This window comes from Cupressus sempervirens, chromosome 7 (genome assembly GCF_028749045.1).
Source record: "Cupressus sempervirens isolate cs-2001-9-10 chromosome 7, ASM2874904v1, whole genome shotgun sequence".
NCBI classification, from domain to species: Eukaryota; Viridiplantae; Streptophyta; class Pinopsida; order Cupressales; family Cupressaceae; genus Cupressus; species Cupressus sempervirens.
The window spans coordinates 430,676,993-430,749,081 of record NC_143124.1 but is presented as its reverse complement, the minus strand read 5'-3'; the positions used below and the strand labels follow the sequence as shown (position 1 = coordinate 430,749,081).

The window sequence follows — 72,089 nt, the reverse complement described above, 5'->3', positions numbered from 1 at the left end:
TATACTACTTCATAGTCATTTCTCTTTGTCTCAAATTTTGCATCTTTCTCAAAAAGCTAACTTTGTAATCAATAGGAATGAACTTCATTTTGTTCACCATTTTTGGCCAAGTCCTGATCTTCTCCTTTCCTCTCCTTTATCTATCAACTTGCAATTGATCCCACCATAGTGAGGCATGACTCTTCAACCTAGTAACTGCAATTTTGACCTTCCTATGATCAAGACTATTTTCATACTCAAATAACTTCTCCATATCAAAGATCCAATCCAATAGACCATTGGCATCCAATTTTCCATCATAAGGAACAACTTCTAAAGCAGTCTTTGAATGTGCCCTAGAAAATACTCTCAACAATCTTGCCTCATCTTAATCTTCTTCAGGTTATGGATTAGGGTTTGGTGCTACTACTTCATCATCACTCACATCCTCAAGATGTGCTCCTCTCCTCTGGACTATCTCTACAACATCTTATTTGGCTGCAATTTGTCTCAATGTATCCAATATGACATTGTTAGTATTTCCTCTACCTAGAACCATCTTTAACAATTAGGTTCCTACAAGATTGTAACCCTTTACAAGTTGCAGTCAAATCCTTAGATCTACTACCCTACAACCAAATCAACTCAGGGTTATACATGATCCAATCCCCACAAGAATGAACCTCAAGCTCTAATACCACCTGATATAGGGAGACCAAGGAAAACCAGGGCCAAAGGCACACCCGGCTACCAAAGCCAATTACAAGAGTAAATATAGTGAAAACATAACAAAGAGAACAACAACCAAAGGAGATAGAAGAGCCAAAACACTTATTGATTCATTAAATCATCAACACAAATGCCCAGTTGTAAGCCTTCTCAGTTATGGCCAACATTGCAATTCAAAATTTTATATTCAATGACAATCTTTGCATTCCAACTCCTACTAACTCTTCCTTATCTAATCCTTCTTTCTAAAATCTCTCTAAGATTCAACCCAAGACCTCTTTAAATACTTATACGACCACAAGTCATCCTATTACAAATTACCAATTAAATAAACCCTTACATTAAATGCAAACCAAGCCACAAGTTAGCTCTCAACAAATATTAAATGCAAATACAAAATTAAATATATGCAAGGTCAGCTCAAACTAGAACCAGATATATACAACTCAGTCAAAGAAGGACCAAAAAAATACTATCACTTGGCAATGCTTGACACATACACAAGCTCGACACTGACAAGAACTCAACAGCAACATGAACTTGGCACCAACAGGCACTTGGAAAAAACTAAGAACTTGACACCAACTATGAACTTAGCAACCAAAAATAATTTGGTACCAATTAGGAGCTTGACAAAAAATAAGAGCTTGATAGCAACAAAGAGTTCGCAACACCAAAACAAGAGAAACATGCATGATAGAAATGCAACCTAGAATGCTCCTACACCATATGTAATACCCCCACTGAGATTTCTCTTTGGGAACTTCTTCAAATAACCCCTACATATCATGAAGCCTTGCAAAAATATTTAGCGACTCTTTCAACTACATCTCCTAATCAAGATAACATCAATGTATTTTTGCAATGAATGAATACTACCCCAATCCTACCTTAAATTGTGTTTGCTCAAGATTATTTTGCTCTTTAAAAAATTCAAGATCTCTATGATTCTCTTATGGTAGTTTTCCTCATCAATGGTAATATAATTCGTAGAACCTTAATTAATAATGGGTCTAGACTTAATTTTTGTAGTATGGACATGATTAAAGAAATTAAAGTCGATCTTTCAAATATCAAACCTAATCATATTTTTATTCATAGCTTTGATAATATTTCTAAGAAAAATGTAGGCATCATCACATCACCTATCAAAGTAGGTCAAATTATTTTGAATACTCCCATTCATGTCATGCATGCACCTCTTAACTAAAATATTCTATTGAGAAGACCATGGTTACATATTATGCATGTTATTCCTTTAACTCTTCGTCAAAAAGTCAAATTTATGTACAATAATATGATGTAAACTGTTCATGTAGATACTAACCTAAATTTTTATATGAATGTTGAGGGAAAAAAAGATCAAGATGATCCTCCTTCTACAAGTTTCCTTTCAAAAGACAATTGGGGATCCTTAGATTTCACACCAACATTTATTGGAGAGTATAGAGTTTCTAATCTTTCATTTATGAAATCTAAAAAAACTCCTCTTTATAGTAACTTTTTTGCTACTTTGACTTATGATGAATCTATAAAACTTAGTCATATGGATTCTTGTTATGGTCCTAGTTTTCATGGATTCACTAAGAATGGATGTGGTAAAAAATAAGGAAATTAAATTCCCTTGGCTAGTGGGGGGCATGCACATTCTTGTATGCCAAAAATTATCAACACATCCTTTGTCCACATTCTCTCCTTCATCATGTAACATGTCTTCTCTTATTAATCAAGAAATGGTTTTGTGTAAACTTCTTCATGCTAAGATGAAATTACTAGATCTAAATGTAAAAATAAACATAGTCAACAACTTATGAATCTCCCATTTTGCATGTATCACCACTATTGTGGTCACTATACTAATGATTGCCAAGCTTTATATCAAAAGATTAAACAACTTATTGATAATGAGGTTATTAACATTCCTTGTCATAATGATCTCTATTTCAATCCTAATTTCTTTAAATAATATTCAAGTCCCTATTATGTTACTCGATGCCAGGTAACATTGCTATCCTACCTCTTGGGGGCTCATTGTCATACATGGTCCGCTTTGGGAGTACCATAATTAGTCATATTTACCCTTGTTCCTACAATTGGGGGAAAAGGAAATAATATCCATATTTCTCATTCTCCCAAGCATCCACTATTCCTTGGTTATGTGTTATTTATTTATCATGAGACATACAATCCTACATCATTTTTAATTAGGTCCCCATGGTGCGTAAATCAATTACCTAGGAACCTCATAATATTGTGTTATCCTTCAAAAGGATTTCCTTTTTCACTTCTTGTATGGTATCTAATTGTGTTCTTCCCTTCTATGGTCTCATAGAAGATGTGACCTCTTTGACTTGGACTAGTTGTTTCTTAGGGGTACTATCTTGATGTTGAAATTTATTCAAGTCCTTCTTCATCACTTCCTTAAAATGCCAAAATAAGAACTTATTTTTCTATGTAAGGGGGAGAGGGGGGACATGCATGGTCCCCTTATTTTTATATTTTTTTGTTCATTCCAAGCATTATGTATAGATTACTCTAGCATAACATAATGTACTAGGGCTAGTTAGTCTTCCTCTTTTTACATGTCTTGAATTGGTTTACTAGAATTCCACACACACTTGCTAGACCATTTGGCATATCCTAACACATACATAAACTAGTCTCAAGGTATAGGAGTACTATGTCATGGACATGTAAAGTTGTTGCAAGGTGAATTTTTTTTAGGATTGACTATTAGGCACACAAAGCTATTAGACCATTTGATCCCACCCTTGATTATTTTCATGGAATTAACTATGGAGCACACAAAACCAATAGTAGAATATTTAATCATATCCCTTTGGTATGGTTCACAATAAGGAACACAAGCCTTATTAGGCGAGTAGATCAATCTCTCTCACTCTCACTTTATCTCTCTCTTTCTTGTTAGTGACATCTCACCTATTATGATTTCAGATATGATTAACAATCAAGTATGTTGAGGGCTTGGTACTTTCTTCGTCTTGTTAGTCACAATGAGATTGATTTTTTCTTTTGATATACTTTATCACAAGCATGATGTAACTCATACTCCCACTACAGTGGAGGCTAAATCTACTATCTTAAAATAGAAGAACCCATTATTTAAGACCTTTCAAATCCCACCCTTTAATGACCTTATGGAACATGGATGGATTCATGCTCAATGAATTGTTTCTCCTATTCAGTCTCACTTCTTCCATTTTCATTAATGTAGTTTCCAAGACATTCATATTAGTCCTTCTCAGGATAACCCTAGAATAGATTGACCCAAGTTAAACTATTGTATAATAGGTTAACCTATTCTAGAATATGTCAACCCAAGTTGACTTGTTCCCAAGGGATTTTGAGTTTGGAGGGAAGTTTTGTCTTGGGGTTCCAAATTTGCAAATTGGGCGACCCCATCGGCTTGCTTTATTTTTGAACCACCTTAAAAATAGTCTAAAGGGAAGCCTAGATACATCATTTTCACATCCATTATCATTATAGAAATAAAAATTCATTATTACACATGAAAGGACACTCAAGCTACCAAATTTCATAAGGCATTTCAAGAATTTAAGATTTAAGGAATATTTGTGAGCATTTTCTCTTCAAGATCTAGCATTTTATTGCCCATCAAGGGAGTAGATATACATTGTGGAATTCACCATCTTCCTCATTGATGCACATTTACACCCATGGCCCCATGATGTGGTTTTTATCTGATCCATTGCATTTGTGGAGATTTCTTACATCCTTCATTGCAAATTCAATATTAACAACACATAAGAATTACAAAATCCTTATTAACAAGGATCTAATCAAGAAAGGTGAATATTTATATTTTTATTTCTTATTTTCATGTTTTAAATCTCAATTTAAAGGTTGATTACTCAATCTAGGGCTTGATCACAGAAAGCCCTAATCAAACCAAAATAAAAACCTACAAGTTTTTGTGTGTGTGCATGAGTAGGACATCAAAATAATGGTTATAGATCCAAAAAGTACTCACCAAGACCTTTCCAAAGAAGTTGGGTAAACTTTGTTACATTTTCCTAGGAATATGTCCATCTTTCCGTAAAGGTCTAGACACTTCACCAAAAATTTGACCTATTCTTGGAGGTATGATAAGATAGGGTTTTCTATCATGATTGCAAATTCACGGTCAAAATTTTCATCACAATTTTAGATCCACAATTTTTTTGAGTGAAAAGATAGATCTTCTCTCATACATTTCAAGGTAAGTCCTTCATAATTAATTTCATCTCCCACCATAGACATATTCCATATTTTGATTGGGCTAATTGCATATATTTAGCACCTAGATCTATCTTACACTTAGATCATCAAATTGATTAGTTAAGTTTCACATTATTGCATATCTTTAATCAATTTACATTGCATGAAAGAGGAATTTCTTGTGTACTTCTTTGATACATATGATTTGGTTTAAGTATTGGCATCCCTTCATCCATTTGATGTTTTTCTAATCTAACTTAGGTTATATTGAGAGTTATGTTTGGAAGCCCCTCTTTCTCTTGTATTTGAATGTTAGTGGTAAGTGGAATCCTTGTATTCACACATATTATTTAAGCACCTCCATTTCCCCCTAAACACCTAATAAGGTACTATTTCATAATAAAAATTGTATTTCCACATGATTCACATATTAAACATAAATCCACCTTTGTGTCATGGTATGTCTCTTAGACTTAGACAACTATAGTAATAAATTCTCATTTATACCATTTATCTCTGCAACAACCTATGGAATTTGGTACATCCCTTTCAAAATACTAAATAAATCAAAGCCCACAAAAAAACACTACTTATCATATAGCTAAAGCTATGATTATTGTTGGAAATATATATGATAGGCTAAGTTATTGAGAGGGGAGGGGTGAATCAATAAATTATAAAACTTAACCCTTATTTATCAATTAATCCTTTTTGTGAATTTTGATCTAGTTGCATGTATGAGAAATTGAAAGCATTAAAATATTCATAACACTTTGACACACAATATGGTGAACCAGAAACCTTCCAAATAGAAAGTAAAATTGGGGTGGGGATGATACCCACAAGCTTTAGTACTACAGTATAAAGTTGGCTTGTTAAGGCTTACAATGATCACTTCTGATGATCTACCCTGTTAGGAGAAATAAGAATTGCTAGGTCCACCTTGCAAAAGGATTTACAAACATACAATGAAGTATGCACTTGATAAAAATATTTACAAAAGACTATTAAGTCTACCTTGTGAAAGGGTTTAACCAATCCACCTATTAGGATGAAAGAGTGGTTGATCTTTGATCTGCAACTTGGTTTGTTGAATGAGATTCCTTTGAGTGTAATGATCACCTTGCTATGATAGATAAATCGTTGCTGCTCCTTATACTATTGTATCCTTTGTACTTTGCACTCCTACTCTTCTCTGCTTGTACATTACTTTCATACATGATTTGGATGTGATATAATATATTACATATATACCAATCCAAATTACAATTCAATAAAGTTAGTTGCAATACAGTTTACACAAAATACACAAAGTCAACCCAACTCTAGGAACTCAAGTTTTGAAGACTAGATTGGTGATGTTTTGATACTTGACATCCATTGTCAATGCTTGGCATCATCATGCATTTAGTAGACATAAAAGCTCAGTCCATACTGATCATTTCTAAGTAGTCTAAACTTGGTCAACACTAGTGACTCAGTGAATACTATGAAACTCAACATATAAATTGAATCAATTGATTCACAATACATAACTTGGTCAATGCTATCACTATGAGCTCTATATAAATTGAATCACTTGGTTAACATTGAGTGGCTTGGTCAATACTAGATTCACATCATTGTAACTATAAACTTGGTAAGCACTGCACAACTCAGTTTGCACTGAGAATCTTAGTAAACACTAAGAAGCTCAGTTTACACTAACAATTACCAACTTGTTAGAAACTGCTTAGCACAAACTAAATATTGTTCCTTGAACTCAGTAACAACTGTAGAACTTGGTAAAGCTTGAAATGCTTGGTTAATACTGTTAACTATACAATAGGCTCTATAGATACTGAATAAGTGTGTGTCACTAATAAAAAACTTGACTGCAATGTCAATAGTTATAAAGAGAATATTATTTATTTTCACTATGTCTGTATGTGTGTGTGCGTGTGTGCGTGTGTGCGTGCGTGCGTGCGTGCGTGCGTGCGTGCGTGCGTGCGTGCGTGCGTGCGTGCGTGCGTGTGTGTGTGTGTGTGTGTGTGTGTGTGTGTGTGTGTGTGTGTGTGTGTGTGTGTGTGTGTGTGTGTGTGTGTGTGTGTGAATTTTTTTAAATGTAAGAGGAGTAACTAAGAGGGGAGGGCTGAATCAATTACCAAAAAAATAAATCCAAGTTCCTAAATGTCAACACAAACATTTACTTCTTAAACCAAATACCTGCACTGCTTGGTTTAAATTGAATATTCACTATAACTTGATTAACAAAGAAATCTTAAGATATCAATGTATAATAACCTTTAGTAATTTAGTTGTAGAAACATAAACCATTAAGCACATAACATGAACACATGAGACACTAAGATTTAATGTGGAAAGCCAATTTGGGAAAAAACACCAATGCAACTTGTTACAAATTTTCACTCTTTTGAAGTGATCCCTGCTAGGAGCCAAACCTGTTAAAGGTTACTAAACACCAGCTAAGTGTGACCTTGTTAAAGACTTTGAATCACCCTGTTAGGAGTGGATTTGTTAGAGGTCTTTAGATACTTTAATCAAGAAATATGACCTTGTTGGAGGATTTACAAAATGACTATTAAGTTAACTCTATTAAGAGATTTCTTTACTGCTACAATGGTTAGAAAGCAATAGTAGTTTGACTTGATTGATGAAGTGATTGACTTTGCAAATTCATATCACTATTCTGGCCGCTTAACCTCTAGATCCTTTTTGATAAGATGTTTCCTTGTAGCTTAACCTTCACACTTTCTTCTCTGCCTTGTCTTCGCTCACATATCCATCTTTTTACTCAACTTCCATATGCTCCATTTAATTCCCACTACTTGACCTTTCTTATATATCATAAGCTAAGAAAAGTCATCTTGTAAACCCTTTCAAAACATCAATAAAAATCCATTTAGTCAGCTTGTATTAACCAAATAATTAACAAAAGTAATCTACTAACAGTTGGCTAACACTTGGTTAACATTGAACTTCCTTCAATGACCAACCCAACTTAGTTAATACTAACTTCTACTTTGTTGATTGAACAAGCTCTGTTAACACTAAATTTCCTCATTAACTGACCTAACTCAGTTTATACTAACTTCTGCTCAGCTAACACTGGAATCTCTTTTGGTGCCCAATTGAGCTTGGCTTACACTAACTATGCTTAGTTAAAGTTTGACATTTGTGTAACATTAATGACAATATACAATTGGATAATTGTTTTCAACATCAATGATGTGTGTTTGCATATTTATCAAGGAAAATATTCTCCAACCCAAACAAAGAAGTATGCTCTAGTATGTTAGAAGGCAAATATTATTTGACTAGAAGGACATAATTGAATTGTACAAAGGTATAGATTGGATGCCTAGTTAGTAGAGATTATATGTTTCTAATGACCTCTATTTTTTAATTCATGTCTTAAAAGTATTCATCCATTGTTTGACTGTTCATGTATCCAAAGTTATATGTAGTGCAAAAAATTTTAACAAAAAAAATTAAGGTGAATGTTGTGATAAGCACTTTATAAGAATAATTCAACTATGAAATTTATTCCAAACACATTTATTATTTTATTGTATAGCCCATTATTATAGTTTCCTTGTCATTAAAAAATATAAGAACAAAAATATGAGTTAAAAACTTTATTCTTTTGGTTTAGTATTGATCCTTAAATAATGTCCTAATGCAATCATAATCAATACCTCCTGTCATCAACCACAAGAGAAAGTCATGAGCATCAATAGGGTAAAATAGTCAAATTGTAAAATTTTCTAGTACTTGAAGGAACCACTGAATGCTTCTTATAGAAACACAACCAAATCAATTTACATAAATAGAAATGAATAAGAATACTTTAATGTTTAAAATATTTGGTAATGTGAGTAATAAGTTGGAATTTTATTGTCATTGATACTAATTTGTTGAGGAGTTTCATACTATAATAAATTGATACCAATTTCTTCTTTTCATAGATTATTTTGCCATGATTTCTTACTTTACTTTCCACTTTTACATTAATTATAGTTGTTAAATATTACTTTATAATAAATTATAGTATGAGATTGGGTAGATGATTATAGTAACTATTTGACTACTTCCATGTTTTAGGAAACATCAACATTTTGCAAATCAAGTGTTAGATTTAACTACCTTCTCATATAAAATTAAGCCCTACATAAACCCCATGATACAATTCATTCATCCTCACATTATATTAGTATCTTCATAACCACAACTCCAACACCAATAGACCTCATTAATTTATAATGATCAACATAGTAAAAATTACTTGTCTTTGATTACTCAAAGTTATCCCTGACTTTTAAAATATTGGCTTCACTTAGCTGTTGTACAAGACTTTGCCACTCGAGCCAATTAGATTATCTAAAATTATTTTTCGATTGAATATTTATTTCATTAAATTTTATTGACAATATAGATCCAATAAAAAGTTATTTTTTTTTACAAAGACCTGATATCATGTTCATTTGTATTATTATCGTTGGTTCCCCTATTACAGGATATCTCAAAGGTTATGTATGGGGTCGAATTATTTAGTTAAAAAAAATAATGTCCATAGATTAGTCATCTCTCAATATATTTTTTTGCTCTCATCTATGGTTCTCATTGGATCCTCATCTATTTACTTGTTAAAATGATTTCTTTGCAAAAGAATCAAAATTCTTGGACAACCTTTCCATTGGTAAAGTTTAATTTCCATAATGAAGTCAAATTGTACAAAAGGATCACAAATAATGACCTTGAGTGCATATATCCTTACAAATTTCCTATAAAGGGAATGAATCGTATAAAAATTGCACACATTGACATGACCTAGTTTGTATATCATCGCACTATAATTGGGTTAATGGTGTATGTAACCTCGTCTTCCATCCTATAAAATATCTTAAGAGAAACATTCAAGTGTAGAACATCTATTAGTTTGTTGAGAAAAATAATTTATTTGGTCTTGATCTTGGCTTCTTTGGCCTGATGATTATATTCATCAAGTTTGGTATACAATAAAATCCATAAATTTTTAGTTCCTTGTCTTTATCGATCAGCCAGCATAGTTAACATTTGAGACATACAGCTGAAAGAATATTCACAAAACCATATTACAATAGTTTACACTACTCTTCTGGATGGGGAAATGTCACTACTTTATTAGCACATACAAGCATCTCATAATGTATTGCAGACAAAAATGAAAGATAAGTTCCTCCCTGCACTTACAAGCTTAGTATATGAAACAATATACGCTTGACTGCCCACAACCCAAGACAAAAATGTAGACCTGGCTTCGTGATCTAACAAATGGTACAGGCATTTGGATTTTCATCATTCGAGATATACCAAACTTCATTAGCAGGAGGCTTAGGAGGACGATAACCAGGCCATACAATATCAGATTTGATTGAACATGTTGAACATTGACAGTGTTGAGGAGGTGCACATGAGCAGTAGTCTGTGCATGGTGGGTACATGGGACTTATCATAATCTTTCTTTCTTCATCATCTTTCTTCTCCACATTTGATGTCGGTGGTGGTAGTATAGGCCCAGTGGAAAGAAGGCGAGCATGCTTGAGTTGGCTTTTTATTTTCTTGGCAATGCCCACTGGATCTGCATCTCCATCTACTGTTATGGTCTTCTCCTTCATATTGAAGGAAATCGTGTCTATCCCTGTAATCAAATGACAACCCATAAATAAATATTAGCATCTAATAAAGAAAACAAAATGCGTCAGTCCTAGCAAAATAGATACAATGGTACTCTATTTCATGGTGAATATGAGGTCTAACTGGACTTGAAAAGAATGTAGACTTCAACAAGAAGAGAGATGAAAACATAGCTCTAGGTAAATCAAAACAACAAATCGATCTTGTATGGGACTCAGTAAATAGTAGAGAAAATGGCAGTCATACCAATAACTAAAAGTATGTGCATACCCTATTGTTTACCTATCATAGATTTCTAGTAGTAAGTAGGCTAGAACGAGAGAGTTTGCAGATTCAAATTTGGAAAATCAACTTATTTTAGTACACAGATATCTATGATATTGTAATTACAATTCTATTATATAATATATTTCACTTCAGTTTATTAATTCATGTTGTATGAAGATTTTTAGAATTCAATCCATAAAAATGAGTAATATACTTAATAATCAGTTATATCTAGTTAAATGTGCCATGCATTATATAACATACAAGTTCTAATAAATCACTACTTATATCATACAATGATTCAAAAACTACACATGCAAAAACACATCTCCTACACAACATACAAATGTAACAGATAAAAAGATTTCAAGCGTAGAACTCTAATGATTTCGTGTTCGACAACATAGGAAGGTTGAAACAAGTCAAGATATCACTAGTGTACAATAACATTATACCTTTTATTTTTGTGACAGAATGCAAGGCAACCTGTTTGCACTTGTAGCAATCCGTATCGAGGCTCATAACAGTCCTCTGAAATATCAACCATACAGAAGCCCATTAGATTAAAACTTTCTCTTTTGTACTACTTTCAAAAACCAAAGAATATAACAGACAAACGACTTACATAAGCCATCCTTACTAGTCTTTCACAGAACTCTGATCTGCCTCTAAATTGTTCTTCATATGAAATGAAAAGAATGCAAATCTACCTTATTATATATGGAGGGCATGCTGCCTATTTGTTACTAAATATCTTACCAAGTCGCGTGAACATTATTTGAACTTTTATTTCTATTTCGTGGGTTGTCAGAACAAACAGCCCAATATAGTAGGTTTTCCTGCATAATGGGTTTCGTGTATTCTACTCTTTCTTAGCTGCAATCAATGTTAGCTATGCACAAATATGCCTAGTGCTTTATAGAAATGGAAAGCAATTAGCAGAATGATTGCCTGACTATATATGTTTAGAATGCATTTTATATGGGAAGCTCCCACGTCTTCATTTTGATGTCTGCATGCATATTCGCGCGCCGCCACCCACGACCTTACCTTGAATCTGTATTGCAGGCGTTACAGATTCTCCTCCTTTTTTGCGTAACGAAATCTGAAGCGCTGCTACGTGCAGTAATGGTTGAAAATGGTGGACATATTAGTGGTGCAGGCTATCTACCATCCTCTTGACATAATGAACGAAAAGTCAAGATTTTTGAAAATATAGTGAACTTTTTTTTGGGTCTATTTTTCCTGTTTACATGCAGAACAAATGCTGAAATTTTGGAAAAATCAATTGTATTTTCCACTTTTTGAATTTTAGTCAAAGATACATTTTGTAGGAGGATAAATCTCATATTAATAACCAACTATGCCTTGAAATTGCCTTCTTTAGTACAAGCAGTTAGTTGATGGTCTGTGGGGCATTTGGTTTTTCTACTTTCAGTCCGACCTACTAGAGTCAATGCCAAACATTAAAACCTAAAAATATATAAATCTCATATTAATACCCAACTATGCCTTGAAATTGCCTTCTTTAGTACAACCAGTTAGTTGATGGTCTGTGGGGCATTTGGTTTTTCTCTTTCAGTCAATGCCAAACACTAAAACCTAAAAATACATGATTAAGATATATTTGGATTAGTTTTGAATTTTGAAATTATGAATTATAAATAAATTATAAAGATATTGTATACTTACAATATAATATTTTACAGGTCATTCTTAAACATCATATATTAAGGAAAAAAATAAGTTTACCAAATAAGTCAATTTTGACTATTTAATACCTTTAGTCTAATAATCAAGCCTATAGAAATTTTAGAGTTGAATTAAATAATTTGTCATTCAATAATAAATATCATTGAACCATAAATAAAAATAAATAAATAAATTGAATGATAAATTATGTATAATAATATAATTTTAGTTTCATTCAAAATATTAATATTTTATTTTCTAACATTATTAGTAAGAGCAAAGAGGTATATCTTTAAGAGATAAACTCTAACACTAAGAAAGTTTGCTTTAAAATCTTCCAAGGCAATAGATTTTTTCACCTTCAATCCTCATGATCACATGATAAAAATTTCTTCTAAAAAGGGAAATCTGTATATATAATGGTAAACATCATTTAATGATAGACACATATACTTCCATCTAATATGATAATTTATAATCTTAATTTCTTTATATCTAACAATTGAACCTATTTCTTTTATAATATAACTATTGAAATTGAATGGATATTAAAAAATGACACTTCTATCAAAATCATTATTAAAAAGTAAAGCATTTCTTCATAGGTCAAATAAAAAGTGAGATTATTCCAATAAATTATCTAGAGAATTTGCTAAACACTAGAAATTATGCACTGAGACATTTTGAACCAATAAAAACATTAAATAATATAAATAAAAATATTTAAAGTATATAATAACACAATCCTTACCTTCACAAAACCATAAAATTGAATACTAATTATAGTTGGGATCATTTTAATAATTGGAGTTCAAATATAATTATTAGAATTTCATTAGAGTAAAGGTTACTATTATAGTTTAATTGAAGTTAGGGATAAGTATATTGTTTAATTTAGGTTATTGATGGGTTATTAATTTTTCATTATAATTAGAGCTCTAGAATAAACCTTGAGGTTATGGTTCCAATAAGGTAAAGTTAGGATTGAAATTTCATTAGGATCATACTCAAATTAGTTTTTAATTAAGGCAAGGATTAGTAGAGATCAACACTACTATTTAATTGGAGTTATAATTTATGTTTGATAGGTAAGAGGTCGTAGTCATAGATATATGTTTATTAATAAAATTAAGTAAAATAACTTTTTGCCTTTAAACAAACACTGAATTGTGAATTGTTTTTAATAACTTTCTCTTTCAGTTGCAAATTGTCATTTAACGATTAGGAATTTGAAGATGAGGTAAATTAGAACATTTTAGGATTTTTTTTGTGTATATATATATACACACACACACGCGCATACTAAATTGATTTGATTCAAATAAATTTTCTCCCACTAAAATTGATATGTTGTCATAAATTAATTTTTTTAAGAATGACACTATTTTTGACTCACATAACTATTTTTTTACAATAAATATCAATGTGATTCTTCCAAAATTAGTTTGTTAACATCCATACTGAACCCATGGAGGTGGTCTATTGTATTTATCCTTAGTATTTCATTTTTTTTAAAAAAAAAATTAAAGTTCACCTAGCTCTAATTTTGCCATATATTATTTTTGATGCATGTAACTTATTTTGTATATTTCCAATTTTAAAATTTATTTTTCTAATTGAAAGTGGATGGGAATACAGAGCTTTTGGTTATTTTTCAAAAATATTCTTCTCTTATTTGCTATTTTTCCATGGGCATCCAATATAGAGGTTTGTTTTGGGTAATGAACCTCTATTTAATTCACATCAAAAAATGTATACTTAGAAATTTCAAAATATATCAAATCCACAGTCCTTAGAAAGTTCATTCTGATTACTTTTCTCAATAAAAATGGCATGTCTTCAATGTGCCATCTAATTATGGTAATTGTGCAAGAAACCATAAAAAAACAAAAATCTTATGGCCTTTACAAAACATCTCTAATTTGGTGCTTTTGATAGACACTTACTTTCTATCAAAACTAACTTTCTTGTTTTGATTGAAACTACTTTTAGATAGTTTTGATCAAAAGTAAAAAGCTCGATTAATCGTCGGTAAAAAGTTATGCAGGTACTTTTGATCGAAAGTTCCTAGGCATCTTCTACCAAAACTTACATTGGCCTTTTGGTTTTTTATTTTCTAATTTCTTAGTTCCCATATAAATAAATAATGAATTACTTCATTCTAAAATTTCAATTAATCCAATAATTCATACTTTAATTGGGAGGAAATATATTAAACTTGTCTTTTTTTTAATATTGTAAAATAATTTGTGATGGGACATAAAAAATAAAAGAGCAAGTCTGTACGAAATAGAACAGAGGAATAAGAAGAAGAAAATTGGTGAAAAATATTAGCAGGATACTGTAGAAGGAAGCAAAGTACATGTACAATCTTTTTCCCAATACATGTCATTTTGTTATTTCAATGACTTTAATTCACATTTTATATTTATGTAATTTTACTTGTTGTCCAAATTTATATATTTAAAGGGAGGACTATACACTACTACATTTGGGGTAAAATTGTGATGACAAATTGCAACACTAGTGTAATTTTTGTGTGATTTTTGTGTTTCTTTTTGCAAGTTCCCTCGATGTCGTTGTAATAATGACTTTGTTGTCGTAATTGTGATGAATGCATGATTGCAAAAAAAACATTTATCATTTTCCCCAAATGCGACTGCGTGTGTGAAGAGGAGCCAGGGCGAAGTGTAGAACTTGAGCTTGGAGGTTGTGTTTGTGCTAGAACTTGAACCAAGAGGTTGCATTTGTGAGGATCTAGAAAAGATCAATGCCATAAATTGTGCTTCTCAAATCTGCCTTGCGTTATAGTTTGCTTAGGGCATAATTGACAGTATATTTTCTTTACATTTGAACTTGCTTATTTCAGTATTTTACTACTTTGGGATGTGAGACGAGATTTATGAGCTCATTTGATTCCTGAATAGAATACTCAATGACTTTCTTTGTCTGTATTTCATCTACCCTATTTTCTACATGATATGGTTGTTGTTGAGTCAAGAACACATCTAGTTCTTGAACAAAATCATCAAAAACATTATTTGTATGGGGTTCATCTATAGCTCCTCCTTAGATCCTCCCAACATTTGTTCCATTTTCTTTTGCAATGTTCTAATAGTTCATCTACACCTTCCATGATTAATGCATGATATCACATGAATAAATCTCAAACTCTTATCTCCTCTACATCTTCTTTTCTTCTCTTATTTTCTAGGGTTCCACTCTTCTTGTATTGGACACCATTTTTGGATCCATTCTAGATGTGGCTTCCTTTAGAAAGATTTCTAGTTTTTGGGTAGTTTGTAAATCTTTTGTAGTGAAAATAATATGGATCTGTGTTGGTTTCCATTGGTTTTTGTAGTTGCAAGATATTGTCATACCCTGAATTTCACACTTTTTTGTTATAAAAGATTTTTTATTATATAAACTATTTACTTAACTAAAGAATCCATTCTTATATTCTAGAAATATTATTGAGCTAGGGTGAAGTCACGGAGCTAGAGCGAAAAGCTACGATGAAGAGCTAGGGAAAATTCACAGAGCTAGGAGGAAGTATCGACATCGGCTACCCCATTCATAGGTACCCCATTTTTTTCGTGAGGCAACGTCATAGGGCTACATAATCGAATATTGAGTTCTCACATTATTATATCTCTCAATGTTAGAGAGATACATTCCCTCGTAAATTCATTATATTTTCCTACAATTTGAACATTTGGGTGGTTCACAATAAGAAAGGGTTCAAGATCTCATAGCCATTAGTGACTTGGTTTGTTCCATTAAAAATAGTCAAATCTATAAAGGGCACACACAAGTATGTAACATTGCTAATGAATCTCCCTACTGCCAGAGGATATGTTGAATGAGTCATTTTCCATAGAACTCCTTTCCTTATTGTAAAGTAAAAAAGGGACCCAAAAAACTCTCAGGTTGTTCGATTTGAAGAGGAGGAAAAGCATTTGGATTTGGTGGCCAATAGATTTGTGGACTTAATTATATTAAGTAAATAAATAAAAAAATTATGTTGTTTATTGTTGTTAAGTTACAACTTTGGAAGTATTTTTGTATGTAAATTCTTTGTTAATGTGGAAATAGGTCGATAATATCTGAAAATAAGTTAAAAATAGGTTTGGAGCTATTTGTAAATGTAAATGCTTTGTCAAAGTGAAAATAGTGTGCAAGATTTTAACTCACTTAACTAAGGAGATTATCATTTATGTTGCAGAAATCTCCATCTTGTAATAAAAAATCTTCAAAATCTTCTATAGAGTACTACTTCCCTATTTTAAAATTCCATGAGAATTGAGATCTAAGTTATGTTTCACACGATATGTTGAGGATACTGTTCTTCAATTTGAATATTTTCATTTAGTGCCTCCAATACCAATTCGATCTATACTTTCTCTAGACTACATTTATTTTCTAATATAGTTGAACACTACTATTCATATACAAGTAATAGATTTCCACAATCCTAACAAGTATTTATTATTTTGCTTCTTGATTTGAAATTCTATGATAATTAATATCAAGCTCTCTTCAAAATAGGTTGATTGATCCCATTCTTCTATTTGCATTTTTCCATATATGATGTCTATTGTTGATTCAATCTACAAGTTCTCTATATTACATTACTTTTTCAATTTAGTTGACACTAATATTTTTTTTTTCCACATATAATTTATATCAATATTTTGATATAGTCCAAAATCTAGGCATTCATAAACTTTGGAAAATTAACATAGGCTCATTGATGATTGATGCTAATCATCTTGTTGATCATTCAATTCTTCCATTAGCTACTTATTTTTGTGTGTTCTTCATTCCTTGCATTGCTTAGATAGTTTTGATTGAAGTTTATTTTTTCTCAAGTACAATTAAGAAGCTTAATTTTTTCATTTCCTCCATCAACAAATAATTATTGATAACACATTTATTTTGTAATGCATAATAATTTCCTTTTTTATGCTACCAGTTATTCCTTTGAATGTTCTTTGTATTCAAGTTGAGCATAGTTATAATCAACCTAAAATTAAAAATTGATGTGTATGAAAACCTTCTAGTTGTAAAAATAGAGGATATTGCCTTTGATAAAATAAGTCACGTCATGTGTGTTTGTCTCTCATCTGTGAAGGGTACACTTTCTATATATTGCAATAAGGTTCGAGTTTCTACTCACTAGACTCAACAAGAGACAAGTCCATCTCTATAGAGCTGAAAAAAGATATGTATATATGAAGTCATGAAATATGTACTTCAATGAAGCTTAGTTAGTCAGTAATGTAAGCATGTCTCCTCTTTATTACGATAGCTCAAAAAATTACAATAACATTTCACAACGTTCAATATATTTTCTATTTTCAAGTTAAATTATCATTTACTCAAAATGAAACCAAGGAAATAATTCATACTAATTTATTTGTTGGATGCATTATATTTAAATGTAGCTTGAAATTGGCCTATGATCATTGGCATTTTTCTATGAAAATTTAATATATGTTGGTCGCATAAGAAGAATTTGAGGCATTTGGTCTCAAAGGTATGGCTATTGCTATAGCCCCTACAAATATGTGTCATGAGCCCTCTGTGTACGCAAACTCCTTGACATGCTCATCTGCGGTGGTGCTTTTCCTGCACATGCACACAAATAGTTTTTACAAGAAGAAACATTCACCATTTTTTATTCATATACCTCTTGGAATTAACATAGCACTCATTTACAACCCCATGCATGTAATTTTGCAAAGGAAAATTAGGTGAAGAGTCTTCTTTTTAGCCATTATTCTCTCCAATTCTTCTTCAAACCTTGATAATTTTTTACTTTGTGAATGATCCTCAATTCCTTCCATTCTAGAATTTTGCAAATCTTATGGTGTTTCTACCACAAACCCTCGAGTCTCACTATTGAATATTATGAGGTGAAAGTTTTGTAAATATCATAAATCTATTCCTTTTTGCCATGTTTTGTTTAGTCCTAAGGTTTCTTCTTGTTATACTAGCACACAATGACTTATCCTAAAGTTAATTTTAAAAGGAAGGCATTGGAAAAAAATTTAGGTTGCTTTTTTACTGTAGACCATGCAATGCAAAAGTTTCATTGAGAAAAGAATGGAAGCAAATTGCATGAATGAAACTTCTAATTTATATTAACATCTATAGCTTTTCCTCTATTAAATAACTGATAAATAGGAAATATAATGCTAGGATGATTATGTGAGTTTTATTAGTATGCAAGTTCTATTTTTTTATTACTCAATCTATCTTTCTAATTGGCTAGAAATTTGTATTGCTCAATCTACCTTTCTAATTGGTTGAACCTTTTCTTAAATTGAGATCATGAATATCACTCTGACTTAGTTAGAGGAGTTTTCTTCTAAATTAGCTTGTTTCTATTTAGAAAACCTAATCAAAACATTCTAGTCTATTCTTGTAATCCTTTCTTGTTTTTCATTAAATTACTTCTGTGGTAGAGCCCCAAACTATTATAAATCTAATCAAACCATCTAGATTTGAATTCAATTTGAAAAGAAACCACACCCAAAAATACAAAATAAAATAAACTAACCCAAATGTAATAGAAACAAAGGCAAATTAGAACAAATAGAATGAAACAAGTTTATTTCAAACAAGCAATTGTAAAAGAAAATCTAGGAGCATCTAACAAGGATCGGATTTAAGATTGAGAATTAGGCCCAATAGAACAATTTGTGATTACTAGGTTAAAATAGATTGATTTTTTTTTCTACAAAGAATTATCTAAGGAGTTGTGTCAAACTTTGGGGGAGAAAGGTGCACAATGTTGTCAAAACCAATAGGACTAGTGGACAAGTTAGACAAGTGAGTCACCAAAAACAAAAGAGAGTACTAGAAGGATTACAAACAATATAAAATCATGAAAAGAAAGGACCACCATAGAAAGAGATGAGCATCTAGGTGAGTGAGTTGGTTCATTTAAAGAAAGAGATGCATAAGTAGGCTAAACAAATATAGTATGTAAGACTAGTAGAGGACTATAAATCCAGCATTAGCTACTATCATTTCATGCCCTTGTCTTCCATCTGTATAAATCAATTACATTGTGAAAAGTGAGAAGACAATGGCAATCCCTACTATGTCACTTCTTCTTGGAGTTTTAGTCATATCAACATGTTGCTTTTGTGATGTAAAAGGAGCTCCTGCATACTTTGTATTTGGGGATTTACTAGTGGACAATGGAAACAACTTACATTGACACCACTGCAAGATAAAACATGTATCCCTATGGAATTGATTATCCCACTAGAAGACCCACTGGTCAATTCTCCAATGGACTGAATATAGGCAATTTTATTAGTATGTATCAAGTTATTACTATTTTAGAAACCTTTCATCTAACTAAAATAATTTCATATCATTTTTTATTATCCCTATAGATTAAATTTACTAACACATGATGGGATAAACTAGCAGAGAATGACGCATTATCCCACCTGCAACTTTACAAAAAACAAAAAGCTCTAGGGAGCTCCAAAAATCCTAGGGAACAACTGTGCTCATGCACTTCTTGGAAAACTAAAAACCTACTCTATTAGGGGTAAGCATAGATGTACAAACATAATACATGTGTCTCTCTAGAGGATGGTGTATCAGTGAAAGCCTTCTATGAGGTCGAACCAAAGATAATATCTCTCATCCTTCCCAAAGAAAATGTTTCTATTGCTATGAACTTTTTTTTTAACATGTCACTCTTTGCCCCTGCTATTCCTAAGGAACTCAAAGTCTAGCTTGTCATGATTCTACTCATATATGATAGAATTATGTAATTGGAGTGCATCTTTTTGTTTTACTTTTGTAATTCAAATTCAGTCATAAAATTAGTAACCTATGGATGATGTATTAATGCATTTTGGTTGAGGTAGTTAGTTTTGCATAAAATTTTGGAAGTCAAACTAGCATATATTTCATATGAATGGTAGATTTGGAAGTCAAACTAACATATATTTTTTTACACATAAATATGAGTTGTGTAAATTATTAGATTGGAATGAACATCCTCTTTTTCATAGTTGTAGCATCATGGAAAATTGACAAATATTGTTGGTTTTGGTGGTATTGAAAATTTGGTTGTGTAACTACCAATATTTTGAATTTATGGTTTTGGTGGTATTGAAAAGTTGATTGTGTAAGTCAATTGATAGTACAACATCACTTTTCGTCCATGGCCAATTTGTAACAAGCATGCTATGCACCCTTGTTTTCATTATTCTTTCTTGCTTCCAATTTTGATAATGTAGATTTAGTAGTGGGTTGCTTCTTTCACAAACTCCAATAGGTTGCAACACCAATCTGGGTAATCAATTCCTTATTTTTATGTTGACAAATATGATTGGTTGGTTGAAGGAGAAGTCCACAAAATGGATGACATTTAGTCAAGAGGGCTCCCAACCTGATGCATTTGACTACATTGTGTTCAATCAGCCAAAACTGGGGCATGGGGAAGGTGTAATGGTAATGTAGGATTGAAGGATGAAAACATATATTTACTTTAGCTAGACTCCCAACTTGAAGGCAATTTTTAATGGGATGTGCAACTATTATATGCAAGAGGGAGTTGAGGCTTCAAATGTTGGGGATGCTATTATAGGTGCAATAACGAAAGCGGTGATTATTTCTTGGAGTTTTTCTCTCATCTTCTTTGAAAGTAGAGAATTTTTCATAAATGTATTTTGGACAATATTGTAGACAAAGTGTCATTGATTAATGTCAAAAAGGAAAACAGGTGCACGTTGTACATGAGCAATGTTAGTATGCTAATAGAAACCAAATTTAAATAAGGCTTCTACAAACTAAACAAAATTCATAAACTTCAAGATAGACTAAGATGAGCTCTCAATTGAGAATATGAGCCATTAATGGGCTCTCTCAATAAGAAGCTCTCTTGTTGAGTAGCTTTGTCTAAATAGATAGGATGTATGCTCAAGCTTTTATTCTTCAAAAAGGGCTTCAAATGGAGTTGGAATTTGGGTGTGAGTGTATGGTTTTGATGTAAAATGGCTTCTCAAAATGGCATTATGACTTTACTTCATGGATTGTGTTATTTTGAAAAGGGGAAGGATCCAATTTATAGGCAAGAGGCTTGAGGGATTGAGGGCTAAGATGCAAGGATGGGAAAAATCTCATGGAGGGCTCAGATTGCATGAGAGGAGAGCACATGGATTGTGCTTCCTTACAACCAATCAAGGAGTGACACATGTCACATGGTGAGAGGATGGAGGAAAGGGGAAGGATGAGTCAACAAAGGAGGCTCAAGAGATAAAATCTTCATAAAGACCCTCATAATGACTTGTAAGAGCAATAAAAGGGCTTGGAAGAGTCATTTATGGCCTAGTGAACTTCATAAAGTTTTATGGTTGAGATATTTTGAGGGTGATGAGAGCAATTTCAACATGGACTTGATTAGGAAGGTTTTAAGCTTGCTTGGGATTGTGCAAATGATTAGAGGATGGATTAGGATGGTTTAGAATTAGCTTAGGGATAGGCAAGTGGATGGCATTTAATGAGGGTGGGTGAAGGAGGAGATATTTGTTAACTTTGGCTTGGGTTAGTAATTCTTAACCCATGTTTAGGGAATGTGACAAGGTTAGGAGGGGATTAGGATTAGGTTTAAAGACATCTTCGAGAAGAGTCTAGACTTTGGATGAGGATAAAGACTTTCTAGAATAGTCTAGAATTTCCTAGGATGAGGATGAAGACTTTCTAGAAGAGTCTAGAACTTCTTAGGATGAGGATAAATTAGATTTTTAGGAAATAAATAAAGTTTTATTTATTTCAAGGGTTTGGGTTGAGGAGATATTTATTAAAACTTTTTTAATAAACATGAGGATTAATATTTAATCTTGATTAAATATTTTGAGTTGGCATTAGGGGTAGGAAATGATGAGATTAGCCTTTAATCGAAATTAAAGAAGGATTAGAAGATTTTGGAAGAGGTTATTGGTCTTAAGGAAATTGGCCAAATTTTGGGCAAAAAATAAATTTTTTATTTATTTTGGGTTTTTTGGTCAATTTATTAATTAAATAATTAATAAATAAGGAAATAATGTTTAAATAAGATTTAAACATTTTTGGGAGGGATTCCTTAATTAAATATTTTTAATTAAGATAAAGGGATTTAATGGCATAAAAATTAATTAATTAATTAATTAATTAATAAATGATGATGTCATCAGGACTTTTTCAGAAAATAAAAATACTTTATTTTCTAAAGGTTTTTAGGTGTCTACACACGTATTTTGGACAATATTGTAAAACAAGTTTATTTAGGTTAGTATGGTGCTTCACTATGTCAACCAAAATATTTTGTGTGCAGGGATGAACATATCATGAAACCAAACATCTTAGAGGTAGACTATTCTATATCTATACGTACGGAGCATGTGGAAGTTTAGAAGGTCATAGATTCCGGGATTTGAGTAGGTTGAACATACACAGGCTGGTAAAGTACAACCTAAATTTCATTCCAATGTGAACACGTGAGCTTTCTAGGTGAAAAAAATGCTCACAAAGAGGAGGTTTCCCTAAGAGGTTAAAGAAATACTGCAAGAAGAGGGAGATGGAAATTGACTACCAAATGAGAGTGAGGTATAAGATGCAAGAAAAATGCATGCCTGAATGAGTATGCATAGAATATGGTGTACAATGTTACAATGATCTCCCCGAGGAAGGAAGAAAGAGATTGCACATGAAATGCTTACATTTATAAAAGTTCTCTAGTAAAGGAGGAGAGAACGAAGAGGATTTTGCATTTTTTCGAATTCAAGAAACTGCACATAAAGGTAGTTAGCAGTTGTCGCGTATACTATTTTGTTTCATGTCTTTGCAAGTGCAACATGATATTTATGTGCATGATAATGTGTTGTAAAGTGACAAATTGTTGTATGATAGGCTTTTTTTGGGGTAGTGTTAGGATTAACCTTAGAAAAAAAAAAAATAGTTACATGCAAATATAACCAATATTAGAAAATAATATATCGCACATAAGAGAACACAAGACCAAGATTTAACTTGGTTCACCCAATTCTTGGGCTACATCCACCAACAAATCTAATATTATTATTATCCAGTGATTACAATCTACATTCCCTTATAGCTCAATACCATTGCAAGAAGCTATAGTATCACAATTACATTATGAAATCCCTAACCCTAAGCCTTTTTATACAAGCTTTTACTGCTTATAAAATTAAGGCTAGAATAAGTCATCCAAGAAGAAAAATAGCAGTCAATGCGTTTACAATATAAGGTCATTTTTTGGCTTCAAGGGTGTTGCCCCTCGACCCCACCCTATACTACAATAGGGAGCGCACCTGGGGCACTGCCCCTTGACCTTGCCTTGGGGGCACTACCCGTAAACCCCCATAGAAATAATGTGGGGAGAAAATTGTGTCGAATAAACCTTTGAGTCTAATTAGGCTCCACATCACAATAATCTCCCACTTGGAGACTGATCGAACTCCACAATAATAACCTCCCACTTGGAGACTGATCATAGCACCACTAAACCTATAGCTCCCACTAGAATATCAAATCACCTTCGACTATGCTATTCTTTATTTTGTTCAATCTAAAAGACTAACCAAAGCTAAAGAGGAACTCAACTTCTCCCTTTTCAACCTTTGTAAACATATATGCTAGATTGTCATCTATATGTATCTTGTCTAGCTTTAACTGTCCATCATCCAAAACTAGCAGAATGAAATGGTACTACAACTATATGTGTTTTGTCTTTGAATGTAGAGTAGAATTCTTCGCAAGATAAATGGCACTCTGACTATCTGTAAACAAATAATTATCCCTCTATGGGTGTCCCAACTCTTCCATGAAGAATTGAAGACATATCATATCCTTGGTTGCCTTTGTAGTAGCAACATACTCTGCCTCTATAGTGGATAAAGCATTAACCTTCTGCAACATAGAAACCCAACTCATTATTGCTCCACCAATAGTAAATACATAACCTATAGTACTATGCATGGTATAAATATCTCTTGCCAAATCTAAGTCAACTTATCCTTGTAAGTTAGTTTTAGAGGCCCCAAAGTGTAAATACATACTAGATGTTCCTCTTAGATATTTGAGAATCCATTTTACTGCATTCCAGTGCTTAATTTTTGGATGACTCATGTACTTGCTAACAACTCCCATTGCATGTGCAATATTTGGCCTAGTACATACCATAACATACATCAAGCTTCCTACAATTGAAGCATAAGGTACCTTAGAAATCTTATCCTCTTCTTCTTATGTCTTGGGACACATCTTCTTAGTCAACTTCAAATGACCAAGTAAAGGTGTGTTGATAGCTTTAGCATTCTTCATAGAGAAACGTTGTAACACCTTCAAAATATAATTAGCCTGAGATAATGTCAATTTCCTATTCTTCCTATCTCTATAAATCCTCATACCAAGGATTTGTTTTGATGCCTCCAAATCCTTCATAGCAAATGAATGTGCTAACTATTTCTTTAACCCCTTATTGTGATCCATGTTAGACCCAACTACAAGCTATCATCAAAATATAAACATAAAATAATATAGTTTCTATCATCCAAACTCTTAAAAGAAACACAATGATCTGAGTGACACCTATTATATCCATGCTCATGCATAAACTTGTCAAATTTTAGTTACCATTGTCGAGGTGCTTGCTTCAAACCATATTAACTTTTTTTCAATCTACATACTAAGTTCTCCTTACCTTTAACCTCAAATCCCTGTGGATGTGCCATATATATCTCTTCATCCAAATCACCATGAAGAAAGGTTTTTTTAACATCAAGTTGCTCCAAATGCAAATCTTTAGTAGCCACAATACTTAAAACAGTATGAATAGAAGTCATTTTAACAACAAGAGAGAATATCTGATCAAAATCAATGCCTTTTTCTATGCAAATCCTTTTACCACCAACCTATCTTTAAATATTTTCTTATCTCCATCCTCTTCTTTCAATCTTTAAAGCCACTTATTATGTAAAGCCCTTTTACCTGTAGGTGACTTGCATAAATCCCAAGTCTTATTTTTCAGCAAAGAGTCCATTTCATCTTTCATTGTAGACTCCCACTAAATCTTAGTATCCACATACATAGCTTCATCATAGAATTCAAGTTCACCAGCATTAGTAAGTAAAATAAAATACAAAGAAGGAGAAAATCTTTCTGGAGGTCTACTTAGCCTTGTAGATTGTCTAACATTCACTAGGGTGTGTGGTATTTGTTGTCATTGTTGTTGCAGATCTGAGGGTTTTGGGTTTGCTATTATGATGGGATGTTGGTAGATTTTGGGCATGTAAAATTGTTGGACAAAAGGGTGTTTTGGATGTTTCATTTAAATGAGGGTTTTGTGGGAGCTTGTAGAAATGACCCCCCGGGTAAAAATAAACCTCACCATTGGATCTGGGTTGACATTTCCATATTGTAAGGAAACTTGCAATAAAGAATATAACTATTTCCACATAACCCATAACAGATATTAAATAAATATGCAATTAATATCCACATGCAAGAGAATAGACAACATACCCACAAAAATTGTGACACAAGATATACCTTGGGAAACCCTCATTGAGGGAAAAACCTAGCATCCAAAAAGTATCCATCACAATGTATTTTTTTTAACAAAAACACCATTGAATACAACCATGGAAGCCTTTAAAGCCATAGCAACAACCAAGAAATCTATGTGAGCAAGCATGAATCTACACATCTCATGTCATGCTTCTAACCTTCACAAATGCTCCCTGGCTAACCTATCCCACTCAACTCTTTCCTTTTTTGCCTTTTGTCTTCTCACACAACAACTACCCTTGTGGTTGTTTATATAGTAGCAAGTCCCACAAAACGACCAAGTGGTATTGCATAAACTAGGTGCAACCTAACCCATTGACCCCACATTTAATATTGAAAATTTAATTATTTTCCCCAATATTAAATAATTACATCAAATATTATCATAATGTTACAATACAAATCATCAAGTATATCCCATGGGAATATTTATATGTTGCACATTCATCTAGGTGCAACATTACATAATAAAATAAAATAATACAATATAACAATACTATGCAATGTGTGCAACACCCATTATCTCAACTGGGAAATCGTAGAGGCAATCCATAGTCTTCGAAGAGTGATCAGAGGAGGGATATTGAAAGGAGGAAAAAAGTCAACATGCATGATAAAGCTTCATCAATAGTAAAGGTAATGCATAGTTTTTGGTGATCGATGATGTGTATACTTTTAGAGGTAATTAATGTCACTATTTGGGGTTATAAGGTTGAATAGTCCTTGTCGTAATTTTTTTAACAATGGGACTGCCCACTACTATTTTGGTAGGATGTTTCTGACATGGCCCATGGTGGGAGCTTGGAGGGATCAATTGAGTTGGTAGACAAGGGTCATCATTTGAGCAAAATTCTGCAGGAGAAATATCTAATGTACTCTTTTGACAAAACAAAGAGGTTTTTGGAAAGGAGAAAAAATAATAATTTTAAAGATGCAAGAATAGAGGAATACTAGGTATACTACAATGGCACTATAAAACATGTATGTTGCTTCTTGTTTTACTGCATTACAATACCATGCCATGCCAACATTCTTGTATACAAAGTCAGCATGCATTTCTACTTGATAATTCATGTTCCCTACTAGTCTCATAAGGTGGTCACCATCTTGTTCATGGTGGGAAAGGGCAGGGTGTTGCAATTTCCTATGATAGTGAACCACCTTTGACATGCAATACAATCAAGCATGTCAGATCCATTTCTAGAGAAGATGGAGTATGTATCTCCTAAGTCCATAAAGCTATTATACTAGGACATATTATTTGTGCGCTATGCATTTTGAATTTCTCCACTAATCCATCCATATCAATTCCAATTTGTAAAATTCACTTATGGGACATGTGAGGGAAACATTCCCTACGATACTATCAAGTTCAATTCAAACATGGAAGAGATGGATGAAGTGGTATGTTTTACTGTACGCTCTTGTTTGTTCTTTTTTTCTAGGGAAATAGTGTTGTTTTGGAATGAGGGCATTTTTCATATATCTCTTTTCAGATATTGATTTTCCTTATGATCATCTTTGTGAGAAAAATAAAGGGTTCAAAAAGGCAATGGCTATATATGTTTCAAGAAAAGGTGATAGTAGTGACCATCATATATATGGCATCAAGTTTTGGAGACTACAAAGGCTAGAAAAGATGACAACAATGACCATCCTATCATCAAAAAGACCAATGAGAGGATTCTATCTCTTGGGATTACCCCTTTAGTGATGTACACACATCTAAGGAAGTAGGCTCAATTTTATGATGGCTTCAACTCTCTTGCACAAAATAGACAATGGAAAGGGGAATGAGAATGGGCTCTTAATTAAAGCCATTCCTAGTGGATTTCTGAATAGTACATTTATGTAACTTATTTGATAATGATTGATGTTTATGTCTCAATGTTTTAATTATGTGTTATTGAATGTTATAATGAATCTTATGTTTTAATGTTCATGTGAATATTCTAATGAATCTTATGCGATAATTCATGAATGTTACACTTTATTAATAGATGAATGAATGAATGAATTTTATATGTTAACAAGGAATTGGGGGTGGGGGGGGGGGGGGGGGGGGGGGGGACACTTTGTGGGTGGAGCCAAATGAACTTCCACCTTCATGTGGTTGGCCCTGATTAGTAGAATATATTAAATTATTCTCACAACCAAGTGAAGCTCAACACATTAACCTATGATTGCATGACAACTAACTGTGTCAATCTCTTTGTTTGAGGCAATGCAAAAGGAGGCCATAGTTCAATATGCAATCTCAATTCATATGCATAGGACATCAGGTGGAAGTGAAAAATGCAATAGGTTTACATTGTTATTAGAGGTCTTTAATTAGGTATTTAAAGTTATATACCATCATGAAAATTATAACTTTGACTCTTATAGGTGAGGGTAATGTCCTTAGCATGCAATAAAATTAAAACTTTTTTATTTGCTGGCTTGTTGAGGACATTCTCTCAGCCATAGCAGCTAGAGTTCTAAAATTCAAAATGGTCTATAATTTTAAAAACTTAATAGACCTATTAAATAGATGTAAATGTGGTGCATTTTTTTAGCTCGACCTATTGTCCATGCATATAGAACACAGTTGCATGTGCATTCTCGATTCAGAGTGGCAGAGTCTTATTTTGGATGTGAGGGAAAAATGAGATGCACACACCACATCTCTAACCAGTTGAAGGTCCTGATCAGGGACATTTTTGAAGTGCTTGGTAAGGCTTAGAAGAAGCCAATTTAGATTTTGTGAATAGTTTTTTGGAAATAATAATAGGCAAAGTAAACTCTAAGAAAGAGGGGTATGTTGAATCAGTACTTCAAAACTCTAACCATTACAACATTCACCACACATCCATCTCACAGTTTGCATGTAATTGAAATACCAAACTAAGCATATTCATCCATAGCATGAAACAAATAACACATATGACACTAGATATTTTCTTATGTAGAAACCCTCTAATGAGAAGGTAAAACTAGGGTGGGGATGACACCCACAAATCTTCACTACTGCAGTTGTAAGGTGTATCCAATAAAGGTTACAATTGTTTGATCATAAACTATAATCTACCCTGTAAAATGTATGCCCTATTAAAGGCTTACAAAGACTATTAAATCTTACCCTATTAAAGGATTTCAATACCCTCCTAAAAGTATGCATGGTTAAAGGACTTCAACTTATAATAAAGTAAGCACCCTATTAAAGGATTTACAAAAGCCTACTAGAATTACTCTGCTAAGAGATTTTTATTGATTCACTTATTAGAATGTCTTAGCCTTGATCCTTTGGTTAACACTAGTCTACTAGATATCATATCTTCTCTTTACTGGTGTATACTTGATCCTCCTAATAAGATGTATCACTTCTATCCTCTCTCTACTTTCCTTTGTTCTCTCTAACTCATTCTACAATTCATAACATGTTCACAACTCCTTAGACACTATGAATGCTCTATCTGTGCATGCAAACCTCTCTCTTCAGACACAAATTCTTTAGGGTTTTCCCTCCTTAAGAAAACTTGGGTGAGCTAGGGTTAGGTAGGAAATAATGATTGTGACTCACCCATTTTTCTATTTAGAAAGTCCCTTAATTTGATTGGTTGCATGCACTACATAGGGATTCATAATATACCTTCATATATATCTTCTAGAATGGTAAAAAAAATCCTCAAGTTGGCCCAAAAATGGTTTATGTAGGAGCTTGTGCCATTACAAACAACTATGTCCAAAACTGTTTACTCGATAGTTGAATCCTCTTATGCTTGACATCCACTAGATCTTCAATGTTGTAACTCATCCTCTAAATGACTTGGCATCTATTGTTCACTTGGCATGTATTAGCTTACTCGGCACTGGAGTGACTCAGCACTAACTATTTTCTTGGCACATATTGGTGCTCAACACATACTATATGTTATGCTTGGCATGCATTATCTGACAACTTATGCTCGGCATACACTACTTGCTTAACATGCACTAAGTATTGTTAAGAAATGACTTAAGTGTATTGTCACTCATATGTCAAAACCACAATGAGATCAACAATCTCCCCTTTTTACATGAATGGAAAAAACAATTTTTCATGCATATATAACCTTAACTTATGAGCATAACTTAAATAATCTATATTCTTTACATGACTTGCATACAAAATGTCAAATTTTCAATTTTTTTGCAAAACTGATGACTTAATACATCAAAATTTTATAGCTCCCCCTGAGTTGATTGTTCTTTTTTGTATCAGAATCTAGTATTCTTGCTGAGTAAATATGTTGAACTGATGTTATGCTCTATTTCTGCATTTACTCCCCCTTTGGTATTCTTTCTATTTTTGTCTCAATTCCCCTTTTTCTAATATCCCCCTTTTTTGACACTTATGTCATGGGTGGTACATGAATAGTGTGTTTGTCCAAAAATTTTCTATGGACCTCCATTATAATCTTGAGTGTTGCATCCCAATTGTTGCACGCTACCTCTAGAGATTGAAATTAAACATCTAGCTTGGCAGCAAGGTCTACTAGGCCCTCATGAGTAGAAAGATGAGAATCTTTCTTCATTAGTGTTTCAGTATAGGCTAGTTCCTTGTGCAACACAACTATGTGTAGGGTCAACATGGCTTAAATACTTATCAAGGTAGCCCTAATGTTTGCATCTTGTACATGTAATGCAGCTAGCTGACTTTGAGTAGATAATAATCTTTGAAAATGAATCTAGCTTTGACCACTAGACAACTTAAGAATATTACCTATAGTCTTTAGATCTCCTTATAGCCAGTCAATAGCCCTCTATGCTTCTTGTGTGAATAAATTCACATAACAAAGCTTTGTGTATAGAGAAAAGATATTCTCTAACACCTTCTTCACATCTTCCATCTTGGTTGCTAACTCAACCTGTCTTATTGCAATGGTGCTAGAAATCGTTTCATCTACCTTTGCTTGAAACATTTTCTCATAACATTCTAGAAGATTAGTATTTGTATCCAAGTCTGCATCATTTACCTTATCAACTATATTCACCAATTGCTCAATAATAGGTTTATCCTCATTAGGTGTTGGGAGGCTAAATGCATTGTAGAACTTATATTTTCTTATGCTCCCTTCTGAGTAACTCTTGGTGCTTCTTTCTTGCTAGAGCTTCCTACAATACACCCATCTCTTAAATGGCGATTGTTGCAAGATCAAACTTTTGAAGTTCAATCACCTCATCTAAGTTGACATCTCCATAAGATGTGCCTTCTCACCCTTAGATATTGTCTCAGGACTAGGCCTTGATGATTGCAATGGTGTAGCATCTACACTCAGACTATGAAGAGTTTGACTAGGAATAGGAGATGCAGAGATTGGTAGCATAACCAATGTTTGAATTTCTATTTGTTCCTTTGGTTTCATAGTTAAAACTGACTCTTCAATCCTATCCTTCTCCTTCTCTTTTGTCAAAATTTCACCTTGTGCCTATGAGATAGGTGCAAGACTAACTTCCTAACCTATATGGATTTGTGTCCCATTCTACTCAACTATCAAAACTGCTTGCATTAAAGCATTGGCACTAATGTGCTAACATCTGATGTCATAGTGTCCTTCACTTGATATACCATAATGGGCATTAAAACATTTGTGTTAGTGGTGACATGATGCAGTCCTAATGTACCTTTGCTCTCTGTAGATGTAGGGGGCACATTAGATGTGTTAGTTTTTTATTTCTCCCCTATTGATGCTTTGTTAATCTCATCTGTGCTTACTAATACATGATTGGTGCATAATTGGGCAGCTAAGTAGAATCATGTAATATCATTTGCAAGTCATCCTCTATCAAAGGATTGATGTTCTGCATTGTGTTATCAGAGATGTCCTTTATCTTTATTATATTATGTTTACTTGCTTGGTCCACATGAGGGGGACTGACACTCAACATATGTACCTCAAGTACATTCTAATCTTACTGCTACTTTTCTTCAGTTGTAGCCTCTGCATCTACTTCCTTCTCTATGCCTCCCTCATGATAAATTTTGACTGATACATCCTTTGTAATCTCTACTACTTCTTGTTCATCTTTTTCTTCACCTACCTCCTCAGATGCCTGTTCAATTTCCTTTTCTGTTGTCAACCCATAAATGACTTTCCATATTTGGGTGCTTTGTTTGAAAACCTCCTCAATATTATTGTATAAAATATTAAAGGCTTTGTATTTAGGAGAAAATCTCCCCTCATATTTTTTTATGGCCTTAGTCATTGATGACTTATCTAAATCTGGCATTACTTTGGCTAGAGTAGTCTCCCTTATATTTCTTTCAATCATTAAACTATATTGTCACCTCTAATCAACTCTATCATATAAAATTTTGGGTAAAGAGTTGGCAAGCTCAATAGGAGTGTTCTTAAATGTGGCCATCATCTTATATATAGACTCCTCTACCTTATTCATTTCTACCTTTCCAAGTTTATCAAACTCAACATGTGTGAACCTTGATAAATCCACATTATTCTTAATATTGTCACACAAGTTGTCTAAATTAGAGAAGGGAATGTGGCTTACCACTTGGAATTGATTGATGTCATCTAATTCAGTCTTCTCATTTGACTCGGGTGGAGATACATACTTTCTCCTCTTTGATTTATCTTTTTGACTCTTCTCTTCAATAGCAATAGATCTTTTGCCTTTGGGTTTGTCAGCTTCTTATGTTTTCTTTGCAGTTGCCCTTGTGCCAGCCCTAGTAATAAGTATTTTTGGCTTCTGTCCTCTTCTTCTTTTCTGCAAGCTTAGGTGCTTCATTGGCTTCTTCTTGTTAGGATTAACCTCAGATAGAAATAGTAGTTACATGCAAATATAACCAATACCAGAAAATAGTAAATCGCACAGAAGAGAAATCAAGACACCAAGATTTAACGTGGTTCACCCAAACCCTAGGCTACGTCCACCAAACAACAAGTCCAATATTATTACAATCTAGTGATTACAACCTAATTACAATTTGTAATCCCTTACAGCTCAATACTATTGCAAGAAGCAATTTTTGCATCACCCACTATGAAAAACCCCTAACCCTAAGCTCTTTTATACAAGTATTTTTACTACTTTATGGTTATAATTAATTATTATATGTTGGCCCAAAATCTTGATAAAATAGGGCCCAAATTTTTTTGTACTTCCCTAATCAATCACCACAAACTAACACTTCTTTAGCACCATCATGTTCTACTTCTTCTTGGTCCTCTCCTTGACCTTGTGTAAGTGCAAGTGGGGATTGAGTTGGTTGATCATCTTCATCATCCTCATCCTCAACATCATCTTTGTCTTCTTCTCGTTCCCCTTCACTAAATCTTTCTTTGAGCTTCCTCACAAGCTTGTTTTTCTTTCTAACCACAGAAGTTGTCTTTAAATCTATTGTGATTCTTCATTTGGCTTCCTCATAATTGCAAAATGAGGTTGCGCTTTTGTCTATTTCTTCTACTAATGATGTTGTGATGGTTGTTGATGTAGGATTTGAGCAAAAGCACACAACAAATCCATAAAGCCCAAGAAAACTTGCATGCAAAAACCTTGTCATGGAGAAGAAAAAGACAAGAAGAGGCAAGGGTTTGATCTGAAAAACTCAGACGAAGAAAATATTATTCAATAGATCTTCATAATAAAAAATACGAAGAGATCAATCCTTATAAAGGAGATCAAAACCCGAAAAGGGTAACCTAAAGCCTAAAAAAGCTAGGTTGCATAATATAATTAATAAAATATTAATTATATGCACCTACAAGATAGCTTAAGCAACTAGAGTAATAGGAAACTTAATTAATTAAGTCAAAGTGATTTAATTAATAAGTGTGAACAAATAATTACTCTAACAGCCCCCCTTAAGTGAAGCTTAGGAGGTAAGCTAACCTAGCATAGCTATGAAAGCAGGAAAATTGGGTCCCAGCAACAAGGCTTGATCAAGTACCCAATCACAACAAAATCTCTATAAAGAGGAGAAATAGAGAAAACCACATGGGAAAAATCCTACTCCAAAAAGAGATAGCAAAGAATGTTCCAGAAGAAGGAACAAAGAGAGAACATGAAGAGAACCACTGAAGTATGAAAAGCTGCAAAACTCTATCAAAAGGTGTTGATCTATAGAACCTCCACGAAAATAGAATGCACGAACAGAGCATGTCTATATGGTAGATGATCCATCCCACCGGAATGCATAGGTAGCCATCCACTACAATCGCCTACTATGTAGGATCAGGTACTAAATACATAGCTCACACTAACGAACCATCAATCCAAGGAAGAATTAGAACCAACAATAAAACCCACCCTTAATGCAGAAGGCATGAGGTGACAGACAACTGAAAAGATGGGCCAAAAATCTCCTACAAAACAAGAGCCAAAAAAATTGAGAGTGAGGTACAAACACCTATAAAAGCACGTGTCATCGACACATCATGGGGCTAATGTCATGGAAGGGACACTTACTTGACAAAGGAAGAGGGCCTAAATGGCAATCAACTATCCCCCCCATGGCACTTTATAAAATAGTGCGAGTACAATGAATCACAACGATGAAAATGATCTCGAAATGCAAGAGTGGCACTTTATCTTAGTGTGTTGCATAAAGATGCTTACAATGAATATCAATAATGATAAAAAAAAAACATAAGGCTGAAACAACAAAAGGTAGAGCCCAAAATGAAGTATTTGAAGCAACAAAGTCGATCCCCAGACCTAAAACAAACAAGATATCCACTAGAATGCTAAAATGCAAAAGATTGAATAGGATGTGCTTGGAACAGAATCTGGAACAACAACCAGCATCACTAGAAGGAGCACAGAAAGAGCTTTCTAGTGATATAAAGAAGCCCAAAATTGGAGATCAGATGCTCAAGATACGCCTCTCGAAGTGCAAAATAGATCATTTGGATTTGACTACCAAAACAGGCAACCAAATTGCATCAAAACCCAAAAAGACCTATACCATCATCTCTGTCTCAGAACCAGATTTTTGACACATTTTTTAGATTGAAAAAATACGTTCGTATGCTCAAGTTACGGAAGAAAAACTGACAGGGCCTCTAAAAAATGCATGAAAAAAATATTTTTTTTAATAAAAAAATAATTAAAAAATTAAAAAAGTGTAAAAAATTGTGCCACCCAAGGAGCAAAGGTGGAGTAGAGGAGGGTTGTCGAGCCGCTGGAGGTGGTGGTGAGCAGGAGGTTCCGCTGTGGTGGACTGCTAAGCAGTAACCGTAGCAGTGACTGCAGCGGTTAACTAACCACCGACGGATTAAAAAGTTGCAAACTTTTTTTTTTTTGCAATTTTTTTTATTTTTTCACCTTGAACTACATGCCAGGGGACCGTACGGCCCAGTGAGCAAAAAATTTTTGCCTCCCAGATCAATGTTATCCAAATCGAACAAATTTTATATCAAAATGGGGGTTTTGACGCCTTCTAAATCCATTTGTGATGTCCTTTTGGCCTCAAACTACTCTGAAACTTGGTGACCCCCCTATTTTCTTAGAAAAACCTTTAAAAATACCAGATTTGATCTACCAAACCCTTATTCTCCCTTTTTCTTGAAACATCAAACAAGCTACAGCAGATCTGGCTCTGATACCATGTAGGATTTGAGCAAAAGCACACAACAAATCCACGAAGCCCAAGAAAACCTACATGCAGAAAACCTATCATGGAGAAGAAAAAGACAAGAAGAGGCAAGGGTTTGATCTAAAAAACTCAGATGAAGAAAATATTATTCAACGGATCTTCATAATAAAAAATACAAAGAGATCAATCCTTATAAAGGAGATCAAAACCCGAAAAGGGTAACCTAAAGCATAAAAAAGCTAGGTTGCACAATATAATTAATAAAATATTAATTATATGCACCTACAAGATAGCTTAAGCAACTAGAGTAATAGGCAACTTAATTAATTAAATCAAAGTGATTTAATTAATAAGTACGAACAAATAATTACTCTAACAGTTGATGCCTCATCCACATTGACTTCATAAGGCAATGGCCTGGACCATCTGACCCTTGGAATAACTGCTTGTACATATGTATGATCAACATCAACTAGAAAACAAACATCATTATAATATTTCTGCACTAGTGATACTAGTATCCTCAGTCTCTATTTCATAGACTTCTTAAAGTCTTGAAAATAGCTTGTCATTATGGTCTCAAAGTTGTCCCTAAGTTTCTCTATGAACTCTCCAATCTGAACTGCAACAGACCTATTGGTTTTCCAAGCAACTTTTCCAAATGAAGGAAATATGTTATGCACATAAAAGAATATACAAACTAGTAGTGAACCAAATTTCCATTGTGTACATCTTTCTTATGGCCTCCAAGTTTTCTAATAGTTGTTGAAGTTGTAACTCGACAAGGTCATAAGTGTGGTCCTTCTTTACTATCTTGTAGCCTAAATCCACAGCCATACAAGACACATTGTTTAATTAGCTATATTGAAAGAACATGCAAGCAATTATTCTCACTACAAATGCAATTAAGGGATCATCAATTGTGTCATGGCCATTCCTCTTTTGTTCCATACAACCCTTTTATTCTTCTCAATTGCCTCCTTAGCATCACTTTGCATAGTCTTGGGTCTATCTAGGGTAGGATACCTTGTTACTCATTCAATGATCCTTTTTGTGATCTTGGTAGGACCATTTTCAAACCATATAGAGTGATCATGTATTCTACTCAGTACAATCTTAATCCATTTCATTTTGAATACATTTGGAAAATCTAAGGCATGAGTTAACCCTTTTCTCTCTACAATTTTGTTTTCCTCCTTCACTACTCCATCTACACATAGTTTTCCATTCAAAAATTTGATTTCCATGTCTCCAATACTACCAACCCTACAAGTGTAACAACATATTACATCTTGTATCATCAAAACCTATGGTGGTATCATCAATAACACACGAGAAGGATCTCCCTTGTATGCTATCTCAAGAATATCTCAGAAGGGTGGTTGTCTGACCTCATTACTTATTAAATGAACATTTAAAACTTCTTTTCCTTCCTTCCTTATAGTGGTAGAGGAGCTAGATGCCATTTCAAATAACTAGGGTTTGCGATAATTTAGACAGCCTAGCTCGACACATGATAAATACCTTATGAATCTGATGATTGGTGATGAGTATCAGCTGAATTTAGTTTTAAAAATGCTTGAATCCTTCTCCTCAGTTCTCCTTATTCTCTTTGTGCTCTCTTTGATCTTGAATGAATGCAAATGAGTCAAAAATTGACTATATAACCCTTAAAACTTGACAATAAATGCTCAGTGCTTACACAACTATAAGTTCAACTACCACAGAAATTTTAGTTCACTCGACTTACACATAATCTACTATGCTCAGAAACCACAATGAACTTGACCAATACTATCACCTTTAATAACTTGACAACAACTAAAATTTCATTTTCACTCAACAGCAATTGTGAAACTTTTCATGCTCGACAGTAACATGAAAACTAACAAAACTTATAGATTTCTTCTAGGTTATAACCAATACATTACATCTTAATTCATGCATATATAATATTTTTAGAAATTAGATTCTTGGAACTGATGTAAAATATATCATTGAGATATTAGTCCCACATACCTGTTGATTGCCTACTTGGGGGTGATGTGATCACCTGATCCATTGGATGAAGTGACCTCATCTGAACTTGATGTACTGCAATCTTCATTTTTCTTCCATGTCTTGTTCATCTGCACTTTGACTTTCTCAACATCAATCTTCTCTTTTCCTTTATTAAATTCACTGCTTGGTGCTTTTGACCTTGTTGGATAGTTTTTGTTGATGTGACCAGTCTTCAAACAACTAAAACATGTAGTTTGACTCAACCATCTATTGTAATCACTTTTAAAATGTGTTCTAGTGCAATTCTCAGCAACATGTTTGTACTCTTGACAATAGTGAAACTATACCTTGTATTGTAATTCCAATTGTAGGATTTTTCATTGTGTTGTCCCTTTGTCTGCTTGTTAGATGTCCACTTGGCATTAGATCTGCATTCATATGCTCTATGTCCATACTTCTGACAATTGTGGCAATATCCTTCAAATATTTGTGTGCTTGAAGTCTTGGTCTTGAATTCATGTGCCTAATGTCCTTGTTTTTTATACTTATGATAGTAAACCATGAATTTATGCTTAGGGTTTTGATTTCCATTGTTGCTCTTGCAAACATTTACAATATGACCTAACTTTTCACAATTATGACAAGTGGGTTTGCAGTTCTTACCTTTGTTGCTTCTTTGTTCACCACTTTTAGATGATTCTCCTTCCTCAGTAATGGTGTATCCCAATCCAGTAGTATCATTGTTAGATCTAGGAGATCTTATCAATTTCTCAAAGTATTTGATGGCTTCACTGAGTTTGTTGAAACTTTCAACAAATTCTTTTTCTCTTTTTAGTTCATTCCTCAATTGTTCATTCTGTAACTTTAGGGTTGTGATCTCAATGTCCTTCCGATTCAATTCATGATTAGCAATCATTAGTTGATACATTGTGTCTAGTTGTGTGTTAGCAATCCTTTGTACCTCTAATGTCTTTTCTTCCAATTTTTTGATCAATATCCTTTTATCATCTTCAATCATGACTTTGTCTTCCTCGGCTTTCTTTTTCTGCTCATTCACCTCACATACAAAATATTGATTGGACTTCTTGTTCTATCTTAATATTTTTGACCTCTTGAGCTAGGGTACCATTCTTTTTTATCAAATTTGCAACTACTACATCAAATTCACTTGATTTTCCATCTACAAACAATTCAGTAGTGTGTCCATTTTGGTAGTGTGTGTCATTCTCCTTAATAACTATCGATTTCCTTCTCTTTAATGAGTGCTTCAACTTGTGTCTTGATTCATTCAGTTGATGTAGGGCAAGTTGGATTTCAATCTTTTGGTTATCAATAACCTCTCCCAACTTGTAGACTTCCATGTTCAAGATCTCTCCTCAAAGTTGCAAAGCTTTACTTTCCAGAGAACTAGGCTCTGATACCAATTGTTGGAAGTAACAATAGGGAAAGTAAACTCAGAGAGGGGGGTGAATCAGTAATTCAAAACTCTAAACATTAAAACATTCACCACACATCCATCTCACAATTTTCATGTAATTGAAATACCAAACTAAGCATATTCATCCATAGCATGAAATAAATAAACACATAAGACACTAGATATTTGGTTACCCAAAAACCCTCTAATGAGAAGGTAAAACTAGGTGGGGACGACACCCACAAATATTCACTACTATAGTTGTAAAGTTTATTAAATAAAGGTTACAATTGTTTGATCATAAAATATGATCTACCCTATGAAAGGTCTACTCTATTAAAGGATTACAAAGACTGTTAAATCTTGCCTTGTTAAAGGATTTCAACACCCTTCTAAAAGTGTGCCTGGTTAATAAACTTCAACTTAAAATAAAGTAAGAATCCTGTTAAAGGATTTGCAAAAGCTTGCTAGGACTACTCTATTGAGAGATTTTTACTAATTCACCTGTTAGAATGTCTTAGTCTTGATCCTTTGGTTAGCACTAGTTTGCTAGATATTAGATCTTCTCTTTACTGGTGTAAACTTGACCCTCTAATCAAATGTATCACTTTTGTCCTCTCTCTGCTTTCCTTTGTTCTCTCTAACTAATTTTGTAATTCATAACACGTTCACAACTCTTTAGCTAGCATGAATGCTCTATCTACACATACAAACCTCTCTCTTCACACACGAACTCTTTAGGGTTTTCCCTCCTTAAGAAGACTTGGGTGAGCTAGGGTTAGGTAGGAATGAATGATTGTGATTCACCCATTTTGCCACTTAGAACATCCCTTAATCTGATAGGTTGCATGTACTACATAGGGATTCATAATATACCTTCGTATATATCTTCTAGAATTGTAAAACAATCCTCAAGTCAGCCAAAAAATGGTTTACATAAGAGTTTGTGCCATTATAAACAACTATTTACTCGACAGTTGAAGCCTTTGATGCTCGACATCCACTAGATCTTCAATGTTGTAACTCATCCTCTAAATGACTTGGCATCTATTGTTCACTCGACATTTGAATCACTCGAAATGTATTAGCTTACTCGACACTAGAGTGACTCAGCACTAACTGTCTGCTTGACACATATTGGTGCTCAGCACATACTATATATTATGCTCGGCATGCATTATCTGACAACTTATGCTCGACATACACTACTTTCTTGGCATGCACTAAGTATTGTTAAGAAATGACTTAAGTGCATTGTCACTCATATGTCGAAACCACAATGAGATCAACATAGTTTAGTTATTTACACCTATTAATTGCATCACTTGGATTGAGAACTCTCCTCTCTGCCTAATGCAAAGTAGCCCCAAAAAAGGTTTTGATCTCCATTAAAATCCACATGATTCACAAGTGGAAATAACAGTCTCCACTTTTAATCAATTACATTTCTATTGTGTGTAGATGATGAACATGATGCTTTTTGAATCCTTGTATTCTGCAATTTATTATACCAGGCATCCTTTTTCTTATCAAAGGCAAGTTGAAATAGATTTTCCTATAGTGTTGTTGTACATCAATTTTTCTTTGTAGTTATCAGCTCATAAGGATGCAATAATGTGTAATTTATTTCAAATTGCAATTTTAAAAATTATTAAACATCAAACTCTACTGAAGATGTTGCATGTTTTTTAGCAAGTAATCAATTTTGTGTAACTTTGTCTTCTATCATATTTATCACTCTCTCTTGTAAAAGCTCAAACAATGCCTTTTACAATTATTTGATGCTTCTTGAGTTTTACATTTTTGTTGCTTCATTTCTTCATGGTACCTTTGTTTCTCCTATAGGAGAAGTGAGGAAGGAAACAATGTGAACTTAGCATCATTTCCAATTGCTAGAGTCACAATGAAAAATAACTTGTAAGTCTCTTCACTTTTCCCTTTTTCTAATAACACAACCATTTTTCTGCTATGGATTATTTTTGCAATACTGTAGAGATTAAGTATCAAAACTATTCTTTGTTCTTAAGATTGGGAGGATTTATTTATGATTTTTATAGCCTACATGCATTAGATTTTTACTTCCTTATGGTTTGTGTTCATCTTAAACATCTAAACTAGAAATTTTTATTTACTTAGGTTCAATATTCTTCTTGTATGTTGGTGCTCACAACTCCACACTATATTTTCAAGGTAGAGGAAATATATGAAATGGCCATGTTGGCTTGTCCTGAAGATGGAGAAGCACTGTCACTTTACACACATTTCATATGGGAAACTCAGAAAGATAGAGGCAAAGCACAAGCTTACTTTGATCAATCAATAAAACTTGCCCTTAATGAATGGTAATCAATTGCTCACTTCCTTTTCATCTCTCAAATCTAGTTTTAGATGTTGAATTAGCAATGGGTAATTTGTAATGGTCAATGTTATTTTCATCCTACTTCAATGTTTTATGGAACTTGGAGGAGAGTGATGGAAATGAAAATAAGCATCTCTCAACAAATCTTGAAAAATATAAGACCAGAATAATACTCGTCAAAATTTATTGCACCAAACTTCTAAAATATTGCCTTATTTTAATAATGGCATGAGAAGCCTAATTTATGAACTTAATTTTCTTTCGTGTAATTCTTTTTTATTTGTCCACTGCTACTAGTCAGAGGATTGATGTTTTCCATATTCACAATGGCAATTGCAAATTCATTGAAGAAGGTGCTCTGACTAGTAGAATAGGTCATCACCAAAGAATTAGTATAGCCTCCAGTGCATATCCAACAATCATTTTCCAGACATCTATCTACAACCTTTTGTCATGTAGTTCACATAACTAATCTTTTAGTCCACATTCAACATGTTATGATGGATGTCCATACCCTATTCCAAAGCTCTGAATTTGGTACAAATAGGGAGGACACTAAAAACATTATGGAATTAAAAGTACACTTGCCAATTGCATCAACATTTTCTAAATTTGTATCAATTGTCTCTGTTTAGCATTGATTATACAATATATTTTTTGCTTGTTTTTAAAATAAATTTTTGGTTGTTGAAAAAAGTACCCTTCTATTTTATGGGATTGTATCATGTTTAGTTTTACATGAAATCTAAAGGATACATGATACTATAATAAAATTATTAAAAATTTCTAAAAACTATAGTAGAGAAAAATTGGATTATTTTTTGTTGTAGGATGGGTTGAAGTAAATTAGGCTTATCTGAAAATATATGATTATACATCTAAATGTTAATCTGTATTATTGGAATCTCATTTATTTTCTACATTAAATGTCTTGTTCTCATACTAAGAGCTCATATTTTTAATGTGGTCTCTAGCTGATATAAATAGTAGTGGGTTAACATGCTAAAGTTGCAGTTAACATTTCGTCTTATCTATTTTTGCCATTTTGGAAAAGCAAGAAACTAAGCCTTCCAAAATCACGATTTTGGAAGGCTTACTTTCTTGCCTTTCCAAAATGGCAAAAATAGATAAGACGAAATGTTAACTGCAACTTTAGCATGTTAATCCACTATTGCTCCATTGGGAAAATAACTAGATCTGTAGACTAATCAATTTCATGAAGAGTAATACTAACATGCATTTTAAATAAGCAAATGTCCCAAAAAAAAACAAATCTATTCACTTTCATCCCATGTCGAGTATAGTCAGAAAATAGTATTACATTATCTAAAAAGGAGAAACAATTTGGATGATAGTACATTAGAAGGGAATTGGATGTTAATATACAGAGCTCGTCGATCTACTAGGATTGTGGAAATAGTTAAGAACTTGGTCATTCAATTTTGGATTGATAATACTTGTCCTTCACCAAACAGAAGAGATATCATCAAGTAGAGGTTTGGCCTTGAGAAATATTAGCAACAAAAAAAACATTGGTTGGATGTCACATGACATGAATTGTATCTCTCATTTTGTATTTCAAATCTTGGAAAAAATATTAGACAAACAATGTTTGAAAGATTGAAGCCCTATTTTCTGGAGATAAATAAATCTTTTGAAACTTTTTGTTGTAAATATCATGTTGAATTTTATCTTTACTATCAAGGGTTTCGAAAGATGATAGAAGAAAATGGTAGTTCTCAAAAATCTTTTCCTAAATGACTAAGCCTATTCATAACATTAATCTTATGTGAAAATCAAATGATCATGCAATAGGTGAAATAAATTGCATAGAGGAACTTATGAAGCACATGGTAATCTAACTAAATATCCTTTGAGAGGTGGAGGTATTGATATGACAAGGATGGTAAAATGTAAGAGATATAAGTACATAAAGTCTGAAACAAAAGTTGGGAAGGAATCAACAAGGTTAGATTATGTAAAGGACAAGATACTTGTTGGTGAATATATGTAAGATTTTCATAAATTGATTCAGCCATATATACGTCATGCTTTTTTTGCTAAGAAGAAAACATAGCAATTTTAAACACTAAGAGACAATTTCCCACTTGGAATAATTTTGTCACTTGTTGACTTTGTGGAGAATTACTCTTTCATTTCTTGAAAACAACTTCAAGTGAAATACTACTTTAAAGAGAAGGTCACTATTATGTTCCAAGTGTCTTATTGACATACACAAATCAATTTTTATGGTGTGAAAAGTACAAATCAAGCACAAGTTGTTAAAAAAGAGCATCACTTTTGTAACATTAGTGATGATAAAAAGCACATCACACGTTTTGTGGAACATTTTTTGAATATTTGGAAAACAAAGGCATAAAAATAGAAAAGCATTTTGTATGGTTAGATGGATTTGTAAGACAATTTAAATTAGTCAGGCCATTTTATGCATTATGTAGATATCATCGATACTAAAATATACCACACATTTCGAGTTTTTTTTAGAGTACACATAGAAAAGGTGAATATGATGGTGCACGAGCTTGTATCAAATGTGCTTTAAGAAAGTATCAAATGGACTATTAAGGATATTATTTTAATAATGCTCATGGTGTAGTTGAGTAGTCCAAAATGTACTTTACAATGGAAAATATAGATAACATGTCATCCCAATAAGATTGAGTTGTACCATTTAGAATGTTTTGGGAGGTATCAAGTATAGATGTAGCACATGTTAAATTAATTTGAAATAAATTGAATCAAATTTGTATTTAATATGTTAGGTGAATAAATTATTTTGAATATATGTATATTATATATGTGTTTAACACATTTGTTTATACATGTGGACCTTACATTCAGGTGTCGATAGAAGATCAATGCATGCACGCAAGCGGGTAGACAAGACACAGTCTTTGCATTCAATTATAGAAATAACTTGTAATATACATTACATGTTTTCTTAAACTATGCATAAAATTTGGTTGAACAATTTGAAACTTGGTCAAGAACTATTTAAAATTTCTTAATAACTATTTGAAGTATATTTCAATATAGGTTTTACTCTTTCATTTAGCTACTCATGTTCAAATTGTGATTTGTATGTAATTATTCAAATTACGGTATGTAACTAATTAGGACATACACCTTAAGGGGATGATATTAGGAAATGTCTTAAGGGGATGAACTATATTGCAATAGAAGTTTTACTCTTTCATTTAACTACTCAAGTTCAAATTGTGATTTGTAAGTAATTATTGAAATTAGGATATGTACATAATTAAGACATGTGTCTTAAGGGGATGAAATTAGGACGTGTCTGAAGGTGATAAAATTAGGATATGCCTTAAGGGGATATTTTACTCTTTCATTTATCTATTCAAGTTCAAATTGTGATTTTCAACTATTAAGAGGAAAATGTGAATCAAGGAAGTAAAACCCTAAGTTCATCACAAATCCCACTTACACAACTCAATGAGGGAGTCAAAGAGATTGATCCTTTCAATCCTAATTCTAAGATAACTAGATCTAGGAAAATTATTGCCAACTGAGTGATAAAGGAGCACTAATGCAAACAAGGCTCTAATAATTATAGGATTGGAGAAATGATATAAAGGTCCTTAAAACCCTAATTTAGTAGGAGTTATGAAGAGTAACTAAGTAGATATGTAATGTAGAGCTAAGATATATAAAGAAATGATTAAGTCTAGTGAAATGAAAGAGGGGAAAAGAAATACCTTGTGAAAAACCTCAAAAATGGGTTGTTAAACAAACCTTTGAAAGGGTTGATTACAATGATATGGACAAATAATGGTGCTGCAGAAAAAATCTAGAGATTGTTCAGTGAGAAATAAAGGGTGACCTAGTCAAATCAGGGGTGCAATGCAACACTGATTAGTACATTAGGTTGATTAGTACATTAGGGAAGAACTAGAATCTTTAAGGGTGAACTAGATCATTAAGGGTGTAGTGTAACCTAGATCATTAGGGGAAAACTAATTCATCAAAGGCATAGTGAGACCCTGATTGATCGTGTCTAATTCTAATTTTGATTTTACAATTCCATAAAATACTAAATGGGTACTCAGATTTGTAGCATGTTCGTCAATTCGAGATCCATAACCTACAAAAAAAATAGGTTTTGTTTGTTGATGGGGATTTGCCTCAGTCAAACCCCAATTTAAGAATTAACCTTGAATTAAAATAATTAAAGTATCATATAAAGTAAATGTACAAATTCACCTTACAATAGTAGGATCTCTTGAATCACATGTAATGTTCTTACTGTACCAATTGATTTGGATCAAGAAGATGAAGATGAATGGATGTAGAAGATACAACTAAGGATATTGAAGAAAATCTTTCTAGATAAACTCCTTCAATGGATTGATACTTTAATCATTGACCTCCAATGAAGGAATTGCTTGAATGATCCTTGAATACTTGAATGTTTGAGTGCTTGAGCATGAGTGCTTAGATGTCTTGATGTGATGTATGTTTTAGGATGTTTTTAAGTGGTGAATATTTGTAATTTTGAGAATTTTAGAATTTTTTTGCTAGTAATTTGGCTAATAATTTAAGATTTAATGCAACCTAAATTGCCACATTTTTATTAAATTTAGTTTTAAAATATTTTAAATCGTTCAATAATTTATTTTATTAAAAAATTTAAACTCAAAGATTCACTAAAATATTCGATACATGATTAGATTTGATTCACCTAAATATTATATATTATTGAAAAAATTAAAATTAATTCACCGATAATTATCATAATTATTAATTACTTTAGCGAAATATTACCAATATTTAGTTTTCACAATTGATTTAAAATATAATGTAATTATCCTCACAATTTCCATGAGATAAAACATGTTCAATTTTGATTTATAATATTCCATTATGATTAGCAAACTTCCTATTATTATTGAGATTCGCTAATATTGTTTACTCAAAAATTATGATTCCAAAATAATCAGCAATATAAATAATATTTAAAATTAAAAAATTGAGAGATTCATCGATAAAAATAATTTAGTTTTTCAAAATAATAAAAGATTCACCAATAATTTATATATTTATCTAAATGCGGGTTTGTTAAAGTTTACCCTGGTATGCTTGATTGCTTGATGTCATAAAAGCTTGGTCTAAAAATGAAATGAGAAGGCTCCCTTTTATAGAGATCTCAAAGTGGCCAATTGTCATATCCCCATTTTAAGATAGAATTTTAATAATTATTTGATAATACAATTTTATTAAATAAATAATAAAGTTATATTAAGACTAATACTAAAATATAAAACAAGAAAATAATAATTATTTAATCTATATTATTATTAAAATAATATTTAGTATGATATTTTAAATAATTAAAAATACTAATAAAATTTCAATGAGAAAATAAATAAATAAAATTAAATACAAGAGACAATATTGTAGAAAGTATATTAAATTTCTAAATGAAATTTCATAATAAATAATAATAAACACAAGTAAATAAGTAAATAAATAATATAACATAGAATAATATAAATTAACTAAATCTACTGAAAAGTCAAGAGAGGTTTAACAAATAGACACGACTCCTTAAAATTAAGATATAAAAGGGAGGAGAGTTTAATTTAGAGAGGGAAAAGGAAGAAGAGAAGAGAGGAGTTCAAAAAGATAAAATGGAAGAGGAAAGTAATATTATGAAGAAAATAAAGAAGTGACTTTTTGAAAAGGTATGAATAATATTGAAAAGATATGAACTTTTGAAAGGGTCATAATTATGAATGGTTGCGACTCTTTAAAAATATTGAGATTATAAAGTATTGGAATTTTTCCAAAAGATTTTACTTATGAAGTGGTGTGACTTTTTGAAAGGATTATAACTATGAAGTGTTGTGACTTTTCAAAGGATTTGTATTATGAAAGGTTATGACTCTTGGAAAAGAAAAATGGTAATAAGGTAAACATTTATTATTTTAAATGTTGTTTAATATTAATTATGATAATAATGAGGTAGCATAATTATATAAAAATACCAAGGTAATAAGAATGAACATTTTCTTCATTTGACATTATTAAATAAAAGAGATAACATCTAATCAATGTAATTGATTAAGAGATGATAATGACTTGAAAACAATCCCAAGAATTACATTAATCAGTAAGAACTAGGTGGATAAGAGGGTAAGGCTGAGTCCTAAGGCAAGAGGGAAATATACTGACTCTTGGGCTTAGGTTTATCGAGCTATGAGACCTCACCACAATGTTCGAGGACTGAGGTATGGTATAGCATCTAGGCATAGTGAGAGATGGAAAGCACTCATTTGAAAGGCGAGGACCAAGGTCTTGTCAAGCCTTTAATGCAGTCTCCTCGTCCAATCCCCAGGTGACCTAGCCTATACATACAATGTAATAAATTGGGTAGGAATATATGCATATATAAAGAATCATTACTAATACAACAATAGCCTTTAAATTGATTATTTGGAAAAGAAAAAAAAAGGACAATATTATAAGCCCTTGCAAGTAGGGACATTACAATGGTATCAGAGCATGATCTGGCCATCTTGTAGGGTTAAAAGAGATTTAGAAAAATAATTTATGTGAAAGACTAATGTAGAAATTTAATGACTATTAGAAATGATTCAAACATATCTATGATAGCAACTTAAGAATTTGGACTAAAAGAAATATAAATTTCAACTCAATAATAGAAGTTATGTAATTGCTTAAGGACAAGCAATTTGAAGAAGGGCAAACTGCCAAATCTCCATTTTAAGATAGAATTTTAATAATTATTAGATAATACAATGTTATTAAATAAATAATAAAGTTATATTAATACTAATACTAAAATATAAAATAATAAAATAATAAATATTTAATCTATATTATTATTAAAATAATATTTAGTATGATATTTTAAATAATTAAAAATAATAATAAAATTTCAATGAGTAAAGAAATTAATAAAATTAAATATAAGAGACAATATTGTAGAAAGCATATTAAAATTTTAAATAGAATTTCATAATAAACAATAATAAACACAAGTAAGTATGTAAATAAATAATATAATATAGAATAATATAAATTAACTAAATCTAAAGAAAATTCAAGAGATATTTAACAAATGGACATGACTCCTTAAAATTAAGATATAAAAGAGAGGAGAGTTTATTTTAGAGAGGGAAAAAGGAAGAGGAGAAGAGAGGAGTTCAAAAAGAAACAAGGACGCAAAGCGTCTAGTTCCTGCCTTGTTGTGTTGTGATTGGAAGTTTATAGTGTTGAAATGAAATATCTTTTTCAATTGGCCACATATTTGATTTGTTTGTATTTGTTTAGTTGAATTCTTAAATAGGCATTATTTTTTTTGAATTTTTTAGTTAGATTATGTTGGGAGGAAATTAACTTTAAATTGGAGATTTTGGGTTAGAATGCTTCATAATTGTTTACATTATTGCATTGTAAGAAGTTGTGAAGTGCTATCTATTTTAGCTCTATGTTTTGTTTGAGTTTTTGGTTGTATTTGTGAAGTAAATTGTATGTTTTTTTTTATTGTTTGTTATTTTCATCTTTGACGTTTTGCTAAAGATGTGTTAGGTAGTGTAGTTACTGTGAAAAGCATTCAATACAAATTCTTTTGCAAGTTCTTGAATGGGCTATTTGATTTGTAACTATTTGTATTAAAGCATTAGATTGCGAAGATAGTTGTGTAATTTTTTCATCTACTTTATACTGTATCAAATTACTTATTTTAAGAAATAAAATTTATCAGTAAATGGCTAAGGCCTTCATTAATTTTATTTAACTTAACTAGAAAGTTACAATAGCTTATCTCCGTTCAAATGGGCACTGGTAGGAAAGAACGGAGAAGAAAACCTCCAGTCTAGCCCGAGACTAAAATTATTTATTTTACAGGTTTTATGTTTTCCAGAATTACATAGGAGTTAAACTTGAGTAACCATTGACATTGTAGTTCATGAGGCTTGCAAGCATTTTGTAGCAGAGATTCTTTTCATATTGTTGGCTGTACTTTATTCATTCTTCTTTAGCCTGCAATTTCACCCACAAAATAATGTTACATAGTTGTTTTTGACATATGAAACATATCTCTACTAATTCCTATTTGTGATTTTCTTAAAATGTATTTGTTAACTTACTTTATGACTTGCCTGTGTGTTCTGGTTCCGGTTGACATGCATAATTGCATTGGCCTGGGTCAAGGTGAAAGTACCTTCAATGCAAAGCTCTTTAAGCATGAAGATGACATTGGATTTCTGTTGCATATATTCCTCATACTTGATGCTGTGGAGTCATGGGATTAACTGTTCAATTAATGTGTCGTCAATGAAGCATTGGATTGGCTGTTTATTTTCAGTAAGAAGCAATGTCTTCAAGTGTAACTTGTGCAGATAGTTGACATCTTTCTTGCATCCAATGCAGTGTGCAGTTTCTTCATCAAGGATTCCATATCCTTCAAATTTGTGGTGGCAGTGTGGACAAAATGCAGCAAATGGGTTAGAGAATGGATTTGCAATTTTCAATTTTCCATGTTCCTGTTGCAAAGTGCAGGGTGTAAGTGTTGGTCACATTTAATAGAGACAATTGTTAGATTTTCATATTGCTTATACGTTACCTCTCTATTTTTTTGCATTATTTCTTGTAACATTTGCAATGTCATTTTTTCATTTAGCTTGCAAATAAATGTGGAGAGCCCTGTACGAAGTGTATGCTTTTTGTCTGTCTTTGTTACAATATTTCTAAAAAGCAATGTTGGTGTTTCATTTTGAGCAAGATGTTCTTCTGCTGTGGTGTAGTGTTGAAGGAAATTTGGATGGATTTCTAGCTGCATAAAATATACATATACGGAGTTGAAATGATTATGTGGATTATTTGCATATTGAATGCTTTACTGATTAGACTAAGTGCAGTTTGAGAAATAATTGCCATTAATTCTTACCTGTGCTTTGTCTTCCTCAGATTGACCATCCTTTATTTCTAGAATGTTGAGATTGCCTTGCTTTTTTGTTGCAAACACCAATGCACCTATTGTTCCAATTGGGTAGTTGCTTGTGCTATTCAGTAGGTTGCTTATTGTAGTGTTGGGGATGAAATTGTAGTCATTGCATATGCGATTGATTGTTTCCACTGTGCTTGTTTCCTTTAGTAGAATAATGCAGTCGCAATCACCTCTATCAAAGTCTGATTTTGGTTGGATGTCAAATCTGGTAATGCAAACACCCATGCCTGGGATTATTTTGTCTTCAAATTGCTGTACTAAGTTTGGATTGACAGTGACTGTTATTGTCATTTCTGCTTTATGATCTGTCAGATCTGCTCGTAGCACTTCTCGTGTTTTGTTGACTTTGTCCAAGTTGACTTTGTAGACAACCAACACATCTCCTTCAAATATGCTGCCTCCTTTTCTTGCATTCAAATCTTCTATTGTAATGGAGCCAATAGTTTTCACTTTTGTCCTGCATTGACATATATGTTAGTGCATTTTCCATGTGCATATAGAATTATTAAATTCATGAAAGCAAGTAGATGTTACCTTTTTGTAGATTGTTCTTGCCTCATTTGTGTAGCCTTTCCTACTCTTTTGTTTGCATCCATTGATTTCTGTGCATAAATTGTGGAAACGAGAAGTTGCTTTAGTGCATCAAATTTCTTCTTACTGTAGACATTTTCCATAATTTTTAGAATGCAATTATTGAAATTTGAAGTTTATTGTTCATATAGTGGTTAATAAAATTTGTTATGTGGAATTGTTTTGAATGTAGAAAATGAATCTTGTGAGTAAATTTGTATTTAAAGTTTTATGATAGAATGACGGAAATGTCATTTTTTTATAGTCATTATGTCAGGTAAATGTATTTTAAGAAATGTAGAGAAATGATCTGACCAATATGCCTCTGTTTTATGGATAAAGCATACATTTGATGTTTTATTTGACCAAATGTGATCTATGAGTGGCTTATTCATGCTATGTCTATGTTGAAGCAGAAATGTGTATTTCATTTGTTGCATATGATTATTTATCTCTTTTGTATTTTTTGTATTAGCTAACATGTCAATGTTAAAATCTCCTAGAATATAAGTGAGTGTAGTTGGATGCATTTTGGAAGTTAGAGTGTCTAACACATTTTTAATATCTATGAAGGGAGTATTTGGCCTTGAATAGATATTGCAAATATTCAATATATTGGTAGATTTTGTTATGGTTAATGTGATCGCTTCTACATGTTTTGATGTATTAGTTGATGATGTTGTTACATTGATATTGTTTCTTACTAATGTCATAATGCCATGTTCCATGGTTGACATGAATAGTGAAGTCTTTTAGAACTGAATTTTGCTTTATTGAATTTGTGTGAATTTCTTGTAAACATATAATGTCTGAAGACATAATTTCAATATCATTGAATAAATCATTGTCATGAGCATGTAGACTTCGTGTGTTTAATGTGCACAATAGAAAATGTTCAGTATTATTTGTGCATGAAGCCTCATTTTCAAGTTTCCAACAGGCACTTGTTTGTAGGCGTTCCATTTGCATGTTTATTTTTGGTTTTACATGAAAATGTTTTTGAGTGAGTGGTTTCACAAGATATAGGTTTTGTATTGTTTTTGTACGTGATAATGCAGTATATGTTATTCCATGGTGTCTTATACTTGTTGGATCAAAAGCTAATCTTTCCATTGTCAATCCTTGAGATCTATGAATTGTGCGTGCAGATGCTAGTTGTATTGGAAATTGTTTTCTAATAGTAATTTTTTTGCTTGTTGAGATTTTTTGGATTGGTCTTGAAATTTGTACAATAGGGACCCATGCTTTCTGAATACTTTGGTTGTAGTATTGTGCATATTTTATTTTTTGGATATTTTCAATATTAGAATCATTAAATTTGATCCAAACAATTTCTAAATTGTTGTGGTTTGTGTAATCTTTGAATATTCCATCTGAACCATTGACTAGTCCATCAGTTGTATTGTAGTTTCCTGAGTATAACTCTATCAACATGTTTCGTTTTAGTTGTATTTCAATTGGGAGGGTTGCCGTATGGTTGTAATGTCTTATGCCATTCATGTTGTCCTTGTATTCATCTATGGCCCTTAGAACAATAACTTCTCCAGACATATTTGCTAACATTTTTTGGTTGTGTACATATACGTCATTTTTTCTATAGAAAAGGAAAAGAAGTGTTGGGTCATTTGGTATTGGCCGCAAGCATTGTTTGTTCAGATATGTTATATCATCTATTGTTTGTTTTGCCAATCGAATTCTATTAAGTATATGTATAAAATTTTCATCCTTTTGACGCATTGTGGTATGCAATGTGTAACATTTGATGTTATCATTCCAAAAGTTGTAAGGCATTAAGTCTTTGTCTATAGTTCTATTTTCAAATACTAAAGAGTCAAGAACTAGTTGGGCTTGATATAGGTCACCACAAAAAATTGTGTCCAAATTGCCAAAATAAGAGGTTGGTGTGCGCATTATTTCTCTTAGTCGTTTGTCTATATAGCGTAGGAATGTTGAACCTACTAAAGATATTTCGTCAATCAATATAACTTTGAGTTGTTCATAATGTTTGGACATTTTGTCTAGTGTGTCACTATTTAGTGGAAGAAATTCTGATTTATTGAAAGGAATATGAAATGCAGAGTGTATAGTCATGCCACCGATGTTGTATGCTACTTTTCCTGTATAAGCTACAACTATTCTCTTTGGTTTATCTGGGTTGTTGTTAATTGTGTTGTTATATATACGCAAGAGTGCTTGATAGATCATCTTTGCCATAAAGGTCTTACCAGTGCCTGCTCCGCCAGTAAGGAATAAGTGAAGTGGTGTTTTATTTGTGACCTTTTTGTAGACAATGTCTTTTACTATTGCCTGTTGTTCTGTATTTAGCATTTGTCGAATTTTAAAGTATTCATCATTATCAATTATTTCTGGGTGTTTTCCTATTTCGAAACCTACATATTTTGTATTTGTAATTTTGTTATATTTTCCAATTTGAATATCATCATGAATGTCATATGTGTCATCTATGACAGTTGTTTTGTTTGTTTTATTATTGTGATTGTTTTCTAATAATCGATTATTGATTTCTGTAGCTTCTTTATCAATGTCACCCCATGCTTGATTTAAGTTGTAGTAGAATTTTGAACTATTTTGTCTTATTATATTTTCATGAAAAGTATATGCACTTTCCCAAGTTTTGAAATTTTCTTTTAGTTGAGATTCATTATTTGTAAATGGTACAAAAAGAAGTAGTTGTTCTCTGCAATAGTTTTCTATGTCATTGTGTTTATTGTAACTAATAAAGCGTATAATATTTTCTTTTTGTTTTAGTTTTTTATTTTTTCCTCTAACATTATAGTTAGAGATGTACTCAGCTAGGCATATGTTTTGTACACTATCATGGCGATTTTTATAATGGTCTATTAATGATTTTGCTATTACATTTTCTGAGTTATCCGCTTCTTGGTTTAATTCTGAGGCATATTTGAGTACAAATACTCGCTCATTGTCTGATCTTGTATCAATGAAAACACATTTTCGTGAACTCTTATTAAGGGGAAGTGATAGAACTAAATGTGCTGCTTCTTGTGCTGACATTTGTTGCAAATTTAGTAAAGCATTTCCTAATTTTGTTATCATTTTAACCGCATCTATATTTTCACTTTGGTGATCATCTCTTATTCTTTTGAATGCACGTGTCATAGACTTGTCAACCTTTACCATATATGAACTACAATACATGGCAGCAGCATATGCGTTTAACACAAATTGGGCATCTGTGTTAGCTCTCCATAGTTTTGGCATTTGTTTGCAGAAACTATTGTTCCATATTTGGGAAGGATTTCTTTGAAGGAATATAGTTGGCTTGTCTATTGTTGATCGTAGTAGAATGATGTAGTCATTCTTTGTTATTTGCAATTCATCAATGAACATTTGAAATGTGAAGGAGCTATTGAAGTCTCTTTTTTCCAAAGATTCAAATATTTCGTTGGCAGTTCTGTTAATAGTAGCATCTTTATCGCACAAAGGGTCCAAAATCATTGTATTTGGCATAGGTGGAATTGGGAAATTATATCTACATTTTTTGTACGAAGTTCTTTTGCATTGTCTAGTATGGTGATGTTTATGCAAATTAGCATATTGTGCTTCCAAGTTATCAGTATTGCATGTGATGTGCATATTCACAAAGTCTACTATTTCATCATTTGTTTGCTTGCCATAGATAGGTGCATTTTCGACCCAAATTAACATGTGCTCATGTTCATTTCCCCTATTTTGAAATTCAGTGACCGAAAAATAGTCTACAACTTTTCCAAATAGTGAGTTTTCTTGAAATAGTAGTTTTCTTAAAGCATTAATCCTATGTCGATAGTACCTTGCACATGTTATTGGGTCTTTTTTCACAAGTATTATTTTTTTGGTGTCGTTGCATTGAAATGTGTCATTTGTTTTTATTTTTTGTTGATGTAATTTTTGTAAATATTGGAGAGTCGACATTAGGGGCTCCCAATTCTCTTTCGCACTTGTAAAAGTGAGAAAAAATTTAGGTGGCCCAAGTTGTCGAATCATAGCAAATATGTTTTTTTTCAATTGATGCATGTAGTCTGGGGATATTCGAATTCTTTTGAAATCTACATATCCAATGTCTGATCGTAAAATTTTTTCCAAATTTGGTTTTTGCTTTACATCTTTTGCAAGTAACTTGCGTCCTTTTAATTGTCCTTTTCTAATTCGTATCCATAGTGTCGATAAGACCTGATGTATAATTATTTTTATGGCTTTGAAGAAAAGGTTTGTTGTATGAAGTGAAAAATCTTGCTCATAATGAAGTAATTCCCACTGTGATAATTTTTGATAACTAAATTTGTCCATTATGTCATTATTGCGTGGCTCACCAAAGAAGAGGGTTGGAAAATTCATTTCTTCTGCATACTTGTCTTTGAAAATACCAATAGGATAATAGTTCTCAGCAGGTGCAATTTGAATGATTTTGTCATCCATATTGTGGATGCATGTAGAGTCTATGTATCCATGTATTAAAGAATCAGTTGGATTGTCATATTCAAGATCACTTTCACTTTCACTTTCAGAACAACTTTTGTTTTCACAACCATTGTCTTCGTTGTTGATATCTAATGTTTCTATCCACTTTTCATTTATTTGTACATTTTGCATTTGGTAAAGGGTTGTTTTGCTTAAATCGAATAGAGCTTGCATTATTATATATGGTCGTACCATGCCTTTTTGAAATGCATTTTTATATTGCAATTGTCTTTTAAGAGCCACTGCAATTGTTGTTGTGTTTGATAGTGATAGTGGTAGAGCATTTTGAATATTGTATATGTTTACAGGGACATTTATGATGGAACCAGTTAGTCCAAGTTGAGACTTTTTATATCCTAATTCCCAAATTTGTGCAAATGCAATTCTTAGTGAAACTAGGCGTTCCTCTAGTTGTGTCATTTTTTGTACACTTGGTAATGGCTTATTTTTGCGTATGTTGTGAGGAACTGCATATTTAGGTTTTTTTTTTTTTTTTGAGAGAATCGTTGCATATTTTACATATGTACTCGGTAAGCAGTGGTATGTAAGATTTTGTCAAATTGCGGTATAGAACTGTATGTTCCTCTTTGTATTGTTTTATATCTTTCTTGAAATGGAGCATTTGACAAATTGTGCAAGGATATTTTGGTGTGTCTTTTACTATGGAAAAAAATTTATCAATTGGTGTCAAAGTTGTCTTAGTTGATTTCCTTTTCCTATTTATTGTTGTTCTGGATTGAGTTTGTGGTTTTATATTATTTTGGTTATTAGTCGAGAAAATATTATTGTTTTCGGTTGTAATTGTTTGTTGATTAATGTTGCAAGCTTTATTTCTAATTAATCTTTTCACTGCACGCAATGTTATATTGTGTTGATTTTTTGCAATATTATGCTTATCATTGGTAGACATATTGTAGTTCTTTAATGTTTCTTTCTTTTGCTTTCTTTCTTTGAGTGGTGTGTTGCCATTGTTTCTTATCATTTTTTTTAATCTGTGCAATTTGATATTATGTTGTTTTTGTTGTAAGATTGCATTGGTTAGCAATGGTTCAAAGTGCCCTGACAAAGGATTTGCATCATGAAAGAGGATATTGAATGGAGTAGAATTGAGGTGGTTGTTAAAATCTAAATATCATTTTCCATAAGATGTAGACCAAACACATATACGAATATTGAGCCACTTTGATATCCAATGTATGCAAAATATATCCCCCCACAAACCATTTTGCTTTGTCTTAGTTGATGGTTTTGCGGATAAACGCATTCTTTGCAAATAAGTTGTAATATCTTCTACATTGTGAAGCTCTCTCAGGCTTTGAGGGTGGAGTTCATGGTTATAGGAATTGATAGCTTCCTCATCTCCATTTTGGAGGCAAGCAATGAAGAAATCTATTGTTCCATTACGAATTTCATTTGATGTATGTTGAAATTTTAGTAGATATTCAAATGTATCAAATAAACAATCACCGATATTGTATTTGAAGTCATGAGGCCTATATAAGCCATGCTTTAGAAGAGTTTTGTCAATGTGAGTTGAATGTACATTACAATTACATTTGTTTTGGTCTTGCTGCATGATTTGTAGATGTTTGATTGTTCAATTTGTTCATATAATGAAGTCTTCTACTAATGAGTTTGATTCTTTTTTTTTTTTATTGTTAAATTGCAAGTTGTAGTTTTTTGTTTGTTTCAAATGTAGTATGTTGATAGTTATGTGCTACATTCTGATTGTGCACCATATGCTATAGGTTGGCATCCTGCATTTATTACGAATCAATGTTTACATTAATGTTTCATTTATATTGGGTCACTTTATATATAGAATATTTTTTGTAGAAAATTTTGTTAGTTTACTCAAAAACGGCTATCATCTGAACATTGCTATTATACTATTTCAACCAATAGTACTAGATATATAAAATGTTTTGAATTATGGACAATAGTATTTTACAAATTCACTCATTTACACATGATCTATTACACTATTAGTAATTGTAATATTCTGAAAATTTTGATAATCTAAGAATACAAGGCACTTTTTTTGAATTATTTTTCAAGAAAGATTTCTTTAAATGTTGGAAAATAGTGACTAGTTATAAGATTGGCTAATAATTGAATAAACTTGATAATCTAAGTAACAAAGTAATTACATTTCTAAATAAATTTTATGTGAAAGACATTGTAACAGTATTTTTTTGCACACTTTTACACAAACATTTATACTTTTTATGAATATTGATTTCTGAACTCTCTGAATAATCGCTGTTCAAGCTTTAAATTGTTAAATAACAAGACCCTTCATATAAATGTGTCAAGACATTTCATAGTGGTTGGCTACTACCATTGGGAGCATTAAATAGACAGTGTTCAATATTAGTTACAATGCTCTCAATTTTCGATACCTTGCACTTTATGACATTCATTTCCAAATTAATTTTGTCATACAATGCAAGGTGTTTATTGTCAAGATTGTTTGAGGCATGCAAATCACCAGATGTTGAGCTAATTCTTTGTTTGTTTGCTGCATAGGTAGACCCGCTTCTATGGTGCATACTATGTTCAATGTTCATTGAACTCAAGTCACAATTGTATGTATTTTTCTGGATGACTGGGCTAGTTGGGTTCCATGGTAGTCTTTCTTCTCTTGCAGGCCTTGCCATAGTATCATTTCTTACATTAGATTGTGGAATGATATAGTTAGATAAAGTAGTTAGCAGAAATGAGGATATGTACAGAGGCAATATTTTGATTGTAGTAACTATTTTTTTCCATTTAGAAATGCTAATCAATTAATCTATTAATGTAAAATGTAGCAACAGGTTTGAGGACATACCAATGCTACCATGTACTTTCATCCATTCTAAGTCTATAGATTTGAGAATTCCGATAGCTGCTTGGTCAAAATTTGTATCTCCAACATTGGAACTGTATGTTAATGTTGCCTTTGTGGTAACAACTTTGTGCATGGTTGAAGTACTATATGGCTGGCATATGCTTTCTTGTTCTTCTATTTGTTGTGGATTCTGGGTATCTATGGTGTATAATGGTTGTTGTTGAGGATAACTATATTGTGTGCAATAGTTGGGTTCATATGAGGTAGATAATTTTGTTGGACATTGTAAATGTTGAGAATTTCTTGATTGACAGTGATTCATATCTGTAGATGTCAGTAAATATTCTGCATCAGAAGCTAGTATATTCTCAAATGCAATATCATCAAGGCATGGTGAGTGGAATTTTTTTCCTTGACAGATATCAGTCAACTCTCCACAGACATGACTTTCCATGTTTTTTGAGATATGGTTTCTTTGAGAAAGAGATTCTGTCATTGTCATTATATCAGCACTATGAATTGCTTCACTATTTGCTCCCAACAAATTTATATGACAATCTATACAATCTGTTACACCTTTCATGGAGAGAGCTGCTTCTCTATATGCATTTGCAGCTTCCTCAGGAGTTCGAAATGTTCCAAGCCATTTTCGATCTTTAGTCTTTGGATTTCTTATTTCTGCACCATAGCTACCCCAAGGTCGTCTCCTCACACCCTTGTACTTTTTATGCTTGGAACATTTCCTTCTTTTGCAACAGGTCTACTTGATTTTTTCAAAAGTTGATGTTTCTTCATTATCTAAATCAACAATTGGTATTTGCATCAAAGTAGTCATGGTTTTGATTGCTTCTGTGAAGAGAAAAAAAAATTTACATAAACATGATTATTTGAACGGATGAAACAGGGAGAAGTCATTATATTTGACAATTTTAAATTACTTTAATTACAAGATATACTTATTCATTAGATTGGGTGATGCAGTCGTGTCATGATATCATCAACATTAACTACATTTGAATGCAATAATATTTACTTTATTGTCTGTGAAATTCTTCTTCGCAATGGACATTACATATATTTCTCAAATAAATAGAGAATTACATAGAAGAGTACTACATTCAAAGTCAACAAATAACCGAAAGTAGGTGTATCATTCACAGTGAAAAATAGAACCAAGAGAGAGAAAAATTCAACTCCCAATACTATTTCAAGAAGTTCCATTGTTTGCTGAGAGTTTCCAACAGCGACTTTTGAACAACTTCAATGGCTCTTGATGTGAAATTGAAATTTATAGAAAATAGATGTGTCCCTGAAATGTGTCAATCCTGCTACATGAATATATTTTAAAAAGATGACAACCTTCCAAGCTAAAGAGATTATTATCCTTCCATGTTAAGTGCAATTCATGAAATTGCTATAAGTTTGTAATAGTAAAAGACATAGTTAGGTAAACTTAGATATGCAGACATTATTGACATGCCAATGAGCAGATACATATTGCTCTAGATTTTTTCAACTTTTCAGAAATGGAAGCTAATCTTATACATCATAAGTATTTGCTTCTGTCAATCGTCATGATGTAATACTTAATTCATCCATTTGGGATATGCCATCTTCCAATATCTGCTACAAGATGAATGCCAGGTGACATGTCACTATTTGAAAATTCAAACAAATAATGGTATGAGTAATGATGCTTTATGGTTTTAGTTGCTAGATGTCCTCTATCATCATCATACCATTGTCCTACAAGCTCTATATTATCATATCTTATAATCCATTCAAGTGAAAGAGTTCGATATGAGATGATAAGGTTTATTATGTACATAAGTGTGTCATTTTTAGTACTTTCCCTAAATGGTGATAGCTGACAAAATAGCATTTTAGTTGCTGGATTGAAAATGGCAGTTAATTCTTGAACACTATGATTTCCGTGAGGGAAATGAATTAAAATATCTTGACAATGAATTATTATATGAGCTTCCCTATATATCCGCACCAGATATTTTAGGTAAATTAATTCTCCATTTGTCATGAATGGAGACAAAACATGAATTTCATTGGTCTCTTCTATCGGCTCAATGTTTCCCCATCCATGATATCGAAACATTGGAGCATGGTTGTCATAAAAATAGCTTTCCAATATTTTTCTTTGGCATTCACTTGGAAGTTTTTGGATTCTTTCAAGGATACAAAGTTGTGGAAATTCAAAGAATTCATCTGTTCGAGGATATGTTATAGTAGATGCATTTATAGTATTCATACTGATGCAATGTGGACAGAGGAAAACCTGTTGAAAACGACCAACATTTCTTAGTTTTTTCTACGAATAATTGAATTCTAAGATATAGCTTAAGTTCAATGTTTTCCATTTTTTTAGAGATATTGTTGGCGGGAAATTCATATGCATCTAATTAATATGTAGGTTTCTATAGATAGATAGCACAAAAATTTCAGATATGTACAATAAAGAGTAGGATGATGTAGTAGGACCCTATACATTGTTACTATTTATAGACAAGTATGCATTTTGAGGCATATGAATGCATCGTAAATATTTGAGAAACCAAAAATTATAAATGCACTTTAATTCAATGACATATGATAGTACAATTTTCAACTTGTAAAATAAATTCTACCCATGTCCTGTTATTTATTGACTAATTAAGTTCTCATTTTTAAGACTAAATCTAAATTATATGTTTTTCGTAATACTTGCCTTATTTTGTAAGAAAAAAAGGATGGAAACATACCAGTTAGTTATCAGTTGTTTTTGAGACGTTGTTCTACTTTCACAACCTTCAGTGTCTTTTTTACAACCTTTGCACCTGAAAAACAAATAGAGGAGAACAATTAATTACATAATTCACATTATCATTCCTTACAAATCTACTATATTTATTTTGATAAAGATTACTGAACAAAAAAATTGTATAAAATATAAATATTTGAATCATAGAATGCATTATAGAATATTTCAAAATGAAGAGGAATGTGTACTAAAAATAGTACAAATATGGCTTATATCACTTGTTCAATATTCATTGTCATAATCTAAATAAAAATAAATACAATGCATCCAAAACAAAATTAGGTTGTGGATAAGGAAAAGCAAGACAAGGAAAAGGAGAAGGATGCTAAAAAGGATGAGGCTGTGGATAAAGATAAGTGACAGAAGGAAAAGGACAAGGATGCTAAAAAGGGAAAACACAATCAACAAGGAAAAGCAAGACAAGATTAACGAGAAAGACCAAAAAAAAGGATGACGATAAGAAGGGTAAACATAGTGGTAAAGAAAAGAACTATGAGAAGAAAAAGAGAAATACTGACCAAGAAAAGATGGAAAAGAGAAAAGATGGGGAAAATAATGATGAGGGCAAGAACAAAGATGATAAAAGAAAACGAGGAAATGTACATTAAATTGATCAAGTTTTGGTTTAATTCAAGGAATATAAATGTATTGCAAATATTTGAGAAACCACAAATTATAAATGCATTTTAATTCATTGACATGTGATAGTACAATTTTGTGAGCAGAAAAGGATGGAAACATACTAGTTAATTATCAATTGTTTCTGAGATGTTCTTCCAGTTTGACAACCTTCAATGTCTCTTTCACGACCTTTGCAGTTGAAAAAGAGAAAGAGAAGAACAATTAATTACATAGTTCACAAAATCATTTCTTACAAATGTATTATATTTATTTTCATAAAGATTACTAAACCAAAAATTGTACAATATATAAAGAATAACAAACTTTCTATAAATTTCATCCATTCGCCAGCATTGCCACAAATTCATTTTTTAAATACAATGTAAAAAGCTCAATACCCTAGTGTTCACCACAACAGCCAATGGAAAATGTGAATTTTACATGTTCTTATAAATTAAAATAATGGCCTGAAACAAATCATGGAAATGCAGGTATTTTACCTACAGCGTCAAGCCGGAAGTAACTGTGCCGACTCGTTTCATCATGTTAGAGACGGGTGACATTAAGGTGTGGAGTCAGTTGGACAATACAAATGTATGGACCATGTTTTGGGCCCAGCCTCGAGATCAATGCCAGGTTTATGCACTTTGTGGGGCTTATGGGACCTGAACGACGAACAATGTGCAATTTTGCAGCTGCTTGAATGGTTTCACTCCAACCGATGAAAGGGCATGGCAGGGTCAGGTCTGGTCCGACGGCTGCACAAGACGGACCAGATTGGATTACAGTAGCAATATGAGCACCGATGGATTCACTGAACTCACTGGGAAATCGACTCCGAAGGGGTTTGTGAATCTGGGTCAATCAGGATCTGATGAAAATTGTTGGAGTTCTTGTCTGAGGAATTGCTCCTTCACGACGTATGCCTATGATGGAGGGGATTGCAAGCAGTGGGCCGGCGATTTGCTCGATTTGGTGGATTCTTCCTCGGTGAGTGGCTCCATTTTTGTTCGATTAGCCGCGGTGGACGTCCCACCAGCGGGATCGAAGGGGAAATCGTCGGGAGCGGGCATTTTGGGCGGTGCAATTGGCGGAGCCGCAGCTCTTCTGGTGGTGGGATTTGTGGTTTTCTGCTACATCTGGCACCGGAGATTGCCGCTTCAATCGGCGGATTATTCCGGTCCTCTCACCGTTTACAGCTACAGGGAGCTTCAATCTGCGACCAAGAATTTTAACGAGCGGCTGGGTGGAGGAGGATTTGGATCCGTTTTCAAGGGGACTTTGGGGGATAAGGGGAAAACCCTAGTGGTGGTGAAGAAGCTTGAGGGTATCAGTCAGGGGGAGAAGCAGTTTCGAATGGAGGTCAGCACAATTGGGACTATTCAGCATGTGAATCTGATCTGCCTCAGAGGATTTTGCTCCGAGGGATCGAGTAGAATTTTGGTTTATGATTATCTCCCCAATGGATCGCTGGATAAATGGTTGTTTTCTAAGAATGAGGGCGCTCCGGTCTTGGACTGGAAGACCCGATTCGGCATTGCACTCGGAACGGCCCGTGGGATCCTGTATTTGCATGAAAAGTGCAGGGATTGTATCATACATTGTGATATCAAGCCTAAGAATATACTGATTGACAGGGATTTTTCCCCCAAGGTTGCCGATTTTGGGCTGTCGAAATTGATGGGAAGAGAGTTCAGCCATGTTTTGACGACCATGAGAGGAACCAGAGGGTACTTGGCACCTGAATGGATTTCGGGGCTGCCCATTACTCCAAAGGCCGATGTCTATAGCTTCGGCATGACTCTACTCGAAATAATTGCAGGTTAGTTGAATCTAATCTTTCCCCCAAATTAATTTTCCAATTCGTTACAAATTATCTGGAATCGATCATGTTTCTGGAAGTTGGGCAATCAATTGGTAGGAATAGGGCAGAAATAGGTTATAAATTTTGCAATAAAGGATCAGATTCATTATAAAATATCTGAAACGAATCATGTTTCTGGAAGTTGGGTGACATAATTGATAGGAATTGGCCAAAACTAGGCAATAAATTGAGCGATCAAGGAGTAGATTCATTACAAATCCCTACAAGGTATCTCAAACCTTAAATCTATCATGTTTCTGCAAATTGGGTAGCATAATGGATAGGAACTGGGTAGAGAACCAGGCAATAAATATAGCAATCAAATAGTATATTCATTACAATTCATTGCAAACTACACGAAATCGCGAATGAATCATTTTCCACGGATAGGAACTGGGTAGAACCAGGCAATAAATTAGCAACAATTCATTTACAATCCATCTCGAATCTCAAGTCAATCGTGTTTTTGGAAGTTCAGAGTACAACTATCTGAAACCTCAAATCAATCCTGTTTCTGGAAGGTGGGTAGTATAGAATCGACAGGAACTGGGAAGAACTAGGCAATATGAATCTTCGCAATCAAGTAGTAGGTTTCTTTACAATTCACTACAAACCATCTGAAATCTGAAACCATTTTATGTTTTGTGGAAGTTGGGCAGCACATAATTGATATGAATTTTGAGTTGCAGGTCGGAGAAACATGGAGGAAAATCAAGAGCACAGCGGATGGTTCTTTCCCACATGGGCTGCTACACAGATCAATCAAGAGAACACCTTTAATCTGTTGGACAAGAGATTGAATGAGACTGCGGATGCAGATCAGTTGAAGAGGGCTGAAATGGTGGGGGGATGGTGCATTCAGGACGATGATCAATCTTTCATCAAATTCAAACATTGCTCAGGGTCAAATTGCGTGAAGTATTTGTAGAGCTATGGAGGGAAAATCATTCCTCACCAGGCCGATGGAGAGCTCTGTTACATTGGAGGCAAGACGAGAATCATGGCTGCCGACAAAAACGTCACTTTTGTAGGTTTGGATCAATAATTTTTTGATTTTAGAAGAACACAAAGACTAAATAGAAATGAATTATGTATATACCTAGATTCGCTTGTTTATTGATCGATTTGTTGTTGTTGTTGTTCGGTACAGATTTTGCAGAACAACATTTGCTCCAATACCAACCTATTGGATGCATTTTTTGGGTTTTTAGCTGTTATTCTGGCCCCATAGAGCTCACTCAACCGTGGGTGGAGAGGAAAGGGAGGAAGGACCCCAGGTTAGTTCTACCCTATTCGGGCTTTCTCGTCGATGGCCTTTGTGTCCGATGATCAATCTTTCGTCAAATTCAAAGATTGCTCACGGTCGAATTGCGTGAAGTATTTGTAGAGCTATGGAGGGAAAATCATTCCTCGCCAGGCCGATGGAGAGCTCTGTTACATTGGAGGCAAGACGAGAATCATGGCTGCCGACAAAAATGTCACTTTTGCAGGTTTGGATCAATAATTTTTTGATTTTAGAAGAACACAAAGACTAAACAGAAATGAATTATGTATATACCTAGATTCGCTTGTTTATTGATCGATTTGTTGTTGTTGTTGTTCAGTACAGATTTTGCAGAACAACATTTGCTCGTAGGAAAGAACTTTTGCCTAAATACAGCGACTCAACAGAGCTTGCTAAAATATAGGCCTCTATCAGGCACGCTGAAATCCTCACAAATATGAGAAGACGAGCTACCAAAAGGCCAAACCAATATTGAAGAGTAAATAGAAAGATAAGCCATCTATACACACAGAACGCATATCAAACCTGAAACAATTTTCTAGAAAAAGTCGTGAAGGAAGCAGTATCAACAAATGAAAAACATAGCTATTCTCTGCAACAAAATCTTAAGCAAAATACATCACAGAAGGAGAAAAACATACCTGTTTTCTGCAACAAAACTACTTCTCAGAAGCATACAGAAGGGACTGTCCAATTTTTCCGATGCCTCCGAAATCAACAATTACTAATAAATAGGAACTTTAGATGACCAGAATTGAAGAATCCAATTAAATGCAATCGACAGACAGCCGGAAAACATTCCCCAAGACAATGAGTAAAAGACAGACCAAAGAATTGTGACCACATTTTCTCCCAAAACTGACATCTTCGCTGACAATATGACACCTATACAGTGCACAGTATAAATCCAAATCAAAATACGGTGGATTTCCTAAAGATTTAGATCTGGGAATTGGCTAAGCATAGTGGTTCAGATAAGACAATTGACGAAACATAAAGCCAAGCAATAAAGACTACAAAGAAAAAAATGTCATTGACAATACGCTTATTTAATGTTAGATCAAATGTTGTCAAAATTGGCCAGATATTGTTCAAAGATAGGTGAATAATATTAATGAAATCACTATTGCTATGTTCCATCCATCCGTCAGCATTGCCACAAATTCATTTTTTAATACAATGGAAAAAGCTCAATACCCTACTGTTCACCACAACAGCCAATGGGAAATTTGAATTTAACATGTTCTTATAAATGAAAATAGTGGCATGAATTCAAAAACATTATGAAACTAGGTTGGAATGCATATATAAAACATTTCAATTGGTCAAAATTTATTGAAAATTTGCATCCACTTGGATGCTATAGTATCCTGCCATACGGCAGGAACTAAAAATGAAAGAGGAAAATAATATCATGAAGAAAATAATGAAGTGACTTTTTGAAAAAGTATGAATGATATTGAAAGGATGTGAACTTTTGAAAGAGTCATAATTATGAATGGTTGTGACTTTTCAAAAATATTGTGATTATAAAAGATTGAGATTTTTCTAAAAAAAATTAGTTGTGAAGTGTTGTGATTTTTTGAAAGGATTATAACTATGAAATGATGTGACTTTTCAAAGGATTTGTATTATGAAAGGTTGTGACTCTTGAAAAAGAAAAATAGTAATAAGATAAACATTTATTATTTTAAATGGTGTTTAATATTAATTATGATAATAATGAGGTAACATAATTATATAGAAACGCCAAGATAATAAGAATGAACATTTTTTTTTATTTGACATAATTAAATAAATGAAATAAACATCTAATCAATGTAATTGATTACAAGATGATAATGACTTGATAACAATCGAAAGAATTATATTAATCTGTAAGAACTAGATGGATAAGAGGGTAGGGTTGAGTCCTAAGGCAAGAAGAGAATATACCGACTCTTGGGCTTAGGTTTATCAAGCTATGAGACCCCACCACAATGTTTGAGGACTGAGATATGGTATAGCATCTAGGCATGGTGAGGGATGGAAAGAACTCATTTGAAATGTAAGGACCAAGGTCTTATCAAGCTTTTAATGCGGTCTCCTTGTCCAATCCCCCAGTGACCTAGCCTATACGTAAAATATAATAAATTGGGTAGGAATATATACATATATAAAAAATCATTAATAATACAATAATAGCCTTTAAATTGATTATTTGAAAAAAGTAAGACAATATTATAAGCCCTTGCAAGTAGAGACATTACAGTGGTATCAAAGCATGATCTTGTTATCCTCTAGAATTAAAGGGGATTTAGAAAAATAATTTATGTGAAAGACTAATATAGAAATTTAATGACTATTAAAAATTATTCAAATATATCAATGATAGCAACCTAAGAATTTGGACTAAAAGAAATATAATTTTCAACTCAACAAAAAAAGTTATATAACTGCTTGAGGACAAGCAATTTGAAGAAGGGCAGACTGTCATATCCCCATTTTAAGATAGAATTTTAATAATTATTAGATAATACAATGTTATTAAATAAATAATAAAGTTATATTAAGACTAATACTAAAATATAAAACAAGAAAACAATAATTATTTAATCTATATTATTATTAAAATAATATTTAGTATGATATTTTACATAATTAAAAGTAATAATAAAATTTTAATGAGTAAATAAATTAATTAAATTAAATAAAAGAGACAATATTGTAGAAAGTATATTAAATTTTTAAATAAAATTTCATAATAAATAATAATAAACACAAGTAAGTAAATAAATAATATAACATAGAATAATATAAATTAACTAAATATAATGAAAAGTCAAGAGAGATTTAACAAATAGACATGACTCCTTAAAATTAAGATATAAAAGGGAGGAGAGTTTGTTTTAGAGAGGAAAAAAAGAAGAGAAAAAGAGAGGAGTTCAAAAAGGAAAAATGGAATAGGAAAGTAATATCATAAAGCAAAGAAGGATGTGACTTTTTGAAAAAGTATGAATGATATTAAAAGGATGTGAACCTTTGAAAGAGTCATAATTATGAATGGTTGTGACTCTTCAAAAATATTGTGATTATAATATATTGGAAAATTTTCAAAAGATTTTAGTTATGAAATGTTGTGACTTTTCAAAAGGATTATAACTATGAAATATTGTGACTTTTCAAAGGATTTGTATTATGAAAGGTTGTGACTCTTGAAAAAGAAAAAATGGTAATAAGGTAAACATTTATTATTTTAAATGTTGTTTAATATTAATTATGATAATAATGAGGTAACATAATTATATAGAAATGCCAAGTTAATAAGAATGAACATTTTTTTTCATTTTCTATAATTAAATAAAAGAAATAAACATATAATCGATGTAATTGATTAAGAGATGATAATGATTTGAAAATAATCTCAAGAATTACATTAATTAGTAAGATCTAGGTGGATAAGAGGGTAGGGTTGAGTCCTAAGGCAAGAGGGGAACATACTAACTCTTGGGCTTAGGTTTATCGAGCTATGAGATCCCACCACAATGTTCGAGGACTGAGGTATGGTATAGCATCTAGGCATGGTAAGGGATAGAAAGCACTCATTTGAAAGGTGAGGACCAAAGTCTTGTCAAGCCTTTAATGTGGTTTTCTTGTCCAATCCCCAGGTGACCTAGCCTATATGTACAATGTAATAGATTGGGTAGGAATATATACATATATAAAGAATCATTAATAATACAATAATAGCCTTTATATTGATTATTTGAAAAAATAAAATAGGACAATATTATAAGCCCTTGCAAGTAGGGACATTACAGTGGTATTAGAGTAGGGACAATATTATAGCCCTTGCAAGTTAAATGTTATTATTGTATTATTAATTATTCTTTATATATGTATATATTCCTACCCAATCCAGGGATTGGATAAGACGACTGCATTAAAGGCTTGACAAGACCTTGGTTTTCGCCTTTCAAATGAGTGCTTTCCATCCTTCACCATGCCTAGATGCTATATCATACCTCAGTCCTCGAACATTGTGGTGGGGTCCCATAGCTTGATAAACCTAAGCCCAAGAGTCGATATATTCCCCTTTTGCCTTAGAACTTAGCCCTACCCTCTTATCCACCTAGTTCTTACTAATTAATGTAATTCTTAGGATTGTTTTCAAGTCATTGTCATCTCTTAATCAATTACATCATTTAGATGTTTATTTATTTTTATTTAATTATGTCAAATGAAAGAAAATGTTCATTTTTATTACCTTGGTATTTCTATATAATTATGTTACCTCATTATTATCATAATTAATATTAAACAATATTTAAAATAATAAATGTTTACCTTATTACCATTTTTCTTTTCCAAGAGTCATAACCTTTCATAACACAAATCTTTTGAAAAGTCACAACACTTCATAACTAAAATCTTTTGCAAAAATTTTAATATTTTATAATCACAATATTTTTTAAGAGTCACAACCATTCATAATTATGACCATTTCAAAGGTTCACATATCTTCAATATCATTCATACCTTTTCAAAAATTCATTTCCTTATTTTCTTCATGATATTACTTTCCTCTTCTATTTTTCTTTTTTGAACTCCTCTCCTCTCCTCTTCCTTTTTCCCTCTCTAAAATAAACTCTCCTCCCTTTTATATCTTAATTTTAAGGAGTCATGTCTATTTGTTAAATCTCTATTGACATTTCATTAGATTTAGTTAATTTATATTATTCTATGTTATATTATTTATTTACTTACTTGTGTTTATTATTATTTATTATGAAATTCTATTTAGAAATGTAATATACTTTCTACAATATTGTCTCTTGTATTTAATTTTATTTATTTCTTTACTCATTGAAATTTTATTATTATTTTTAATTATTTAAAATATCATACTAAATATTATTTTAATAATAATATAGATTAAATAATTATAATTTTCTTGTTTTATATTTTAGTATTATTCTCAATATAACTTTATTATTTATTTAATAACATTGTATTATTTAATAATTATTAAATTTTTATTATTTATTTGATAATTTATATCTTTTTTCGAGGGGGGTTTCTTAAAGTTTACCCTTGTATGCTTGATTGCTTGATGTCATGAACGCTTGGTCTAGAAATGAAATGAGAAGGCTCCCTTTTATAGAGATCTCAAAGTGGTCAATGCCTAGAACTTTAAAATGAGGTAAGACCCATCTTTAAGTGGAGCATTAAAAGAGATTCCTTAGGGGAGTAAATTAAGGATTATTAATTTGAATTAATAAAAGGTCTGCCCCAATTTATAAAATAAGAGGAGATGCATAATATTAATTTATAGCGGAGATAAAATATTATCTAAGATAGGACCAATTTTAAATATTAATTTAAATTAATTAATAAATAAGAACACAATGTTTAAGAAAAATAAAGGTCTAGCCCATTTATATTAATTATAAATTAATAAAGGGTCCAATGAAATTAAATTCATTATTTAAATAGAGGGGAAATGGAAGATGAATGTAAATAAATAAGAGAATTGCATAAAATGGGTGCTAAACCTTCATAAAATTGGGGTGCTTCTTATTTAAGATGGTATAGTAACTAATTATTTAAATTAGGATATGTAACTAATTAGGAAACATTTCTTAAGGGGATAAAATTAAGATGTATGTTAAGGGGTGAACAATATTGCAATACAAGTTTTACTCTTTCATTTAACTACTTAAGTTCAAATTTTAATTTGTAAGCAATTATTCAAATTAGGATATGTAACTAATTAGAGCATATGTCTTAAGGGGATGAAATTAGGACGTGTCTTAAGGGGATGAAATTAGGACTTGTCTCAAGGGGGTGAACTATATTGCAAGAAATTTTTTACTAAATCAAGTTGCAAATCAACATCAAGTTTTAACAACTGTCGAGTCACATACAATGAATGTCAAGTTGCATTCAAGAACTAAGCTATAGTCAGGTGTCAAGTTGTAGAATGAGGCTGAGGTACATTCTAATTCTTAAAAAGACAAGACTATGGTACAAGAAGACAAAAGGGTAATGGCTACCAGAATTGAAAAAAGGATATCAAATGTGCAGAAGCTCACTAATACACAAATGGATCTGATGAATCAATTGATGATTGCAAATCAGAAACTGAATCACATGGATGTGAAAATTACAAATCTTAGTTCACACAATGAGTTACTGAAAAATAAATTGAAGAACGAGAAGGAATCTATGGAGAAATTAAACAAACCAAAGGAAGCAATGAAATACTTTGAAGAACTTATGAAGTCATCAAGTTGTTCTAATGGGTTAGGACAGTCATCCACTAAGAAAGGAGAATCATCCAAGAATGGAGAAATGAGAAATACAAAGCCAAAAGACACCAACATGCTATCACTGTGGAAAAATTGATCATACTACAAATATCTGTCGAAGTAAACATGGTATGCAAAATCCTAAACCTAAGTTTATGGGTTACTAATTTTTACTGCAAGAAACTCTCTCCTACTAGCCAAATCAAAAGAAGAAGAATGGTGTATCTAACAATACATGTTTCGAATGTCACAAGTTTGGACAACAAAGCAAGAATTTCAGGGCTCAGGTACATTCACAAAATGAGACAAAGGAAAAAGGCAAAGAAGAAGTGGACATTGAGCAAGTGAGAAATGAAATGAACCAAAAGTGGACAAGGAAAACAAATGATGGAAATAGTGGAGCTAATGGAGCTGAGGTCACCCAATCTAATAGACAAGGTGATCATGTCATCTCTAATTGAGAAAAATAGGTATGGAACTATATACTTAAATGATATATCATGCATCAGTTCCTTACATAAATGTGTACCAAAAGCTCATATCTACATATATAAGATGTATGAGAACAAAGTTTGTGAAAGGTTTCCGAGTATTAGTAAAATGTCTATGTTGATTGAGCATTGCAACATAGACTGAGCATTCCAATAGAGACCAAAGGCTATAGAAGAGATCAAATGGATGAGGCTTATAACAAATTTTGAATATATTACTTCATACCTTGCATCCAGATTTGCAAAGAGCTTTGAGCGATTAAGCGATTTCAATCAACTATCAGAGATCTCAA

The 72,089-nt window shown here is 32.4% G+C and overlaps 1 protein-coding gene and 1 pseudogene across 2 annotated transcripts; one reads left to right on the top strand and one right to left on the bottom strand.

Moving 5' to 3' along the window:
• Window positions 1-10,253: 10,253 nt before the first annotated feature.
• LOC149547387 (heavy metal-associated isoprenylated plant protein 12-like) lies at window positions 10,254-11,524 on the bottom strand. Its single transcript, XM_089794735.1, has 3 exons — window positions 11,516-11,524; window positions 11,346-11,421; window positions 10,254-10,627 (listed from the first exon to the last, which is right to left on the bottom strand). Exons 1-3 carry the CDS (start codon window positions 11,522-11,524, stop codon window positions 10,254-10,256), a joined length of 459 nt encoding a protein of 152 aa, XP_089650861.1.
• Window positions 11,525-51,357: 39,833 nt separating this feature from the next.
• On the top strand, window positions 51,358-65,106 carry LOC149547386 (G-type lectin S-receptor-like serine/threonine-protein kinase At2g19130; annotated as a pseudogene). Its single transcript, XR_016354263.1, has 4 exons — window positions 51,358-51,395; window positions 62,358-63,688; window positions 64,420-64,648; window positions 64,962-65,106. The product of XR_016354263.1 is annotated as a G-type lectin S-receptor-like serine/threonine-protein kinase At2g19130 (transcript).
• Window positions 65,107-72,089: the final 6,983 nt, after the last annotated feature.

Excerpts from the sequence above, each read along its gene's own strand:
- LOC149547387 (XM_089794735.1), bottom strand. Across the intron at positions 10,628-11,345 it reads TTCTGTCACAAAAATAAAAG|GGATAGACACGATTTCCTTC; the intron begins GTATAATGTTAT and ends ATTTGATTACAG.